The 72,089-nt window shown below is 39.5% G+C and overlaps 1 protein-coding gene across 2 annotated transcripts; it reads right to left on the bottom strand.

Annotated features, from left to right (window-relative positions):
• Window positions 1-26,540: 26,540 nt before the first annotated feature.
• SCCRO3 (defective in cullin neddylation 1 domain containing SCCRO3) lies at window positions 26,541-62,774 on the bottom strand. Of its 2 annotated transcripts, none has more exons than XM_067149699.2 (3): window positions 62,352-62,774; window positions 62,072-62,264; window positions 26,541-29,167 (listed from the first exon to the last, which is right to left on the bottom strand). In XM_067149699.2, exons 2-3 carry the CDS (start codon window positions 62,151-62,153, stop codon window positions 28,287-28,289), a joined length of 963 nt encoding a protein of 320 aa, XP_067005800.1. In that variant the 5' UTR covers window positions 62,154-62,264; window positions 62,352-62,774; the 3' UTR covers window positions 26,541-28,286. The 2 variants fall into 2 exon arrangements, with proteins under 2 accessions (XP_067005800.1, XP_067005799.1); XM_067149698.2 differs by having other exon boundaries at window positions 62,380-62,774.
• Between the last annotated feature and the right edge of the window lie 9,315 nt (window positions 62,775-72,089).

Here is a 72,089-nt window from a genome sequence, read left to right as displayed (position 1 = left end):
ATCATCCCTATATTATTATCTTACAAGAGTCATGGTTAAAACCTGACTCCATTTTTTCCGTCCAGGGTTATAATGTTGAACGAGTCGATGATTGTGGCTACGGTGGGGTACTCACTTTAATTGAGTCGCAAATACCTTATACTAACGTCTTGCTTCCTTACACGATTCCTAACACATACTCCTTGGCTGTTAGAGTGCAAGATTTCCTTATCGTGAACCTCTACTGCCCGCCTTCCATATAAGGCAACGCCTTTCAATGGCATCACTATTTTTCACAGTTTTCATCTCGAGACAGTTTAATAATAGCAGGTGATCTCAACGACATCACACTGACTGGGGATGTGTCGATATCACAACAAAAGGACGTCATATTCTTAATGCAGTTTTAAATAAACATTTGTTTATTTTAAATGATGGCTCCCCAACGCGGCTATCTCCACCAGGACATCCTAATAGTGCAGTGGATCTATCAATTTGCTCCGAAAATATTGTCCATAAATCAATGTGGTACAAGCACAAAGACACTCATCTAAGTGATCACTTTCCTATAATTATTGACATTATAACACAACGCCATCCGCAGAACATAGTTTTACAACTTCATCGTAGAACACGGAATCTCCAAGATTTTGATTTTGGCCTCTTTCATGATTATATTTCAAATCGCATTAAATTTGCCTCACAATCATCTTCTGCCTATACTTCCTTATATCAGCATATTCAAAATTACCTAGATATATATCACCCTTTTCATTATCGCAAATATAGCAATACTAATAGACGGCTTAATATTCACTAGTGGAATAAGCAATGCGCTGCTATGGTGAAACGAAGACGCAGCCCGCTCAGAAGCTTAAATCAAAATTTCACACCTGCTAATTACACTGACTGACAGTGACAATGCAACACCAAGGAGGAGTGGTTCGAAAGGGAAGAAAGTTGGGGAAAAAACAGAGACGGCACGGATGAATAATTGATGTTTATTTCAAACCGATATGCAGGTTACACAATGCGCACGGCATCGACTCAGTAGGATGTAGGACCACCGCGAGCGGCGATGCACGCAGAAACACGTCGAGGTACAGAGTCAATAAGAGTGCGGATGGTGTCCTGAGGGATGGTTCTCCATTCTCTGTCAACCATTTGCCACAGTTGGTCGTCCGTACGAGGCTGGGGCACAGTTTGCAAACGGCGTCCAATGAGATCCCACACGTGTTCGATTGGTGAGAGATCCGGAGAGTACGCTGGCCACTGAAGCATCTGTACACCTCGTAGAGCCTGTTGGGAGATGCGAGCAGTGTGTGGGCGGGCATTATCCTGCTGAAACAGAGCATTTGGCAGCCCCTGAAGGTACGGGAGTGCCACCGGCCACAGCACATGCTGCACGTAGCGGTGGGCATTTAACGTGCCTTGAATACGCACTAGACGTGACGTGGAATCATACGCAATAGCGCCCCAAACCATGATGCCGCGTTGTCTAGCGGTAGGGCGCTCCACAGTTACTGCCGGATTTGACCTTTCTCCACGCCGACGCCACACTCGTCTGCGGTGACTATCACTGACAGAACAGAAGCGTGACTCATCGGAGAACACGACGTTCCGCCATTCCCTCATCCAAGTCGCTCTAGCCCGGCACCATGCCAGCCGTGCACGCCTATGCTGTGGAGTCAATGGTAGTCTTCTGAGCGGACGCCGGGAGTGCAGGCTTCCTTCAACCAATCGACGGGAAATTGTTCTGGTCGATATTGGAACAGCCAGGGTGTCTTGCACATGCTGAAGAATGGCGGTTGACGTGGCGTGCGGGGCTTCCACCGCTTGGCGGCGGATGCGCCGATCCTCGCGTGCTGACGTCACTCGGGCTGCGCCTGGACCCCTCGCACGTGCCACATGTCCCTGCGCCAACCATCTTCGCCACAGGCGCTGCACCGTGGACACATCCCTATGGGTATCGGCTGCGATTTGACGAAGCGACCAACCTGCCCTTCTCAGCCCGATCACCATATCCCTCGTAAAGTCGTCTGTCTGCTGGAAATGCCTCCGTTGACGGCGGCCTGGCATTCTTAGCTATACACGTGTCCTGTGGCACACGACAACACGTTCTACAATGACTGTCGGCTGAGAAATCACGGTACGAAGTGGGCCATTCGCCAACGCCGTGTCCCATTTATCGTTCGCTACGTGCGCAGCACAGCGGCGCATTTCACATCATGAGCATACCTTAGTGACGTCAGTCTACCCTGCAATTGGCATAAAGTTCTGACCACTCCTTCTTGGTGTTGCATTTGCTCTGTCAGTCAGTGTATTTGCAATATAAAAAGTACACTGCCCACCTGAGAAAAGTATTTAAAGAAAGATGAAGAGAATCTTGGAAATGTTTTATTAACTCCCTCAATAGAAACACCTGTATTAAGGATATTTGGGCTATCATAAATAAACTAACTCATATGGGCTGCAATACACTCGACCAACCACACTTCGAAAGCATCTCCCAATTTTACGACACATTAGCGCCAGATTTTGTTGTTCAAGAATTTCAGCAGTATACTACAGTGTCTCTTCCAGAAAAATTTCTCACACTTTCCCAGCCTATATCTTACCCAGAATTTTTTAACATACTCCAAAAGAAACCTACTTCTGCTCCTGGACCGGACTATATTACCTATAAAATGATCTCCCATCTTTCTTACCATGCACATGCCATCATAATAGCGTATTACAATCAAATACTAAACTCCGATGTTCCTCCTTCAACATGGAATACATTTACGCTTGTGCCCATACCGAAACCAAAAAACTCGGCTACCAATCTCATTGAATATAGAGGAATCTGCTTAGGGTCATGTTTAAGAAAAGTCTTCCTCAGTATTCTATTGGAAAGGCTTTTATGGTGTCTCGCTTATCACAATTTGCTACCCGTCTATCAATATGCCTTTATAAAAGGAAGAAGCACAGCGGATCCCATTAATATATTATTAACGGATTTGTTGCTTGCAAAACAACGCAAACATGGAACAATTACTGCTTTCCTTGATATTAAAGCTGCCTATGACAACGTGCCCATACACATGTTGCTGTCGAAACTTCATAACTTACACCTCCCAGCTAATTTTATTAAAATTCTCCAACACCTTTTTATATTTTCAGCGAATAGAACTCGCATGCCCAACCTCTACGTCTAACGTACGATACGCATCTCATGGGTTGCCTCAGGGCGACATTTTAAGTGGCCTATTATTTGCTCTATACTTAAAGGATTTAGAAGGTATCGTCATACGTGATGCACGAATACTATTATATGCGGATGATATAGTCATTTATTCTTCTCATGAAAGTCTGGAAGTCTGCAAAACTAATATTACTCGAGCATTAACTACTGCTAAAGCATGGTTAAACGAGCATGGTTTGGAACTTTCCTCTACCAAAAATGTGGCCATGATTTTCACGCATAAACGCAAGTATAATACAGACTCTTTCAGAATTGTAAATATTACAATTCCGATAGTCCGGGTGCACAAGTATCTTGGTATATATTTAGATAATAAACTGTCCTGGAAACCCCATTTCGAATACCTTTCAAAAAAGACTCAAAAATTTACCAATATATTGAAATTAACAATTAGACGAAACTGGGGTGCTGATCCCGTAACGGCTTTATTACTTTATCGGCATATCATACGCTCGCTTTTAGATTATGGATCCTTTTATTTTGATATTGCTTCCTCCACTCTTATTCACAAACTCAATGTTCCGATTATGTATAGGCGCTTTACCATCTTCCCCTACTAATGCGTTACTTGTTGAAACTTGTGACATGCCGCTCCACTATCGCCGTTTGTATTTAGCTTCTAAAATTTTATTGCCCCGAATGGCACTAGCTAGACATCCTATCCTACCCAAACTACAATTACTGGAGAAATATCGGCAACGTTCTCAACAGCAATCACGAACTCCTGCTTTGTTAGACGCTTTCAACTTGACGCGACAATATCATACTAGCATTCAACAAAATATTTCGCTTCCATACAATACAATGCCATACAATATTATGCACAACAAACCTAATATTGTAATGTCTCAGCACATTTCCTTTAATAACAGCACAATGCAAATTTCTGACATACCTAAACTAACACTTAAAATGGCGATCAATGATCTCAATCCTACTCTCATAATATATACAGATGGTTCCAAACAAAATGACTTTTGTCTAGCGCCTGAAACTCAGGAGCCGTCATCGGTTATATTCGGTGTCACTCGGCTCGTAGTGCCGAACGCATCGTGTCGTCACAAGTCCCGCTCATCTTTCATTCTTTGAAAATCTTTGAGTGAAATAATTTAGCTAATGTATTATTTAATTCTATCGTGTCGTCACAAGTAATTAATTAAGGTAGTGTATGAAATTTAATTCTAAAATAGAGGTGTGTGCAGTATCTTCTACCGGTACATCCTATAATTATACACAAGTCTTTCTTTCTTTTCTTGCAGTGTATGCATTCCCGAAGATCCCGCGCGGAAAGATGCTCGCTCCCAAGATGTAGCGTGCGGTAGTCAGATGAAGTTTGTAAAAACGTGGATTGAAGTTTTTTTTCTTTGAGAATTTTGGAGTGAAATTATTAAGCTAGTCAGTAGTCATGAATAACTATGTGTGCACAGTATGTTCTACATCTTTTAATTATAGAAAAAACTTGAATCGTCATTTTCAGACGAAACATTCAGGTGATGCAGTGAAATTTACATGTGACTTCTGCAGTTTTAGCACTCATAATAAGTACAATTTAAAGTATCATCTAAGTGCGAAGCACGTAAATCCACGCACAGACAGTGTATTAGTGAAAGTAAGATGTCCAATTTGTTCAGAGTTACTGGACTCAAGAACGGATGCGGTGCAACATTATACGAACAATCATGACATTTCTATTTCACACGAGACTCTGGAATTCTCCAGTAGTGAGGAGTTTTACAGCTGGAAGGCGAACACTGAGAAAGACCATGTCTGTGAGTACGTCACATGGCGCTCTAAATATGTAAGTAAAATTGATGGTTCTACAAAAATGTCTTGTTTGTCATCGCGATGGTTATTTTAGGACTAAAGGGCAGAACATACGCCATGATAAAATTTTGGGAACAAATAAAATAAACGGCCATTGTCCATCGAAAATAGATGTTACATTCAGCTCGTCAGGAAAAACAGTTGCTAATTTCTGCAAAACCCATGTCGGTCACCAACCAGAACTGGGTCATCTGAGGCTGACAAAATTAGAGAGGGAAGATATAGCAAGTAAAATAGCCATGAAAATTCCCTTTGATAAAATTCTTGATGATGTTCGATTTTCCATAGGCTGTTCAGATATAAATTGCATACATCTTCTCACCAGGAAAGATCTGTTTAACATCGAACAACAGTATAATTTAAAATCTGAGGCAGTACGGCATCGAAATGACTGCACGAGTGTCGAAGCTTGGATCCGTGAAGTGGATACACTAGGAGATGTAGTGCGTTTCTACAAGGCACAAAGCATTCCTTCCTCGAATCCTCAGTTAAACATAGAGGACTTCGTGTTGATTCTTATGAACGAATCACAAAGGGAAATGCTTGAAAAATAGGGTTCTAACTGCATTTGCCTTGATAGCACACACGGGATGAATTTATATGGATTTGAACTGACTACACTGCTAGTTATCGACGAAAAATGTCAAGGTTTCCCGTGTGCTTTCATGCTAAGTAACAGGTGTGACACGACAGTCATGGAAATATTCATGTCGGTTTTGAGAGAGGCTATGTCTCAAAAACTTCATGTCGGACATGGCGGAATCATTCTACAATGCCTGGATGAAAGTAATGCTTCCTCCCAAGTTTCGACTTTTCTGTTCTTGGCATGTTGACCGCGCGTGGAGAAAAAATTTTAGTAAAATTAAAGGAGGGGAAAAGCAGGCTGAAACTTCCAAGATATTAAGGATTCTGCTAGAAGAGAAAGATTCGGATGCATTTTCGAGGATGTTAAATCAGGCATTAACTGATTTAAAAAGTGACCCGGACACTCGGGAATTTGCCCTGTATTTCGAGCTGCATTATAAACACTGTGCTTCTAGTTGGGCGTATTGCCATCGCCTCCATGCAGGTCTCAATACCAACATGCATTTGGAGCGAATGCATGGAATTATCAAGCACATTTATATAGGCGGGAAGAACCCGAAAAGGTTGGACATAACCATCGATATCCTGATGCGGTTCATAAGAGATAAACTTTTTGAGCGTCTCATTTACTTACACAGAGGTAAAGTAACAAATACACTGCCTGAGATAAGACGCGGACATACGAAAGCACTGTCTCTTTCATCAGAAAATGTTATCTACGATGGTGACTTGTGGAGAATACATCTGCCAATAGACATGAAATATACGAAATTAGGAAAACAGATTAAAGAGACTGCAAGTGTAATTTAACATGCAGTGAATGTAAAGTCTGCATTCATGCCTATATATGTAGCTGTCACGAGTCAGCCATCAAATTCAATATGTGTAAGCATATCCATCTGATAGCAATGCAGTCTGCTGAAGAAAACAATACAGACAATTCCAGCACAGAAAATGACCTTGTTATTCAGGAACGCCCATCTAAAGAGGAAGAAGAAAGACTCATAAATGAGATTCGCAATCCGCTGAAGAAAAATTCGGATAACCATGTACAACAAAGAAAAAGAAAACTTAGAGAAATGTTCGAACAAATTCTTGCAGAAGTTGAGGATATTGAAGATTCTGAAATTGCTGAGAAACACCTTCAACCTATAATACCTACAATACGGGCCCGGAAATCCATATAATAATTTAATTTCGTGTGGCTATTTCTAGCCGAGTGCAGCCCTTGTAAGGCAGACCCTCCGATGAGGGTGGGCGGCATCTGACTTATGTAGGTAACTGCGTGTTATTGTGGTGAAAGATAGTGTTATGTGTGGTGTGTGAGTTGCAGTGATGTTGGGGACAGCACAAACACCCAGACCCCGGGCCATTGGAATTAACGAATGAAGGTTAAAATCCCCGACCCGGCCGGGAATCGAACCCGGGACCCTCTGAACCGAAGGCCAGTACGCTGACCATTCAGCCAACTAGTCGGACCCCGGAAATCCATGACGGCACACAACACATCGTCTACACACACGCCATCTTCTAAAAGAATAAATTTCGAACTGCAAAGAAGACTATTCTCCACTAAAAAAAAAGACCTTATCAAAGAACAGCCATCATTGTCAAGACCTACTGTAGACGAGCAAGAAGTAATCTGTGCAAATTTATTACTCCGCTAAACTACATACCACAGCCATGTAATAAATATATGTCGTTGTATCTTCTCTAGTTTGTTCCACAGTGATATGTTTCTCATCTTTCAGATAATTTAAATATAAATTTATTTGTTTACTGTATTTTATTAGTTAACATTTTGAGTGTGAACAATAAGCTATTTACAGAATATGTGCAATATGATAGGTGACATTAAAAACTGAACTATAAGTGTTGAAACTGTGGTCATAAGTCGTTCTACAGCATTGAGCGTGAACAATAAGTTATTTACAGAATCTGTGCAAAAAATATGTCAAGTGATATTAGGAACTAAACTATAACTGTGATAAAGATCGTTCGACAGGAACTACGAAATGAGTTTCAACAATCCTATTCCCGGCGCTTCTGTAGATGTAGAACGAATTTGGTAAGCCTACATTTATGATAAATAATTTTCCAGTATATGTACAGTCCATATACAGTTGTAAGAGGGAGACGTCTCATCCCAGCAAAGGAAAGTTAAAAGTTTTATCAGCTCGTTCCCCTTACAATATTATATGGGCCTCCATTGTAACGATATGATATCAATATTTGTAAATAGGTATGCCTTTCATAATAATATTAGCCACTAATTTTCTCTTAATATGTTAGAAATAACAAGTACCATTAGAACCCGTTATAAACTGGGCACGCAATAGCATTGTAATTCTGATCACAACACACTCAACTCGAGGGAAGTGTTAATCCTTAGTTTTGAAACGCTCAAGCAGAGGGAGGATGTGGCTAAATATCGTGCGACGACGACCATGCACGAACTTAGCCAAAGATGGCTCCTGAATGTCAGGCGCTAGACGAAAGTAACAAAATGTGGGCACAGGGGCCGCATATTACATTCCGCAGTTACACGTCTGTGAGCAATACCGTTGCCTACGCTATAATAGAAGGCCTGGACAAGCCGACACATTTCTGGGCGAACAAACTAGTTCACGCAATTGCCGCTTGGATCGCGTTTATGTTCTATTGTTCTCATGTTCTGTCTACATCCTTGCATTGAAGATTCATACAATAACGCGAAATAATACATTTTTTTATTATTATGCCCGGTGTGAATCAGATATAAATATATAAAACAACTTAAAACACACTATACTTCATAGATTTCTTTCATTTTGCACTTGTATATCACACAAAAATAGGGAAATAAATAGAAGTACTCACCCGATTTTTCCCTATTACTATAATTTCAACACTTTTCTGCTCAGAGGCTTGCTGTTGAATTTGTTTAATAAATCACAGTCATTAGTCACTTTCATTGCGTAGTTATCAAGAACAGGTCTGAAAAATTTTGTAAGTATAACGTCTGTGATGTGTGATTGATCACAGTCGCGGCAATGAAACGTCTCTTTAAACTTTGGAGCGGTAAGGAATTTCAGCTTTCGGACAAGGTTACTTTTTCCGAGATATCCTAACGCCCGCGTTGTAAATATTAACACATTTTTTAAGAAAAAAACGAATTTGCGTGAAGGGTAGCGCAAAGCTCCCCGATCTTGAGCCCTTATTAAGCACATTAGTGGACTGTCCGTAACACAAGACGACAGCTGTTCCAAACAAGATCCACAACTAAATAACCGCCGACCATAGCCAATGCAGATAGCTCCATGGAAACAGGTTCTTCTGTAAAATGAGAAAAAAAATGTGAAAGTGTCAGCGATCATTTAAACGAACATGCATAATACAGCGTAACCGATATTAAAATAAAGCAATTACCTCGAATAGGCACGTCGAGTAATTCCAAAACACTTCCGGGAATAACAACCGAGGTGGAAATATCACTGGCTGTTCTCCGCCGAATGGTGTCCATTAACCTGAACTTCCGAGATTCTACATTAGAAGTGTCAGAAGGATTGATCATACCACATTTCAAAGTCGTCTCTAATGCATATAAACACGACCTGGCGTCCATCATATCATTGAAACCTCCATTCCTTCTTAAATGACTAAATAAAAGTTCAATGTCATCGCTGGAAAGATTTCTACTGAGAATATAATGAAATCCATTTGAAAGTAAATACTTTATACACTTTACCGTTGAGTGTGTTGTGATCATAAGAGCTTCATATGTTTCTTGACTGAATGTATTTAACTTCTGACCAGATTTTTGAATTGTGCCAACGTACGGCAGAAATTCCTCTGTTAACCATAAAAACCTATCGTCAGTCAATTCGGTGAAAATTTTCTTGTCTGTGTTCCTGGAATGGTAACTTTGTTTTATGTTGCACACATCGTGTATGTCATGCCATTTCCTTACATATTCTAAAAATTTAATTGTTTCTCTCAGACTTACATGATCAGACACTGACTCAGGAGCGACAATAGGCAGTGTTTTTAGTGCTGCAGTGACATTAAGGGAAAATAAATACTTTGCTCTTTTAACATTCATTTTTTCAAGGTTGGAGGGGTACACAACGTTCCTTGTTAAACAACGGACTGGTTTAACAACGAATTTTTTCTGCATATTGTACAGTCTTTTTACATGTTCACTTGAAATCAAAGTTTCTCTATAACGAAGATCCTTTGCTAGAAACTGAGACATAATATTTTTCAGAACATGGCTGGAATCAAAACTGAGGAGCAGGGGTCTGCTTTCATCATTAGGATGTTTTATTTCAGGCAAGATTGGACCTTCACACAACTCTTTCATCATATTCGAATTCACAGAGCAATTGTCTGTCACTAAGCGTAGGATTAAAAATCCAGTTTCTTCTTCTTCGCTAATTACCTTCATTGTCAGTGTTAACAGCTGGCTGCCAGTTAACTGCCTAGTGAAGTAAAATGCCACGGGTATTCTGATGTTAGTTGACAAACCACGGAATAAAAAGCAGAGTAACCTGTTAGCCACGGCTTCACCTCGGCCCAAGTCTTCTATTTCATTTTCCGAAAATCCAAGGAACTGGTCCATTTTACGGTCATATCCCACTCTGGCTTTAATTGCCATCTCGTCAATAACGAGAGACCCCAATTTTTCTTCTGGACATTTCAAATTACTGTATTCGTGCTGTAGTCTTTCTTTTATTAAAGATGTGACTCCAGTTTCCCCATTAGAGAAGCCAATGTACCTTTTTAGTGTTTTCGGATGAGGAATTTTGAGGCAGTTTACAGATCTTATGAAACGGTATCCTGTCGGAGCTTTCCTATGCCAAAGTGTACAAATTTTAAGAGTTGTTTCGCCGTATGTAATGTGTGCTTTACTATAAGCTTCAATTTGTTCGATTAGAAACAGTGCTTTTATCACCCCATTTTCTCCATCTTTCTGAATTTTCTGGATTTTCTCTTCTAGAGGAGACTTCTGTTTCTTATTAGATTTCAGCTTTTTAATTTCACTTCTCAGTTTTACTACAGTTTTTCTTAGCCTACAATTTGATTTACATTTTAAAACAAATTTCCTTTTGATATTCTTGTGCTTGTCTTTGTAGTCAAATACTGAAGGCGTTTGGGTGCCTACATCAGAGTTTAACACGTTTTCGAGTTCTATAGAAGGGTGTTGATCATCTGCGTCCACTGGTCTGCAGTCTATTTTCTTTTGTTTAATCGGTGAACTACATGCCCTCACAACTGGGTCTTTCCTACGCTTAAGAATTTTTTTCTTGTGATCAGGGAAATTATTAAAAACTGTCGGCACTTTGTTGGGGAACAGAATTCTCCTCACAGTACTTACACTGTAATCTGATTCGACAAAGTGCAAGCTACATATTCTGGAGCTATCATTAGGAGCCCAAAGAGATCCTTTTCTGCTGCCCTGTCGAGAAATAGCAACCCTCCATTTCTCCCGTACACTCGGATCTTTAGGAAAAATATGAAAATTTATTTTTGTGTCTTTCTTCGCTGCGTTAGATGTGCAGTTAGGCACGCAACAATAAACCATCTTAACCTACAGAATGGAAAGAGAAACTTGACGGTAATTTGGAAGCGCATAACCAAACAAATGTTAAATGCATCTCAGCAACCATCCATATACTGCAAATCGTGAGACCAACTAAATTTAAAAACGACAAAACTCTTCATATTTCATGTTAGGTAAGGCCTTACCTTATAAACTGAAGTTTAATATGTTATTTCTTCTCATAAAACATGCTGCAGTAACACACGTAAACATAGGATTCACGCCAAACAATAGAACATAACCGCGAACCTAGCGGTGGAAATGAGAAAAACCACTACCCCGCTTTTAATGCAAGAAATTGGCTCTCTGTCCAGGCCTCTAGTATCTAGTAGGCTTTGGCAATACACACTTCCAAAGCCTGCCTCAATATTTACTGCTGAGGCTTTCGCTATACGACAAGCTTTGCTATACCTAAAACATAACCAAGTCTCCAAAGCGATCATTTTTACAGATTCCTTAAGTGTGCTTCAAAGTTTAATGCCACATAAGTCCTACACAAATTGGTACATCTGCAATATTCGCCGACTTTTATTTGAACTCGATGAAAATGGTGCTGATATAACGTTAACATGGATAAAAGGTCATTCGAACAACGCAGGTAATGATAAGGCTGATAAAATGGCAAAACAAGCTGCATCCGGAACCGGAATCAATGCTTCCATAGCCCTTCCCTACACAGATTTCACGCCGTTTATTAAAGTTGCTATTCAACAAAAATGGCAGGACAATTGGACACAATCGGCGAAACTCAAAGGAAAATATTATTATCAGCTGCAACCACGTATTGCTAGTCGCCCATGGTTTTCAACAACAAAATATTCACGCAGACATATTACAACAATTATCAGATTACGTTTTAATCATGCTCTAACTCCGGCTTATAAATTCAAATTAAAGTTAGCGGATTCACCCATGTGTTCATGTAATAATAGTATGGCCGACACTACTCACATATTCTTTCAATGTTCCCATTTCGCCCTACATAGAAATCGTTTTTTCCAAACTTTACGCTAAAAAAAAAATACAAGTACCCACAACGGTCGCTCGCCTCGTTCAACAGCCTACACCTTCACTTGGTCTTGCTATTCAAGAATTTTTGGATAATTGTCATATTAAACTCTAAATTCTTTTGAATACTGTAGTGAGTCATATGAGCTTATTAACTCGCATCCTCCTCTACATAACTGTAACCCAATCACTTTGCTATAACATCTGCTGACGTAACGTTCTCGACCTGTAACCCGAGTGTTTCTACAAGTGTTGAACAACTCTATCCCTCATAAGTTAAACTCAGTCTGTTTCTCTTGAAGATTTGTGATAATAAGTGTTGTGATTGGGTAATGGCTTTTCAGCAGCGCCCAAGAAAATCCTAAGAAGGAGGAGAAGAAGTCACAATGACACGAGTGGGAAGTTTAATTTCCTGAACGGTATAATATGATGCGTTATCAGGAACAACAATGCAGTTAGGCGGAAGGTTTTTGATGAGTTTCTGTCGCAGCTACTTAGTCGAATTTGTCCAGTTCATTTTTCCTCGTTGTATCCTGTGATTGCGGTTTCGAAAATTAAATCAACTCTGCGCTTTGAATGAAACCCTTTCACCACCTGCATGAACCATAGTAGTTCTTCGTCCTTCAAATTGGTTCACCATAACCGCTCGAACGTGTTCGTGTTGCCAGCACTTGTTTACCGTATGGTAGGCATGAATGTATGTCTCATCTGTGTACACGACAGGCTTCTTGGGTTCATTTTTAGTCTACCTCAATGCGCGAAGAAATGCTGCACGTCAACTAAGTGGAGTTCGATTCCATCCTGAAAGTGGTTTTCCGTGGTTTCCCACTTCTCATTCAGGCAAATGCCGGGATGGTACCTAACTTAAGGCCACGGCCGCTTCCTTCCCTCTTCCTTGTCTATCCCTTCCAATCTTCCCATACCCCCGTAAGGCCCCTGTTCAGCATAGCAAGTGAGGCCGCCAGGGTGAAGTACTGGTCATCCTCCCCGATTGTATCTCCCGACCCAGAACCTGAAGCTCCAGGAGACTGCCCTTGAGGAGGTAGAGGTTGGATACCAACCCTGCCTGGAATCGAACCCGGCACCCCTGTGACCAAAGGTCAGCTCGCTAACCATTTAGCCATTGAACCAGACTCTTGATTCCACTTCATGCGCCACGCACAACTGTTAGTTTGCTCGAAACCCACAGGATTCTCATGCAAATCTGGAACATACACTATACAAACGTGGGGGAGATGAAGGATTTTTTTTTTGTTGCCTTTTCGCCTTCTAGTATCAATGCGTGGGTTTCCTTAAACAGCATATTCTCGAGTAGCTGGTCTCTAATTGACAGATCTCCAATGAAAGGGCTGTAAACAGCAGCAATTTTCTAAGAATTGATTGCTTTGGTACATTTCGCCTAGTTCGAATGCGCGCATCAGACTTGTCTAATCTTTTGGCGTTTATCTTGCGGCCCTGGGATTAAGCACATGCTCAGCAAATGAGTCCTTGGATCGGTTGAGTTTCAGTCTGTGTGTCCAGAACTTTCCCAGCATCGATCCCAGAACCTACAATAGGTTGTCAAACAAATCTGCATAGACAACCATATCTTCAAATAAACTGACGGCTTTCGGAAGATATTGCTGAGCTGTATCCATACATCATTTCCAGTTAGCGGACTGCTCCGTATTCGGCGCGTGTTGGCCGTTTAAATCCATGCATTGTAATATTGATTATCAGCGCGCAGCTGAACTCCTTGTCCATTGGCAGCTGAGTATACGCGTCAGAGATATCCGGGTGGCTTCTTTCAACAGATATACCCGTTAGATTCGAGTGCTCATCGACAATTATCCATTTGTTGTGTGTTGGCTTTAATTGCCCGTAATCCTCAGTTTTCTTCTTTTTTCTTGGTGACTCTGGAAGTCTCCCTCGTTCTTCAACTCCAAAATCTACTCACGTCCGTGAAGCGTATCGAATTCACCATCGACCACACAGAGATTACAGTTCATTGTTGGTCCCCAAATCGTGGCAGTTGCAACGGTAGCTTGTATGGCTGGCGAATTTCCAGTCGGTCGTCTGTAACTAAAAATTCTGTTTGACCCTGACTTCTTCTCAATTCTCAATCCTAAGATTGGTTGGCAGCAATTCGTCTTCTCCACTCTTCTCTGTAATCCGCTAATCTCTTCATTTCCACATATGAGCCTGTTCCTATGTCATCTCTGATCTGTCTTGAATATTGCAGTCTAGGTCTTCCTCTTTTACCTTGAATCATTCCTTCCATGACATCAACTATGAAACCATTGTGCCTATAGAGATGGCCAATTAATTGGTCTCTTCTCTTTCTTATTGTTGCTAAAAAGGATATTTTTTCACTATTCGTCTAAGAACTTCTTCATTGGTTAGTTTTACTGTCCACGAGATCTTTTCCATCATCCTCCAGCACCACATCTCAAATGCTTCCAGACGTTTCTTATCACCTGCACTAATAGTCCACGTTTCTGAACCATACAAGGCCACACTCCAGACAAAGTACTTAATAAATCTCTTATTGGTCTCCACATTTACATTCCTTGATGTAAGTAGTATCCTTTTCTTGTAAAAATCAATCTTTGCTTGGGAAATTCTGCTCTTTATGTCGAGTGAACTTTTGCCATCTGGAGTGATTTTACTGTCTAAGTAGGTAAAGACATTTACTTCCCTTAGTTGTATATCATTAATTCTGATGTCGACTGTAATATGCTGGCGGTTGCATACCATAATTTCGGTCTTTTTGTATTAATTTTCATGTTATACTTATCTCTCAATATCTTATTCATTCTTATTCATGCACTTTGTAGTTTCTCTTCGTTCTCTTCTATGACAACTAAGTCATCAGCAAATCTTATCATTTTGATTTCTACTCCATTTATCTTTATCCCTTCCATATTCTTTACATTCCTCAATGCCTTTCTCAATATACAGGTTGAACAGCACTGGTGACAAATTACATCCCTGTCGTACTCCTTTCTTTATATAAGCCTCCCATACTTCACCATTTATGTTTATGATGCCTCTTTGGTTGTTATAGAGTTCATATACTATTCGTCTATCTCTAAAATCTAGACCAACACTAGTCATAATCTTCATTAATATATTCCAGTTCACATTATCAAAAGCTTTTTTCTAAATCCACGAATGCAATAAACAAAGGTTTCCTAACGTCTAACATTTTGTCTATAACCTGTCGTAACGTTAGAATAGCTTCTCGTGTGCCTCTATTTCGTCTAAATCCAAACTGATCTTCAGCCAAATGTGGTTCAGTTTTTTTGCATATTCGGTTATGTATTATTCTTGTCAATTTTTTTTGCTAGGGGCTTTACGTCGCGCCGACACAGATAGGTCTTATGGCGACGATGGGATAGGAAAGGCCTAGGAGTTGGAAGGAAGCGGTCGTGGCCTTAATTAAGGTACAGCCCCAGCATTTGCCTGGTGTGAAAATGGGAAACCACGGAAAACCATTTTCAGGGCTGCCGATAGTGGGATTCGAACCTACTATCTCCCGGATGCAAGCTCACAGCCGCGCGCCTCTACGCGCACGGCCAACTCGCCCGGTGTCAATATTTTTGACATATGCGCCAAGAGACTCAAGGTGCGATGTTCTTCACATTTTAGAGTTCCAGGTTTCTTTGGTATAGGGATTATGAGAGACTTTTTAAAATCTTCTGAAATTTCTCCGGTTTTATATATTTCCGTAATCAGTTTTAAAATGTAGCGTGTGTTTCATCATCCAGTTTCTGTATCATTACTCCAGTTATTTCATCGCATCCTGGCGCTTTATTAGGTTTCAATTCTTTCACAGCCTTAAGATATTCTTCTTTTGTTAAAGAGGTTCCCAGTTGATCACTTGTTATGTTGTCTTCATTTTCAAGGTCATTTATGACAGTAGGATCTTTATTTATTGATGAGTAACCATGCAGCTCCGATGTAGAATTCCGTCTTGAAGCGGTGCCTCTGTCGCCCACAGGAAGGAACAGCACCGACAATCTCATTCTTGCCGAAATTTTGTGGGGAAGTCTGCGTCCGAGAGCTGATCCATGTTCCTTGATCCTACACCTCATCTACACAGGGTGGTGATGTGCTCACTGTTGTCACTTGGCGTCTATTAATCTAAAATGGCTTCGCGCATGTGCATCTCCACAGCCCGCATACGCTCTTTGGTAATCTTGAGACTGTTCGCTATGTTGAGATTAACTGTTGTCCCGTTCTGCATTCCCCCTGAGAATGGGGATGGCAGAGTAACTCTTATGGTATCCGCTGCCTGTCGTAAGAGGTGACTAAAACATGCTCAGGGGCTCTCAATTTGTGAGAGTGGGTTGGTGACCGAGCCCTTAGTTCATTCCTGGCATTGCTTCCACTTACTTGTGCCAGGCTTCTCACTTTCATCTATCCTATCAAACCTCCTTTGGCCAACTCTTTTTCTTTTCTGACCCGACGGTATTAAAGCATTCGAGGCGTACGGGGTATTTTGTTTTCATACCCTTCATGGCCCTTGTTTTTGCTTGTCGGATTTCATCCGCTTCTTTCTCTCTGATTAGTGTTACACAGAGGATGGTTGCCTAGTTGTACTTTCTCTTAAAACAATAATCATCATCACCACCTTGTCTTTATCTGTTCTTCCGTGATAGTGATTTCTCGTTACCTACATTATCTTGTTGGATTGTACAGCTCTCATTGTAATAGCGGTTTTTACTCAACCGCTGTATTGCGAGTCACATCCAGAGCATGTGCAATTTCCTGCACCTCTGTGTAGGAAGCTAATTTCTTGAAGATGGTTTCGTCACATATTTCTCGCGATTACCGACCAGGGAACAACTGTTCTATATGTATCCGGTCGAGTATTCATCATACTCGCAATGAATAGTTCGTGACATTTTATGCTCTCAGCGTACTTGTTACGTCTTAAATCGAAGTGGGCTATCAATTTCGACATGATGTGGTCCTTAAGAGGAACCTTATGGAATGGTATGTCTTCAGACCGTTATTGGCAGTAGCGGCATTTGGGGGTCAGAAGTAGTGGGGGGGGGATGCACAGACAACAAAAAGAACTCGGGGTTAATGGGATATAACGGGCGAGGGAGGCGTGTATATATACGGTACAAGAAAACTGGCCGGAGTGGGCACTACAAAATGGTGTTTTTATTGCACTCAGTGAATTTCGACAGAGGTAAAGTTTACCAACTTAAGTGCGGTAATAATAGTTTTTTTGAGATTTGAATTAACACAATGGAACAACATTACACATGTATTACAATTAAACAGAAGTACGGCGTGATTATAAAATTAAAAATCATTTAGTACGGTATTTGATAAGGTTGCCATACGTCCTGGAAAAGTGGGATTATCCTGAATTTGAGTATGTGTCCTGACTGAATTTTTAAAAATCCCTGAATGTCCTGAATTTTAAAAATCATAACAAATTATTTAAAATTTTGCTCAAATGCTTTTGAAGCGGGATGTCCCATCTGTCACTTAAAATATTATTCAAATAACATTGAATATTATATAATTTTGGAGTGGTCTATAAAGTAGATACCGTATTTTACTTAAAGTATGATTTCTTATTATTTCTCTATTTTATTTTCAACATTAACATCATCTATCAAGTGTGTCTCTTGGTAAGCGATGGGCAGTTTACATGGAATTATCTATATACATTCGTTGGAACCATAGGCGCCAACGTTTGGTCTTGAGCACGAGGGGAAGGATGAATATATCAAGTATTTTTATGGGAGCAAAAACACGATTGTGTTCCGTACCACTATATGCATGAGGGGCAAGTGCTCCCGTGGAGTCGGTGCCTATGGTTGGAACTTGTCGATGCAGATGTCCTGAATTTCATACTGAACCTTACGGCAACCCTAGTTTGACTACACACTAATAAAACTAGCAGGCACTAAAGAGACTGCCAGACAGACGAATCCGCGTGGCAAGCGGGTGAATCATACTTCACTGTCCAAGACCATGGCAAATAAAATATACCCCTGCTACTCTTCCTCACAGCACATGTAAAGTCTCTACTAGTTGCTGTGGCGCTATACAAATCGGTTAGCAGCAACGAACGCGATTTTGTGTGCATTTCCGATAATAATTGAATAAAATAAAAGAAAGAATTAGCTGATCAGACAATAGGCTTGTGCAAATTGTGTTTTTTAAATAATTCCTAGTTTCATCCGGCTGAGTATTAATGAGAATAGTGTTTTCTCCCGCCTCATCGCCGCTACTGGATTGGATTCGTATCCCAGCTAGACACGTGCATATTTTGTATGCTGCTTAGGCTTCAGCTTAGCAGGAATTTTATGCAAGTCAAATGACCAGGTGTAGTAGTCTGAAATTTCCGTTTCCTTGGAAATTGGCAGTGCGTTGTGCGCACATGTCATTGCTGATGTAACGATTCGAATTTATCTTACATGATCCTTGGGCGCTTGCTGCACTGGCAAACATGCTGGAAATGTAAGTCGGGTGATGCTTCTGCCATTGTTATTGATTGTCCACCTGACAAAGAGCATACGAAATAACCTTAAAAGACACAAGGAGAGACGATTCCTGGAATATGTTTTCGGCAATAATAAACATTCCCGCGAGACTTACAAGGGACTCTTTATCTCGAACGTTCTAAAACGCACGAAAACGTCCTTTGAATATATATAATCTTTCACCAAAGTAGTGGTATGTGACTTCACCATGCAAAATTCAGTACCGGTAGTAGACTTCTAGCGCCATTAGACGGTGGCACGTAGTATCTGCGCTGACAAGTATACCTTACCTCAAATACGAACGTGCCTCTCTTGGAGTATTCTGTTGCGGATAATAGATCAGAACCCAATCCCCTCCTCCTCGATTTTGAGCAACAGCCCTGTATCGCACGCTCCGCCTGTCTCCCGCATCCGAGCAGAGTTGCGCCGAGCTTAGCCGAGTCGTCCCGAGACAAAACGCTGGTCCGAACCGAGCCGAATTAGACCGATGTACGGTGCACAGAACCGCTACACCTCGGTTTGTACGCGCGAGATTTTTGGGCGTTTGAGTATCCCTGGTGTAAACTGTATACATTGGCATCGTGAAAAGAATGACTCACATGAATGTTGTCAAAATATTAGCGACGTCCTGAATATGGAAACGCAATCGGAGTCAAGAATATGAAGTTCACATAAATGTTATAGCACAGGTACATATAATATGCAAACCTTTTCTTGATACCAAGTTCCGATTCAGCACTAGGAAGCTCAGGTATCAAGAAAAGGTTCGCGTACTATACATCTTCGTTAGAGATTGTTACGCCTTTCGGCATTCAGTCTGCAAGTATTTGCAAATTTACTAAACGCCGCAACAAACCTTTACTTCTCCTACTCTCCAAGAATGTCCATTTATTCTCCTAGGTAACTTATCCTCTGTTCCCTTTACATGACCCCACCACCGAAGTCAGTTTAAGCGTACAACTTATCGATCGAATTCAATGTTATCTCCTCGCTCTGAGTACCCTCCTACTATTGTTCTGATCTGTTTACAACAGCAATCATTCTCACTACTTCAATTTTGTTATCGGTACTTCTAACTTATGAATAAGATATCCTGAGTATACCCTGCTTTCACTCCCTTAAAGCAAATTTGGTCTGATTACAGGCCAGTGTAAAGATAGTTTGGTGCAGGAGGTGACCTCTTTCTTTCAACCGAGAGCTCACTGCATTAGCTTTGTTGTGCCTCGGTTTAATCTCGCTTACTATACTAACAACTTGGGAGAATACACATACAAAATACCTTTTTTGTATTTTATGCCCAACCTGATATTGTTCTCTTAAGATTTCTTCCCTACTGACATCACTTTAGCCTTGGAAAGGCTAGTTTTCATATCATATTCATTGCACCTATTTTCAAGTTCCACAATATTACATTGGAGGCTTTCAGCACATTCTGCCATTACGACCAAGTCATCGGCATAAGCGAAAATACATTTCCACCTAATGCAGCCCGAATGTCAACATAAATGTCTTTGATTGCTTAACCCCATAGTCTCACAGTATAGCAAACAAAAGTAGTCTGTCATATGCCTTCTCTAGCTCTATGAAACAAACATAACCTTCTATTCTTCTTGTGCCATTTTTCAATTACCGGGTGCATACTGAAAATCTGATCCCGACAGCACCTCTGTGGTCTGAAAGCACACAGATTTTCATCTAAATTACTCTCAGCCATTGTTTGTGCCCTAACAGTTTTTGCAACCTTCTTTACAGTTTGCTTTACGTCGCACCGACACAGATAGGTCTTATGGCGACAACGGGATAAGAAAGGTCTAGGAGTGGGAAGGAAGTGGCCATGACCTTAAGGTACAGACCCACCATTTACCTGTGAAAATGGGAAACCACAGAAAACCATCTTCCGGATGGCCGACAGTACGGTTCAAATCCACTATTCCCCCGGATGCAAGCTCACAGTTGCGCGCCCCTAATTCCACGGCCAACCCACCCGGTGTTGCACTCCTCCCCGTTCCCTTACTTATAGAGAGGTGCCATTCCTGCTTTTGTCCAATCAGAAGGTACCTTAATAACACTCCATGTTAACCTTTTCTTTCTGTGCAGCCATTTCATCCCTGCCTTTCACCATTTCAGGTATAATTTCATTTATTCTTGTTACTGTATGACAATGTAGTTTATTTACCGTCCTTTTCACTATCCTTTCAATAACATCATTGTCCTCCACCTCGTGTCATCACCAGAAATATTTCCTTTTACATTGAGAAGATTTTCAAAACACTCCTCCCACCTGCTCAGTGATCTACTGTTCGGCTCCATGGCTAAATGGTTAGTGCGCTGGCTTTTGGTCACAGGGGTCCCGGGTTCGATTCCCGGCAGGGTCGGGAAATTTAATCATAATTGGTTAATTCTCCTGGCATGGGGACTGGGTGTATGTGCCGTCTTTAACATCATTTCATCCTCATTACGACGCGCAGGTCGCCTACGGGAGTTCAATCAAAAGACCTGCACCAGGCCTCTCCGGAGGCCACACGACATTCCATTCCAGTGATCTACTATGAGTTCACCAGCGTTTTACAAAATATAATTTCCTATCTTTTATGTTTCATGCATTTCAACTGTTCAAGGAATATTCAGTAGAGGTCTGCATTATCTCTGATTTTTAGTGGCGAGTACCGCTCGCCTCTCTGGCTCACGGGAGTATGCGGCCGAGCATCCTGTGCAGCCGATTGCGGGCTACCGATCATCAGCGACTGGCTGAGTGCGCCAAGCGCTCGGTCGGTCGCCAGTAACCGGCGGACTCGGTGCTAGCAAGCTAGCGAGCTGCGCTTCGCCGGACTCGATAGGCCACTACTTTACATTAACCCACATATTTCTTTTACAAATGTCTTTCGTTTTTTACTATCAGTTCTATAACCTAAATATTACAATTGTATATGTTACATTTGAAGTGTGTTAATATGTTGCAGACTATTGGATTTTCGTCTTTGAGGTGATCACGTATTCCAATAATTATTGTAACGTTATGAACTGTAATGTCTTCATATAGTATTTTGTTCCGTTCGCTAGATAAACGGGGACACAGTAATAGTGGGCTATGGGTAGCCTATCTCCAGACTCGGCCACATATGCACTGTACTAATATCAAATGCAGGATCAAGAAGGAATGCAGGATTGTTTTTAAACAAATACTCATCAATTTTCTTTTTTACAAGCGTTAATTTATAAACACGTGAATCATAGCTATACAATTCGTTTTTCGTCATTGGTGCTGCCTGATGCACAGGAGTCATTTGAGTTCCTGGAGCTACTACTACAGCTGGCGGTTTACACTTCTTCCTGTGAAGTAAATGAAAGCGGAATCATACATTTATAGAGTTTGAGGAATGTTTCCTTTCTTGTGATTACGTGGTATGTTCAGAAAACTTACGAAATTGTGATGGATCAATAAGAGATCATCCAACTTGTCTGATTCCAAGCACTATATTTTGCTGGACAGCAGGTGACCGGTCTGGCTAAAATTTCTCTCGCTGGCAGCACTAGTGGCAGGAATGCAGAGAACTCTTCTGGCTACTACCGACAGCCTTGGAAATAACTTCGCATGTGTTTTCCACCACTTCAAAATGTGTCCTTCGGCAAAGCTACAGTCGGATTTGGAGAGCGAAAGGTACCTGTCGAGATCATTACTAGAATTTGTGTGTCCATCTCCGTCGTCCTCATCCGAACTCCAGTCCACCTTGGACATTTTCATGGGAAGAACTTGGTCAGTTTGCTTGAATGAGGCTCTAAAAATGAACAAAAACATTCGTAATGCATTCCTGTCACCTTTAAATATGTATAAAACTTAGTTAGGATTACTGGTTACTAAAAAGCTATATTTCCAGTGAATTCCTATATATACCGTATATCGTAAAAATTACATCAAAGCGCACTGTGGAATTTTTAGGCAGCGGAACCCTTCCCAAATATTGTACATTTTAGACGACATAATTGTTGATCTAACGAAAGGTGGAAGATTAGACAAACATTCGTTTACTAAGTTGTTTCAGTGATTCGACCTTACCATTTACAGGCAGTTCCGAGCACAATCGTCGAATTTCAGCATACGCGACTTGCTTTTCTTCTGCTGTGACTTTCTTCAAATGACGTCGTGATGGACAGAACCGTGGACACGTAATGGATAGCCTCCAATTTGCACTTCTCTCTGATGAAGTATGGTGCTCTCGTTTTTATTTTCGTCATGCACTGAAAAGGATAAACAATATATACATAATTAAATTCCGATAATTCAACAGGTTTATAAACGATCGTAACTTATAAAAATATTTCTTACTTCGTTGTCACTCTCTTCTGGTTCACAATGATGTAATAGACGCGTGTACCAAGGCAGCACACGTTCCAGCGTTGTTACTTTTTCATTTTCCAAATCCAAACTCGCTTCTTTAAAGGGGGTTAGAAAAGCGATAACTTCTCGTACGCACTCTTCGTGGAAAGTTTCCAAGGGTTTTGATTCTAGTAGATCTCGAATATCGTCAATTTGACTTATGATGGAATTGAGCATTAACAGTATACTGCTCCACCGCGTTACAGCTTCTTGCTTCACAGAGTGCTGCAGACGCCCCGAGTGACCCGATCTCTTCAAATAGCCTACTAATAGCTCTTGCTGATACCAAACACGACAGGATTTTAGGAGCTTCGTCTTCTAAAAACGTCTCTTGAAATGTGTGACGAAGCGCAGTCATCAAGCAGTGATCAAAGCAAGGCAAATGGTCGTAAGATTCAAGTGCCTTCTTCATATTAGCTCCTTGGACGGTGACAAAGTAACATTTTGTAAGATCATTCTTGTTAATTGGTAACTCAAGCAACCGCTCTTCGATGTCGTGCCGAATGTTCTCTCCTGTCTTAGGTATGTCTGGAAACTCAGTTGTTAGCAAAACAAGCGTTTCTAGCTGCCACTCATCGTTAACATAATGCGATGTCAGAGTCAAAAAGTTTCTCTTCTTGTAGTTATCAGACCACATATCAGCATCTAAAACGCACATTTTGTTCTTTAGGGCACATATTAGCTTGGGCACCATTGTCGCCCGTATTTTGTCGGCCGTTTCTTTAACATGCCGTGATATAGAGGTAGGGTGCGGAAGAACAACTTCTATATTGACTTTGCCATAAGTCGCGCCAACATTGATGAGCTCCTGCGAATAGTTCTTGAAGCCAATCTTACTACAACTTTTTAACGGTAGCAAATCTATTCCACTCATATCGACCAACTTAACAACTTTCTTTACGCTGCTTGGTACTGCACGTGTTCGGTGGAATTCTGATCCGCAGTTCCTTTAGCAGCGCCGAATCATACCTGTTGTGCTTGACTGATAAGAAAGTAGAATATCACATGTGGTACACTGCACGAACCCAGAAGAAGCCTGCGTGACAGGATCCACTACAAGTGCAAACGATTTCCAAGCTTCACTCTTCGCCTCCTCTTCCGACATTTCTTTCTTCTTCAGGACTAACGAGCCGCTCCTAATTCTCTCCAGAATAGGTACTTCTCTTCGTTTCTTGAATGCAGCGTTTACCTTGGTTGACCCATAACGCTGCTTGCACTGCTCAAAGCCCAGTCACCAACTGATTTTACACACGATTTCTAATGCAAATCCGCACTGTTGAGCACGCGGCGGGTTTACTGTCACCGGCCGGGATTATGAATACGCTCGAGCGCCCGGCAGTGCTCGACAGTTCCAGTGATCACCGAGAGGTGAACGACGGCCGGTCACATGGTCCATTAGACGGCCACAGCCTTATCGCAGCGTGGGCTTTTCCCAGCCGTCGAGCAGCGGCACGAAGTGGACAATGCTCCAGCGGTTGTTTTCTTCCAAATGCAGAGCTCTAATATTCAGAGATACCTACGATAATTACATTTTTCACAAACTTCCAAAAATATATTAGTTCTATCTAAGAGGTTTATGTGCTAGCCCTGCGGTATAGGGGTAGCGTGCCTGCCTCTTACCCGGAGGCCCCGGGTTCAATTCCCGGCCAGGTGAGGGATTTTTACCTGGATTTGAGGGCTGTTTCAAGGTCCACTCAGCCTACATGATTCAATTGAGAAGCTATCTGACGCGAGATGGCGGTTCCGGTATAGCGTCAAGAATAACGGCCGTGAGGATTAGTCGTGCAGGCCTTCAGGCTGGCAGTGGTCACTTGGTAGGCCAAGGCTCCTTCGGAGCTGTTGCATCATGGGTTTTTTTAAAGGTTTATATAACAAAATTACAGAGAATCTCATTTCCAAGGTTTTATGTTTGATATATTTTTACCATACAATGTTTAATAATGGAGATTTTGATGAACTTACATTTTTATTTACAAAGTCCATCAGTGGTGGGCAGGGGAATATTTTTCAGTCCTCATGGTCAAAAACTGGCAATGGTAGTGATAACTATCAAAATTGCCTTTATAAACTGCAAAACCATGTTATCGTTAGCCCTACTGATCTGGAAGATAAAGACTACTGTCAAAATGAGAAGAAAAACGTGAAGGAATGATCACTTAAAGAATGAGAGGGGGAAAAAGAAATTACAGAAATTGAGAAAGAAAAAAGGTACAACTACAATGCCCAAAAACTTTGACAATAACATTTCACTGACTGACATTCTTTCTCGTTCCGAGACAAACATAAAATCAGACTCACCTAAGTAAAAAATATGGAAGTCCATGTGTTGTAGCAAAAATAAATTTGGGTCTTGAATACTTTACAAATCAATTTACCTTTACAAATTCAGTCATGAGAAATGCGGTCAGAAGCAGAAACAGACCTTCCAAAGACTTGATTTCAATTTATTTTTCTAATGGTAGACTTGAAAAGTTAGTTTCCACTAGCACGATTTTCCGCAATTATAAAACAATATTCTTTTTGCTAGTTGCTTTAAGTCACACCGACAGAGATAGGTCTCATGGCGACGACGGGATAGGAAAGGCCCACGAGTTGGAAGTGGCCGTGGCCTTAATTAAGGTACAGCCCCAGCATTTGCCTGGTGTGAAAATGGGGAAACCATGGAAAACCATCTTCAGGGCTGCCTATAGCGGGATTCGAACCCACTATCTCCCGAATGCAAGCTCACAGCTGCGCGCCCCTAACCGCACGGCCAAATTGCCCGGTAAACACACATTTTAGGCTGTTACTGACAAACTCTCGTAAAACATTTTCACAATAGCATATTTTTACGAGTAGACAATTCTGCACCACATGAAGACAACCCTGTAACTACTAGTGAGAATTCATGAGTAAGCAGAAATGTGCACCACAGGAAAGCAACTGTGTAATTACTGACAACTTTCCTAGAAATCCATCAGCCAATTCTCTCCACACCTTCTTCTAAGCGTTAACGAATTGGAGACTGCTGATTCCAGGCGGGTTTGGAGAGGGAAGGATAACACAAGTGACGAGAAAGGTAGTGTTGTGACAGAGATGGGAACTGAATGCTCCATTTTTTAAAAACCTATTTTCCGTATCTCTTAAAAGTTGTACCCCATCTAGAAACTTCAACTGATTCATTTAGGAGAATGAACCCACAGATGCAAGTATTCCACCTGAGTGGGCTAGCTACAGCTCCCTTATGTTCTATGCCACGAAAGCCAAATAACCAGCAATACACTTTCCCATTTTACCCTTCAGAAATAATAATCAGGAAAATAAGTGTGTTCTTAGTGACGGGTTCAGCAAACAACTGAACCTAATGTGAAACATCTGGAAGACGTGTGCTTTCTCTCTTCTGCTGCCATAACAGCTGCTGTTACAAAACCTAACCCATCAACAAATACATACAGCTAATGAATAAATAAATTCGAGGACCGTTCTTGATTTTTTATTCATATATATCATGTGGGATAATTTAACAAGATATGGCTTCTTTAATTGAGGACCATAAGGATTGTACATACACAATTGCTTATTACAAGTAATAGATGTCAGTAGAATAAAAGGCATTTCAGTTAGGTAAAAATTAAATACCACAAAGTTTTATACACCATAGATAGGAGTTGCAAGGATTCAGAGAAAATATTATTTAAAAATAAATCAGGTAACACAAGTGTATTTCTAATACACATGATTCAATAAAACTTAAAAAAGTTATATTTAACAATAGAATCTATTCTATTATCCATTAGGCTTTCAAAGTACCACTATATGCACATTTCAGAGTCAAAAGGATTTCTCATCAACAAACCAAAACAGATCTTTTTAAAAACAAATCTAACTTCAACTGCTAACACAATCTTGCTTGAGGCACCATTATTATGTATTTTATACCCTGAAGGACTCTCTGTTCCATTTATAATCTATATCAAATCACATATCAGAGAAAAACCTGCTAGTTTCTCTTAAGACATATGTTGCCCTGAATGAAACTGAACACAATCATTTTTATATTATCACATTTTTCTTTTTAATTTTTAGGAAAATTACAGGAAGTGAAAAGAATGTTTCTAAATCTAACTGAATCGGTCATTGCTAGAAGGTCTTCTGTTCAAAAATGTTAGTTTTGAGTAAAACACAAAAAGAACTGTTCAAAAAATGTTATTCTTCATGGGAAAATGATATACTTTCCAAAAGGATCTGTTGATGCTTTTAAGAAATATTTTCAGTTTTATCTATCATGACTGGTTTCTGTCAGAAACATATTAATCTTCCTTGCCCATTTTATTCTTTATTCCCTGGTAGTAGAGGACACAATCTCTTCATAAGGTGATTTCCATGGGGAATATAGGCTACAATACAATTTTCACAATATTGTAATTTTTTGGGGGGTTAACTGAGAACTTCTTCGTCAAATGCTGGTGGACATGGACAAAAGGATATATTTGGAACTTCAGGCAGGCTTCGATCAAACTTAAGTCCAAAACAACCATCAATGAAGTCTGATGTGTTAACAGCATGAGAAAGTAGCTAACAGGAGCAAAACATACCTTCAGCAGAAAGGTCCCTCTTTTGTAATCCTCAGGCCACAAGTATTTTTAAACTTGAATACATCATCTGTAACCACTATGTAAACTACAGTGCTTGGTGCAACTAACAATAACATCTACACACTCTTTAGTGTACAGACTTTTTCTTTTGAACAAATGGCTGAAGGGCATTTTTGTGAGGAATTACAATTTCAACACCATGTTGTACTTCCATATGAAGGCTGGAAGAAAGTCCTGTGAGCACAGAACGTGCATCTACTTGTAAGGATTTTGAATCCACAGGAAAGCCATTTCTGCCAAAAAGCAGAGAAAAGACCTTTTAGCAATAACAGATTTAATTAGTACTTTTTCACTATAAAGTACCATCACGGACAGCAAAAGTGTGTATGTATACAACCTGAACTGCGATTACCAGCATCTCATCACTGCTCTGCACTGTATTACAAAACAAATAAATAAGAGTGGAAAATCTATGACTCAGAGGGGGAGGGAGGAAAAAAATAACAAGAGCTTCCACACCTGAATAAACATCAGTCTTAGTTGCATCAAAAATAAAAAAATACTTAATATTGGTATTTATATTTAGGTTTCAGCCGAAATAGTTCTCTTAAAAACTAAGTTCTCACTCACAGTCTTGTTTAATGATTTCATCTTTATCTTTAGAGATATTTTGGTTCATTTGATCATTTTCAAACTCCACAAAATCATCAAAAAGGCTCGGCCAAGCTTCAGTGTCATCATACGAACTCAAATCGTTACCCACTGCTTCTGCAAAATTAAGAAACATATTCCACGTATCACGAGGAATACCTCTGACGTGGGGATGAGTTTCAAGGAAAAACAGCCATCGCGGAAGAATGGGAGGTTCTCGAACGGTGAATACCAAACGCCACAAACATATGGCCATATCGGACGGCAGAATTCGCTGACCAGACTCTGCATCGAGGCCAAATCGAAAAGTAAACCGATACAAATCTTTAAACATTTCAGGGTCTTTGGACACTTCGGTTACCAATTCTGGTAATCGAGTCTGAATATTTCGAATGGAATCCACACGCATCGCTCGGCAACCGTTCATGAACTCTGATCTACTAAACCGACACATTTGCTCAGCATTGAGTTGCCAGGCAAAGACCAAAACTTTAAACTCATCCGGCGAAACTCCAAGATCAGAACAAAAGCGTTCTATTCCATCAGCTAACATAGAATCTTCATTTGAGTCACGATATTGTTCAAACAGAGCATTCAGCTTAGATTCAGATACTTCTTTTCCCTTGCTTTCTCCTCCACCGCCAAGAGATGCTCTTCCTAATGGGGGAATACGAGGGTAGAACGTCCGGGAAGTCTTATCACGATGCAAGCTGCCACAGTTATCACTGCCAACGACAAAACTTGGAACACCAGCTCCTTTACTATTTCCATTTATCTGGGACTCCACAACGGTCAGAGGTGAACAACGGAGATCCTGGGAGGATTGTAGCATTCCTCGTACTTCCATGATCTCTGCAAAAAAATAGCAAGCATACCATACCATTACTGAAAACTGACTATGTGTACTACTCTGAAAACAGCTAAAAACTTTCCTACCACAGTTAGAAAATGTTACAATCTCTCAAACAAAGTTGGAGCAGACAAATTACCTCTTTTTTTTTTTTTCAACAGGTTATAATTTATGTATGATGAATTTTTTACAGTGATCTCCAGATATAAGAATAAATTCCAATTTAGTACCATTTGCAAATGATATAGGGAGAAGAGAAAATGCAAGTATACGAACAAGTTAATGTATGAAATCAGGTGAAAAAAAGTTTCAGATGAGATTTAACACAGAAAAGAGTAAAACAGCAGTGGCGAAACTACTTGGGAGTCATTTGAGGCAATGCCTACCCTAAGGAATACGATTAAATTATATAAATATCATAGATTTATTTGCTGCTGTTATTGTCCTAAAACTACAATACTACATGGTTGACAGCAGGCTATGAGCTTCACTGATCGCCCGCTAGATGGTAACAGCGGACTACTTGTTCTGACAGGGAGGCAGCAAATAACTTGACTCACCCAGGACTTTCTGTTTTGTTTGCGTTTCGACAGCTTGGCGATTGGAGCGGGGTGGTGGAGGAAAGGTAGTTTACCGCCCACACCCCTCTCTCTGGTAAGTCTATGGCCCGTTGAGGCATGCCTTTTCTGCTCTTCGAGTGTGTAGAAATTCCTAGCGCGAAGGCGACAATGAAGTATGTATTGTTAATTGTGTAAGTACGCACGTTATTCTTTCGAGTTAGTAGGCAATCGGTGCATTATTGGCAATATTAATGACAAATCAGACATGGAAACAACTGGTTCATTTTCTGAGTTTCTGTTGTGTAAAACAAGACTGACATCATTTGGCTGAAATTCGCGTTTAAATAATGAGTGAAGCAGGCCCTTTCAGGAACTTTACAAGTCTTTTGAACTTTTTAAAATATAAACCGTTCCCGTTTTGGACTTACGAAGAGAAGTGTGAAGCCAAAATCAAAATATGTATGCCTAATTTACATACCGGTATTATTTTGACGGTAAAGTAGCTAGAAAATTTCAATTTTCTTGGTATACACGATATGCATGGTTTTGTTATAGGGTCTACTTCATAGTTTACAAAGAGAGCTTCCCTGCTATTAAAATGAACAATCTTATGAACATATAACCCATTTTTAATAGAGTAATAATGGAAAATGAATTGATAAAAAAAAATTCTGAAATAGAAAAACATTTGTCCCCTCAAAAGCTTTTACATTATATTGTACTCAATGATTTCGAACCAGGGTATGTTGAAGTGTCAAAACTGATTCGCTTAATATTAACTTTTCCTGTGATCACTGCTTCCTCTGAAAGGAGTGCAAGTACTCTGAAGAGGATAAAAACCTTCTTGTGTAATACAATGAACAATGAAAAATTCAGCAGTCTTAGAACCATTTCTATCAAGAAAAAGCCTGTGAAGGAATTGATGAATGATGAAGTATTGAAAGACCGTCTGATTGATCATTTTGCAACCATGAAAATTCGACGTTTGGAACTACTCTACAAGAAAATTTAAGCTAAGATTTCCTGCCTACCCATTCACAAACTAATCACTTCGCCACTGTAAAACAGTAGAGATGACAAGTGGTAGGAAGAAAGGCAGTGAGAAGATAGAAGTAAATGTAAAACCGATAAAAGTTGTACAAAGTTTGAAATACTTGGGAAATGTATCACAAAGGATGGGAAAATTACTGAGCAGATTCAAAGGAAAGTTAAAGCAAATGGCTTTTAACATAATGTAAGGGATATACTGTGGAACCAAGAAGTTCCAAGGAAATGCAAAGAAGTTCTCTATTTGACCTATTACGCGAACTGATATAGACACATGCAGCAGGTACGTGGACAAAAAAAACAAGAAGAGAGTGGAGTTCAAGCAGCCGAGATTAAATTCCTTAAAAATATCACAGGGAAGACAAAAATAAATGAAGAGATTAGAAAGAGGACTGAAGTTTCACAACTACGCGACAGGAAAGAAACAAGCAAGCTGAAACAGTACGGACACATGATGCAAATGGGAGGACCCAGTTCCAAAGAAAGTATTGGAAACCAACAGGAAAGAGACTGCAAGTAATGCTTACAAAGAGGTAGATGGATACAGCAGAGGAGAGTGCAGAGAAGAGAAAAGATAGAATACTGGAAGCAGGAAAAGAGTGAAGAGACGGGCAATGATGGAGGTCTTTAATTCATACAAAACAACTGGAAACTGAAAAAGAAGAATATACTAGTATAACCGAAGGTAATTTATTTTCAACTAAAGCTTCAAAAGCAGCATCAGCAACAAATATTTATGGGAATTTTCGTTTTTTTTTTTTTTTTTTTTTTTGAAACAGTGTCTTAACACCATCAAAGTTGCTAATTCCAGAAATTTGAATAACTAACAAGATGGAAAATATACATTCTAGTTAATTTTGATTACATACCCAGAAATGACGCAAAACAGGAAAAAAATATTCCATGATGGTCGCCAATCTTCAAAGGCTATTGAGAGTGATTAATCGGTTGGATGGAGACATTATGCCTCGAGCAGACCCCCTGGTGTTATTCGACAGGAGTAGGCTATTATTTTAACCATAATGGTTTAATTTATTTGATCCATATTGACTACAGACTAGCACTGATAACTTATAATTTATATTCCACCTAATCAATACTTAGGGAGCTGTTATATAAAATTTTAAAAGACTATTTGTTTTCAGGCAAAACAATTTAAAATAGATAATTGTCAATTTGTTATCCAGTCTAAATGACTAGAAATTGGAACACTAAGACCATACAATAAGTTCTGAAAACATGTATGGTTATCAGCCAACAATAAAGATTGTAATAAGTATTGACCAGGTGGGATATCAATTATAAGTTAAATTATAAGTTACACAACACATAACCTGCAGTCATCACACTGGACACAGAAACACTCGCATAATGATCTTTGTCTCTGAGGTTAATCAAACATGGCTCCCACAAACAAAGATCACAAACTGTCCATCATGGTAAATGGACTTGTTTTCACGAGCCTGGACATAATGAAAAAAAAAAAAAAAAAAACCCACACTAAGTCATCTGTAAGATTAAAAACTTGAAAGAAGCCATTTTTCTAATGATCACTTATGATGCTAAAAGATGACTTTTCCCTATTAGACATTTTAAAACCACAATATAACAGCTCCATAGACTTCAGGCTTGCTAGCTATTACACAGAGATTTGTTTTCAGTATATAGTAAGACACAATATGATCCGTAACAATCTGAGCGTTTGACAGAGCTACAACTGTTCTTTGTCTTAAAGAGACACCAGAATGCCAAAAAATTTTGCTAGTACCGGGCGAGTTGGCCGTGCGCGTAGAGGCGCGCGGCTGTGAGCTTGCATCCGGGAGATAGTAGGCTCGAATCCCACTATCGGCAGCCCTGAAAATGGTTTTCCGTGGTTTCCCATTTTCACACCAGGCAAATACTGGGGCTGTACCTTAATTAAGGCCACGGCCGCTTCCTTCCAACTCCTAAGGCTTTCCTATCCCATCGTCGCCATAAGACCTATCTGTGTCGGTGCGACGTAAAGCCAATAGCAAAAAAAAAAAAAAAAAAAAAAATTTTGCTAGTAGATCTAGTGAGACCTGTATTTCACATTTAAGCACAATAAAGTATTAGATACTGTGCCAGATGAGTACCCAACCCCACCTGTGCAGGTCAAACTGTCTTAGTAGATCAAAGTGGTAGTGGTGACGACTGTTTTAAGAGGGACAATTGAGCAACAATCCTCTATTAACAAAAATCAGAAGGAAAAATGAAGAGGATTCACACTTCGAAGAATAAAGGTATTGGCAAAAGAAAGAGAAGGCTTGGGAGCTGCACAAAAATTAAAAGACTCCCAGGCCTCGCAAACCTAAGCTCTCAAGTTGAGAGTCCCTGATTCCCTTATGATAGGCAGAGATTTTTTTTTTTAATGCTATTTGTTCAGGGCATCGACCTATGAAGATATTTTGCCCCTACTTGCACCAAGTGAAGAACCTGCATGTATTATGTAAATGGCAGAAGTGTAAAGTGGTGAATGTGAGGAAAGGAATGTTAAGGACGACACAAACACCCAGTCCCAAGGCGAGGGATATTAATAATTTACAATTAAAAACCTCTGGCCCGACCGGGAATCGAACCCGAGGCTGCCGGGTGACAGGCGGAGGCAGTGCCCCCTACACCACGGGGTCAGACACAGGCAGAGGATACCGTTGATGTATTATACCACTCCCATCCACAGGGAGATCAGTAGGCCAGAGGGTGGATCAGCCTTCAGATCCCAACAGAGGCAGTCAGATTTTAAAAGGGCAGAAACAAATCCATTCCACACTTCATGTTGTACAATATCAACAGGTAAAAATCTCTGGCGACATCTTTGGTGTTCACCTAACAAAATTAATTAAAACTTGCCAAAAGACTGACCAACATAAATCTGATTTGCTCTGCCACCTGGTGGAGTAAACCAATGTCAAAATCAACATGCAGGCAGCCTAAATGGCATCTAGTTAAAATGTCTGCTCACAGAAGGCCTATCTGAGCCCATGTGATTATTATTATTATTATTATTATTATTATTAGAGGTATGCCTTTGCTGGCGGGACCTAGTGTTTACAGTGCACTATGTCTTCTGGTATGGGCTAGAGCAATCTTGTTACTTTCATTGATCTGTCTCAGCTTTATCCTTGGCTTTGACAAAATGAAAGTGACTGAGGTATGAGTGATGCTAGTAATGCCATTCCTTCTGCAGCCAGTCCCTGCTATGAATGGTGTGAAAATATTGCTCATAGGGTCGGTTGGTGCATGCATTTCAGTGGGCTTGGCAGACTGATATGTAATAGCAACTTCTGGCCCGGTGAGGAAAGCAACGGGAAACTACCTCACTCCTCATTTCCCTAGTATGCCTCTTCAGTGATGCCTAGGCCATCTATGACAGCTGATGGCAGAGCTGTTGAGGATCCAACCAGCCTTCGGGCTGAGGACTAAACATACACATTAGAGGTAGTGTCCAACTCAGTCCAAAGTTTGTGAGTTCAATCCTGCCCGAATTCTAAAAGGGAGACAAAGATGATGCCACTTCACATCATAACTGTAGTTATATCAAAGACCTCTTGTGGCACTGTGCATGTTCCTGACAAAATAAAATTAAACTCAACATAATGGCTGTAGGAACAGCTGATTTAAAAATCTGAGAGCTATTTATTAATTTGCCCCAAGTGTTTATTTCTAATTTTCTTGAAATAAAACTATGACTATCCATTAATCAATTTTCCCTTACAGCTGAAAAAGGAATTATCTGGGTTGGACCAGACCGACTGATAGGAGGATCAATACAGACATTAGAACATCTCTGCACACTTGGTGTTGTTACATTGGTGTCCACAGCATGACAAAATGAGCAATTCTGAACAGGAATCCGATAATTCCTCGCTTGTGCTAATAAAAGATTATGTTACTAGCATGCGCGAATATTTTAACTTCCATTATAGATAACTGATGTGCTTCTTGATGGTCTGGCATTATTATTATTTTCTTGAATGTGAATGGATGTGACTACCTAATCCAATCTTAGTCTTAGTCTTGAATAGCGGTTTGCACTGAGCACAGTACAATATTCTTGTCTAGTGCCAATATAGAAGTACATTTATGATAATTTCGACCTAATTTTTTTGTTCCAAAAACTTTAAAAGTAGTTAGTGGGACGTAAAGCCAATAAAATTCTTATTAGTCTTTTTGAGATGGCATTTTGCATAAACATTATAGGTTCAGACAACTACCTCAATCTCCACACTCCACTCTGACCTTGACTGTGCATGCTTCTCCCAATTGCTAACATCGCGTGTCACTTCAGGACGTCTTCGTAACTCAGGTACTGACCACCAACCTTACATTTGCCTCTGTGAAGTTCTGGCATTATTCATACGCACCTTATGTCAACACTGCCTATCATCAGCAGGGACTCCATGCTGTATATGATGAATCTTCGCAGAATCTTCGAGTTGGGTACATTATCTTGCCAATTCACTTGAAGAATTATCCTTAGACATTTCGTGTGGAAACTGTCTAAACATTGAATATAATGTTTATATAGTCACAAGGTCCCTGAGGCATACAAAAGAATAGGCAATCAACAGCAGTATTTGCGATACGTGCAGCAATATCGGTTTCCAGCTGGTTATCACGGTGAATCATATTTCCCTGATATCGAACTATTAAAACCATAATATCTTTACATATTCTTTTTTCTTGCTATTTTGCATTACGTCGCACCAACACAGATAGGTCTTATGGCGACAAGGGGACAGGAAAGGCCTAGCAACGGGAAAGAAGCGGCCATGGCCTTAATTAAGGTACTACATTTGCCTGGTGTGAAAATGGGAAACCACAGAAAACCATCTTCAGGGCTGCCGTCAGTGGGATTAGAACCCATTATCTCCTGGATGCGAGCTCACAGGTGCGCACCCCTAACAGCATAGCCAACTCGCCCGGTACATATTCATTTACCATGTGATAGTAAAATAAACTTTTAGAACATGAAATTCTGTGTTTGGTATCAAAATCTCTTTGGTATCACATATTTTATGAAATTTTGCAATAGAACTTTTAGATATTTCTACAGTGCGCACACAAGGTCATTCTATGACATCATTGGCTAACTGCTCGGACCCGCCCAGCTGTTTTTTCAGCAATTAATGTTGAACTGTGGTGTTCCCGGCAAATTATTAAAGTGGTCTGGAAGGATAAGGATAACACTGATGTTTTATGTCAATCTGGTAAAATTAATACGCAGAAGTCCGACTCGTTGGCTGAATGGTCAGCGTACTGGCCTTCGGTTCAGAGGGTCCCAGGTTCGATTCCCGACTGGGTGGAAGATTTTAACCTTCATTGGTTAATTCCAATGGCCCTGGGGCTGGATGTTTGTGCTGTCCCCAACATCCCTGCAACTCACATACCACACATAACACTATCCTCCACCACAATAACACGCAGTTACCTACACAAGGCAGATGCCGCCCACCCTCATCGAAGGGTCTGCCTTACAAGGGCTGTACTCAGCTAGAAATAGCCACACGAAATTATTATTATTATTATATTAATACACAGAAGATGTCTTACCAGGTGGGACCAAACTTTATGATATCCCCAGATAATGACAACTATTGCTGAGGGTTACACTGGTGACAAATGGCCTCATGGAAGACCAAGGATTCCATTTATCAGATAAGTCTTACAAGACATGCAAATCATGTAGCAATAAAGTGATCATGTGGTATAGAATCACTCCATGACAAAAAGTCTTTGAACTGAATATCTGATGATGATGAATTATAACACTACCATTGACTTCACAGAAAAGTTATTTATTTCTTTAATGTACGGCTTTAAAGCTGCGTTTACACTACCGAAACTCCCTCGCGAAAGCCACTCGGGCGAAACTTAACTCGCTTCGAGTGAAATTTTGCACTACCCAAAACAGAGCGCAATTCAGAGCGAAAAATAGCGCGAGTGGAGCGAGCCGCCTTCGACAAGCCTGAAAGCTTCAGTTCTGGTTTTGCAGCCAACATAGAAAATTATTTTGTCCCTCGAGCCGCTGCAGCTGTGCATTACCTTTATGAGTTAATTTGTTTAAAAACGTCATTGTCACTGTTGTTTCATTGTTTATTCATTGTTAGACACCTACATGGGACCGAACTACAATATTTCATCATTATATAGTAGATTAGTGTCATAAAGTAAAATTAAATTAATTTCAGTTTTTGTAAGAAATTGAGGTATTGCATTTTTCATGCCGGTCAGTGTAAGTTCATTACAATGAGCCAAGAATGCTTCAAAATAGGTACCGGTAGGCTCAGAAAAGTAATGAAATGACAGTAATTGCTTACCTAATCCGGTGACTCTGCTCTTATTCTTTCGATCTTTCGCTTCAATATGATCCCAGTAGCGCTTTCATTTTCCCTTTCAGTGTAGAAATAGGAAAGTTTAGTTGAGAACTAATTTCCTTCCACGCATCTTCTCTTTTATTGGGATTGAAATAGTTTTTGTTTTTTGGATTCCACATAAAATCTCTATTTTTGTAGAGCTCAATGAGCTGCAAGCACTGTTCTTGATTCATCCCTCGCGCAACTACGGGAACCACGTTTACACTGAGAGAAATTCGATGCGCGGACACGAACCGACTGACCTCCGGTTCACAGCGAGGGCACTCACTCCGCAATTACTCAGGGGTGGGGGAGCGTCTACACTAGGCTCAATTCCCTCGCGAAACAATTTCGCGAGGAAATTGTGCTTAGTGTAAACGCAGCTTTAGAGCTGGGAGTGACTGAGGACATGTTCGGCTCACCTGATGCAGGTCTTTCTATTTGACGCCCATGAGATGTGGGATGATGATGATGATGGTAAGGCAAGGAGAGGGTTGAAACATGGTGTTAAAACATAGCCTCCTCCTGTTGAAAAACACCAAGGGGTCTGCTTAAGGCTTCACGTCTCCACCCAATAGACTAATCGACATCTACAGCGTGATGAGCCCTCGCTTCATATGAACACTGCAGAGAGGTGTGGAACTGAATCCACACTTCTGGCACACGATCGAGTGATTAGAAATTGTATACCACTACCTCTCCTACCTCACCAGCCAACATTGTGACTATGAAAAATGTTTCGACCCACAGGGTTCAAACTGGCTAACCACGGTATCAGACTATATAGACCTTAACGATCATGGCCACCAGGCAGACCAGCAAAATTATCACTAGGGCTCGGATGTTTTAAGACCTAAAAATAGCCCAAATAAGCAATTATGACCTCAGATGTGACGAAATATGATCTGAAAATTGACAAAATATGACGCTAAAACTACAAAATTTGACCCGAAAATGATTACTCTAAATATGGCCATTTTAAAATAAATTATAAATTGAAACGGCAATTCCTTTGACACACATTTGTATTTATTCTTACTTTCATATTGATTTTCTGAATATACATGTTTAGCAGTTATTCACAGTCTATTGTCCTTGATTCATATATCAAACATTTCTGATACATACCTAATAAAGTATTATCAGATCACACAACATTTTGAAAGTCAAAACATGTTTGCACCCTGCATTGATGGTCTGAAATACTAGAAAACTAGAAATTAATCTATTTCTTAAAATATTTTGGAAAGTTTAAGCCCAGATTTCATTTATGTTATACAAATGCATTAAAATTTAAATTGAATACCACGAAACGAATTAAGTAGGTGTCTTTCAGCACATTACGGTAGGGCCTATAGTGCAAACTCACATACGTTTTTTCATTCTTCTCTGCGGCTGGAATAGAAGTGTATGCCAAGATTCATGTTTTGTAAACACTTGTTCGCATTCGGAAAGTTGAAGATGATTTTGCCCACCTACAGATGTTGTCAAAGCGCCGAAATATAAGCGAAATATGACTTTTATATGAAAATAGCTCAAAATATGACCTTATGACAAAAAATAGCCAATATATGCATTTATATGACAAAGATCACTTAGTTGTGACCATAATCAGCTGATTTGCACCAAAATCCAATCAGGCAAAAAAGTAGAGACAAAGTAAAAATATAACTTTTCCTAAACATCCGAGCCCTAATTATCACCATTAAATGTAGGACATGTTAATTGATCGTTCACCTAAGTTTCGCCGAAATCTGTCAGCTCCAAACCAAACAGTTCCCTTACGAGTTTTCCCAGAAGAAGGAACAACCACAAGTATGTATCCACTTTACTTCACAATTGGCTTTACGTCGCACCGACACAAACAGGTCTTATGGCAATTATGTGATAGAAAAGGGATAGGAGTGGGAAGAAAACGGCTCTGGCCTTAAGGTACAGCCCCAGCATTTGCCTGGTGTGAAAATGGGAAACTACGGAAAACCATTTTCAGGGCTGCCGACAGTGGGGTTCGAACTCACTATCACCCAGATGCAAGCTCACAGCTGTGCAACCCCAACCGCAAGGCCAACTCGCCCGGTTATCTATATTACATGCTTGTACGAAGGTCTTGTTTACATCCTTAGGCATGCAAGATATGAACTGCCTCAACTGCTAACAGAGGGAAAGGAGAGGACTTCCTTGGTTCTAATATACTGTGGTTTTCTTCTAACCATACACTTCCCATATGAAGACTGAAGATGTATCAAAATGGCCCCTTAATATGTGCTGAAGCCCGCTCTCCTGATAAAGCTGGAGAGCAGAAATGAGCTCACTGAGGCTCAGAAGAACTGGGACTGATGAGGAGAGACGGCAGTATATGAAGACCTTTTTCTGTCTATTTCTCTCTTTCCCGAAACTGACCTGTAACTGAGGAGCGTGTGTTCAAAAGGCACTATTTCCACCATAAGAAAGTTCTGGGAAAACACAACAAAAGTTTAATAAAAGGAACATGGAACATACAACTTTTAAAGAATTACAAGGGTTGGTTTTTAAGTTCTGGCAACTATTTTATTTATTGATACATAGCATACACATATGGTTCTAAGTTCCAAAGGCCTTCGATATAATCACTAGCGTTGCATACGTGTTCCCAGCGATGCCAAACCTGTTGGATCCTGCTGGCATTGCCCAGTATCTCAATGGCGCGAAGAGTGCGGTCGGTGGCCTGCAAAACGTCTTCAACTGTACGGAAGCACTTTCCGCGCAGTGGCTCCTTAATCTTAGGGATTAAATCAAAGTCACTGGGACTTAAATGTGGAAAGTATGGTGGGTAACAGAGCACCCCCAGCAGTTGAACAATTTAGACAACTCCTGCTGTGTGTGCCGTAGCATCGTCATACCGAACAATGGTTGGGTTATCCATGAAGTGTCGCCGTTTTCTTCTCAGAACTGCTCGCACACTGTTTTGCAAAAATGAACATTAGTACGCCGCATTAACATTCTGTTGTGGGGGAATGGTATGCGTTAAGATAACTCCGATCCATCTCCACTAATGCCAGTCTGTGCATGTTTGTCAATTACTGGTGGGTGACCAGATCCAGACATGTCCCACACACGTTCACGTCCACGATAACACTGTTGTGTGGTGTGACCTCTAGCACACTGGATTTTTAACCAGCTTCTCCGTTCATGCTTGGAAAACATGGCTATTGTATTTCATGAGCGCTTGCTCACGATTCCTCATCTTCACCTGGCCCCTGTAAACGGACGTGGAGGGGAAAGAGTGAGATCATGTGCTCTCAGGAAGGGGACGCAGGTCAGTAAACTTTGGTAAGAATAACAGAACCGGGAACCGTTGTACGGCCGTGTTGGAGCATGGTTGGCAAAACGTAAAAATCAACCTATGCACATTTTTCTGGTCTGGAATGCACGTTGCATTCGATAGCATTCAAATAGTGTAGTGGACGAAGGTTTTTTTTTTTTTGTAACAGAAACAGCAACTTTGGACAGACACTTCTCAGATGGGACTGTCCTACTGTGTATTCTGTTTAATGTTCCTACCTTTCTGTATATTGACTTGATTTGATTTGCACTTGTTTGCTCCTTTCCATCACTTAAGGCCAGGCTAAGGTGATCTGGCAGCTAAAAATGGTTGGAACCACAAAGTGACTGAAAACTGTGGTACAAGGCAAGAGAGCAAGGAACAGGTGATTCGATCAGATGTGGAGCAATGAGCAGTGGAGTGGCAGCATATGACATGCTTAAAGCCTCTATACCAGGGATGGCGAAACTATGCCACGTGTGTCATTAGGTGATACGCGAACACAATTTTGGTGGCACGCCACATGACCAGGCAGCTCGTGAGCGCCGTACTTTCTGCTTATAAATGTCCACATGCATGTCACAGGGACACTACTGTCAGCAGGCAAGTTACGTCAGAATATAGAGATAACAACCGGACGGTCTCTCGCAGCATGCTCCTCAGCGCTACCCGTCTAATGCAACCCCTAGGATTAGTAAACCTCGTTTACGACCGCATAGTGCTAGGCTGGTGTATGTACCAGTCTACAGCAGCACTACATTTTCTGACTGGATATCGGCAATGGCTAGTGTGTTCAGCAACGGCAAATACACAGACATCATTTTAATCTGTGGAGAATCTGGTGAGAATGCAGCCGAAGCTCCAAACAGACATCTCCCATTTACACATGTATTTTGCCGAACAGTATCAATTTTTGTTTCATACAAACAGCTATTTTATAGAGTGTAATGTCTACATGTGTTTAAATTAGTAAGTTATTAAATTATCTTTTCTGCACCATTGGCGTATTTACAAATGTACCCTGTTATAGAACGTCTGCAGTAAAATGACTGCTATTTGTTTCACAAGATCCACAATACAGCACGTTGTACCACTCCTTCAAAAGCACGTGATTAGACATCGCAAGCATCACTAGTGCGCTCACGAGCCGCCTAGTATACGCCTTGTACTATAGACTATACACATCTCATGAATCGCATAATCATAGTGTTTATATGTAAGAAATAAATATCGAAAATCCAAATTGTAGTTCCATTCCGACATGCAATATGGCAACACTAATAGGTCCGGAAGTCTAGTGAGATAACAGTGTCAGATGCGGCCGGCCTAGCCCTTTACTCACACACGTCAGTCAGTCCAATCAGTTAGTGAGTTCGACCTGTGTGTGTGGTAGCTAGTAGTGCGTAATTATTCTTAGTGTGTAACTGTTTCTTGAATATAGTTTTTCAGTTGGTTTTGTATACGGACCACCGGGCGAGTTGGCCGTGCGCGTAGAGGCGCGCGGCTGTGAGCTTGCATCCGGGAGATAGTAGGTTCGAATCCCACTATCGGCAGCCCTGAAAATGGTTTTCCGTGGTTTCCCATTTTCACACCAGGCAAATGCTGGGGCTGTACCTTAATTAAGGCCACGGCCGCTTCCTTCCAACTCCTAAACCTTTCCTATCCCATCGTCGCCATAAGACCTACCTGTGTCGGTGCGACGTAAAGCAACTAGCAAAAAAAAAAAAAAAAAAAATTGTATACGGACCTCATAAACGTGTTTTCGGTGCCAAAAAAAAAACCTTAATGAAGGTAGTGGTTGGATTTTTCAAGAACAATGGACAAGGGAATTCAGAATGATAGAAAGGAACAATAAAACTCTGTGTTGCCTGTGTTCGGAAACAGTTGTATCCCGGACATATAATGTAAAGTGCCATTTCGAGACGAATGATTCAAATGTTTGTTCCATGCCAAATGAAGAAAGAAGCGAGTTCATTTCACAAAAAGTAGAACAATATACAAAACAAACTAGTTCTTTTGTATCGTCTTGAAGGCTAAGGAATAATATCAGTGTGGCTAGTTTTCACCTGTCTCACTGAATAGTACAGCATGGGAAACCGCTTTCTAAAGGTGAGTTCTTGAAGGAGACTTTCTTATTGTCGTCCGACACATTATTTGAAGACTTTCCTAACAAACAACTAATAATTAAGAGAATGAAATAAATGCCAACATGCAGAAATACTGTCAAGGATAGAATAATAAGAATGAGTGAAGATATTTCAGAGCAATTGAAAGCTGATTTGGATAACTCCCAAATGTATTCAATATGTCTTGATGAAAACTTGGATATGACCTCACAAGCAAGGTTAGCTGTTTTTGTCTGATTTCCTTGTGGAAATGTGATGAGGAAAGAATTAGTTAACTTTTTGAACTTACGAACTACGAAAACGAAGTTAAGCAAGAACTTGTATTAAAAATGGGGTTTCACTTGCAGAAAATTGATTCCGTGACAACTGATGCTGCCCCAAGAATAGTGGGTGTTCATAATGGGTTTGTGGAATTAAAGAGGAAGTTAAACACCCAATTTTACAGTTCCATTGTTTATTACACCAAGAAGCCCTTAGTGCGAAAGAAGGTATGAAGTTATTTGAAAGTGTACTCTCGGTGGTAACTATTGGGAACTTCATATCTGCATGTGCTTTAAATAATCACCAGCTCTCAAAGATGTTACACGAAGTGGAATCTTAATATGGCAGATTTTTTATGTACAATAATGTTCGCTGGGTGAGTCATGGGCAGGTACTTCCGAGGTCTGTCAAACTCTTGGATGAAATTTGCGTTTTCATAACAGAAAGCAGGAATCATTTCCAGAACTCACGGACCCTATTTGGCTGTGCGATTTAATGTTTCTCTGTGATTTTACAGCAATATACAGTGATGTGACAGCCTCCGAGGCTCAGACAGCAGTGCGTCGGCCTCTCACCGCTGGATATCATGGTTCAAATCCCGGTCACTCCATATGAAATTTGTGCTGGACAAAGCAGAGGCGGGACAGGTTTTTCTCCGGGTACTCCGGTTTTCCCTGTCATCTTTCATTCCAGCAACACTCTCAATTATCATTTCATAGCAGTTATCACTCATTAATATCACCTTGGGAGTGGCGACCCCATTGTAATAACAGCCTACATGGTTCATTCATTACATCCCTGGCCTGGTCAAAGACTGGAAAACAGGTTGTAGGTTTTCATTTTCATACAGTGATGTGAATAAGGACCTGCAAGGAAAGGGACATTCTGCATATAGATTGTTTGAGATCACAAAATTATTTCAAAGAAAACTTGAAGTATTCGTCTGTGATGTTGAAACAAAGACATTTAAGTACTTTCCTTCACTTGAAGTGCAACTTGAATTGATGTCAAATTTTGCAGATCAATTAACTTTTGAAGACACAAAAAGGTATTTGTAAGAAGTATGTGGACCTCGTACAAAATTCAGAACAGTTTCCAAGAGATTTTCCGAATTTCGAGATTTGGAGAAAACCTTCCTCTTTATTTCAAAACCTCGTATTGTAAAAATGAGTGATATTAAGGTCAATTTTTTGACTGGTTAGATATTGACCATTTAGAAATGGAGTTGATTGAATTTCAACAAAGCAGTACATGGGTGAACAAATTAATACAACTTAGTGAAGCATTGATAAAAACCGAGTGTGCTGTGATGGTGAATACTCTCTTCAGAAGCCAGAGAACTTAATACCTGAACAGTGAAACAGCCTCCCACAAAATTTTTCAGCCATGAAGAAACTTGCTACAGCGCTTTGTTTGGGTCATCATATGCCTGGAAGCAGCTATTTTCTACCAAAAACTTTGTGAAGTCAACAGTTAAAAACCGTCCTGGTCAGAACTACGTGCATCGTGTATGCTACTGAAGACAAGAAGTTACTAAACTAATGTAAATGGCATGGCTACTAAGATTCAGCAACAAGTTTCACACCAAATGTGACAACAACATTTCACTTGAAGTCCATAGGCAATATTAGTATTTTGATTTTTATATCTAATAATACTAATGAGGAAGTGTGTTACAATGGGTGCTTATTACAGTATATATTTTTTACAAATAATGTTAGCTATTCTTAAAACTAACAAAAATGTATTTTTGCAGTATTTGCAAATTACGACAACGGAACATGTAATCAAAAGTAATACTTATATCTAGTAAATAAATAAATAAATAAATAAATATTATGAAACTTAGTTCGGAATTAGGAAAGTAAGTCGATGGGGGGAGGGGGGGGGGGGGGACGAGTTGTAGCCATTCCTTACAGGAAAATAGCAGGTGGCACACTAGACAGTTGAGAATAATAAACCAGACTTGAAATGGCACACCAGTTGGAAGAGGTTCGCCATCCCTGATCTATACCAATGTGAATGCAACGGTAATTTAGCCAGTAATATATACCGAACCCGTGAAACTCAGATACCTTCCCTGACTCCTTTGTGGAGTTTATACAGTATATTTATGAACAAAAGGTTTAGGTTTTTTTTTTTTTAGTTTTTTTTTTTTTTAGGGAAAGCCTCATAGTGACACGTGAAAAAGATCTGTATAAGTGCAAAACAACTGTTCAACAGAACAAGCTGTCTTAAATGAAACAGATGTACGTACAGAAGCGGCGATTGACAGAGCAAAAAGTACCTGGATTTAAGGGCTATAGCAGAGAGGGAGGGAGGAGAACTAAAAACTGAAACAATATAGCTACAAAATAGTAAGTTTTTTAAAGGCTCTCTGAGTGAAGCTGTAGTACTGCACACTAGAAATACTTAAGATGTGTATGAATTTGTATATGATGATGCTGGACTTAGGATGTTAAACTAGTAGTAATATTTTCTTTCCATGGAATTGCTTGTTGTACTGTTGTTGTTGTTGTTGTTGGGTAATTATGTTTTAACTTTACTTCATTATTACACTACTGTAAGTGACCACTGCCACCGAGACATTTCCCAGTTGCAATGTATTTGTTAATAATAATAATAATAATAATAATAATAATAATAATAATAATAAAGGTTGAGTCTAACAACTTTAGTGCAGTATTAATTGTACTATGCAATAAAATTTTCACCAAAGGGACAATAATTACACATGTACTACAATTAAGTAGAGGTACGCGGTGATTATACAATTAAAATGTCATGTAGTAATTGACTACTCTAACAGACAATAGGCACATTGACTGAGCGAGACTGCCAGAATGACAAATGTGTGCAGCAAGAGAGTGAATCATACCCGTGCCCATGACCTCGGCAAAAAATATACCCCTGCTACCCTTCGTTGCAGCACATGCTAGATGCTGCTGTGCTGTATGAATGGGTTAGCCACAGAGAATGACATTTTGTGAGTATTTCCACTAAGTATTTTGTCTTAATAATTAAAGGAAAGAATTAGCTGAAAAAACAATAGGGATTGCACAAATTGCTTTTTTTTTTATAATTTCTAGTTTCAGGCTATCTTTTAAATAAATCTTAGGTTCTTCAGTCTGCCAAAACTTGAAAATGTCACTTGGCTAATGGAATAAAAATTTACTTTTTTCTCCACAAAGTGCAGCTACTGCGTACGCACGTGTGTGTGGGATATCTGAAGCCATCTCTGTTCAGTTTCGACTCAGTTAATTTATAACTGTTAGTTTCATTGGTCAACCGAAACTAATTTTGAATATAAAAACTGCCTGAAAAAGAATTACACCTGAAAAAAAAGGACAGGGTATGAAGAACTTTTATGTTTTCTATTTCTCTCTTTCCCGACACTGATCCGTAATTGAGAAGTGTCTGTTCAAATTAAGAAATTTTGTCTCTTTTTCAAGTATAATTCTGTTACTATAGGTTTTCTTTTTAAGATAGTCTGTGCATTCAAAATTAGTTTTGGCAGACTTAAGAACTTAACAGTTATAAAGTAACCCTTACGCTGCGACATTCAACTTTAGTTGAATGACATTTTATTCCTATCACGACAATATTCGACTTCAGTCCACTTCCGAAGAAATACCTTATAGTTTGATATGTTACTATACTTGACTCCCTGAACCAGAAACCAGTATTTTGACAGCAAAGTGCTGCCTGGTCCCCTCTGACAGGAGTCTGATTGGCTATTAAGCCCGCGCACTTCCTCTGCTGTAATGCTGTTTCAGAGTGCCATCGTTCATAGGTGTTGAGCAAGTTTTTATTTACATATGAGAATGCAATGGTAATTTAGCCAGTAATATATACAGAACCTGCATAACTCAAGATACCTACCAGGCCTCCTTTGTTGATACCGAGAACAAAGAATTATCTACAATCTATATAAAAATCAGTCTGCAGTGATAAGAATCGAGGACTTTGAAAAAGAAGCAGCAATCAAGAAAGGCGTGAAGCAAGGCTGCAGTTTGTCTCCCCTCCTTTCCAATGTTTATTATAGATCAGGCAGTAAAGGAAAGCAAAGAGGAATTTGGAAAGAGAATCACAATCCAAGGAGAGGATATCAAAACAGAGATTTGCCGATGATACTGTTCTTTTATTTGAGTCTGCAGAGGATCTGGAGTAACTGTGAATGGTATGGGCGGAGTCTTGGGTAAGAAGTACAAGGTGAAAATAAGTCCAAAACAAAAAAAAATGTAGCGCAGTCGAACAAAGTCAGGTGATCCACGAAATATTAAATTCGGAAACAAAGTCTTAAAGGAAGTAGATGAATGTTGCTACTTGGGTAGTAAAATAACTAATGATGGCAGAAGGAAGGAGGACATAAAATTCAGACTAGCACAAGCAAGGAAGCATTTCTTAAGAAAAGAAATTTGCTCACTTCGAACATCAATATAGGAATTCGAAAGATGTTTTTGAAGACTTTCGTATGGAGTGTGACCTTGCATGGAAGTACAACATAGACGATAACTCTCTCAGAAAGAAAGAGCATAGAAGCTTTTGAAATGTGGTGTTACAGAAGAATGCTGAAGGTGAGATGGATAGATCGAACCACGAAAAAAGAGATACTGAAATGAATTGGTGAGAGGAGATCGATTTGGCTAAATTTGATAAGAAGAAGAGATGAAATGATAGGACACAACTTAAGACACCCAGGGCTTGTACAGCTGGTTTCTGAGGGAAGTGTAGGTGATAGAACAGTAGGGGTAGACGAAGGAATGGATATGACAAGCAGATTAGAGCAAATATAGGATGCAGCAGTTGCGTAAAAATGAAAAGATCAGCACGGGGTAGGATAGCATGGGGGGCTGCACGAAACGAGTCTGTGGACTGATGACTCAAACAACGTGTTATTGTATATATCTGAAACATAATATGTCAATAGTAAGCATTGTTAATGTCCTATAATGGACATTATTTACTCTAGCAAGTTTTATTTCTCGCTGGTACATGCATAGTACATAAAAGAACGGATTTGAAAATATGTAATTTTTTGGCTCATAACTGCATTCGTTCGTGAATGGGTCAATAATTAATTGTGCAGTTTTAGGGTTGAAGGAAACAAACATAGATTTATGGAAAATCAAACTACTCCTATTCTCCAGACCACCTTTTGAAATAGACTAAAGAGGAAGTAACGTCATTGCCTCGTCACACCCACCTTGGTTACCAAATGAACTGGTGCGATTGTTACTTGAACACATTTAAAAGAATTAATGCATTAACATTTTCGTATTAGTGGCTTAATGGCTACATCTTGAAATAATTAATTTACTGAATTAAATTGTGTATTAACTATAATTGCATGCTTAAAGCATTGCACAATAATCTATCGATCGCTATTATCTAAATTTTGGAGAATAATCTAAATAGCAGAGCACACTGATAAAATTATCTCACTGCTGTTTTAAACCCACTATGATAGTAACTGCACCAACATCGTCAAGACATCTACTAAGTAAATATGGCAGCTCTGCATTAGCAACACCATTGCTGTAACTCGTGCTCGACATAAGTCATGAAACAAGCTCTACCCCTTTCCCCTCTCCAACCAAGTGACCACACCGTAGATGCAGCCCCTATCACCCGCCCTGGCCTATACCCTTACTTCCACTTTAGTTTGCTCAAAAGCTGGCCCGGAGTACAGTGATCCCCACCTTCTTATGATGGGAGATATCAATATTCATTTGACATGGTGCAACAATCATAGGATATAAGCTTCATGTGATGGTGCAACAAGTCTTTGCCCTATCAAATCCATTACAGTTAAGACCAATATATTTCTATGTGTCACATACATGATTGGAAATTTTGGTACAACATTCGAATATCTAAGATAAAATTCTAAAATAATTTAATTGTATAAAGTCCACCAGTTCAACACACGTTTGCCATTTGATAAATGGTTTGTCTCAAAAAATACATAGGACATGTTTCGACCTAGCCTAGAGGTCACCATCAGCTAAAATTATATATATATATATATATATATATATATATATACATACATACATACATTTAAATTTAAGAATTTCATTTTTAAGCCTGTATTGAATCGAGAATAATATTAGTATAATATTAGTATTGAAAAGATGGATTTTTAATTTTACGTATCTCTTATATTTATATACATATACAAAAAAAAAGTGAGATAAAATACAATCAACAAATGCAATGAAAAACTATGTTTAAAATGTACATAGCTTCAATCTTGGATGAATTTAGCTGTAACAGGCGTGGGTCTAACTGCATTTAATACAACTATTGGTTGGCTGGAGGAAATACTTAAAATTGTGAAGACTGTTAAATGTTGTTCTATTTGTCATGCTTCTGGAAACAGAGTGAAGTTTTAAAAATCAGTTACATTTCTTCATGGAGAGTACAAGTATAGCTAGGATATAAAAGTAAAAATAAAAATCCAGACCATTTATCAAATGGCAAACATGTATTAAACAGGTGGACTTTATACAATTAAATTCTTTTAGAATTTGATCTTACATATTTAAAGTAAATACGGAACCAGAATGAAGTTCATTACTAGTAACATTTGAATAATCGATTCAGCAACATAATTATTTTTTACAACTTGCTTTACATCGCACTGACACATATGTCTTATGGGGACAATGGAATAGAAAATGGCTATGAGTGGGAAAGAAATGGCTGTGGCCTTAATTAAGGTACAACATTTGCCTGGTGTGAAAATGGGAAACCATAGAAAACCATCTTAAGGGCTGCTGAGATTGAGGTTTGAATCTACTGCACTATCTCCCGAATGCAAGCTCACAGTTGTGTGCCCCTAACCACCTAGTCAACTCGCTTTATCAGCAACAGAATTAGGCCTACCTCACATATGATGCTCTTAAGGTACCAGAAAGTGCTGCTGGGAATGTTCACATGCTTGATCATCTTGGTAATTATACAGATAAAGGTGATGTTTACAAAAATAATATTATGACTGGGTATTTGGAACTGGCCACACCAATGAAATTGAAGTTGGAAAATCATGACTTGGAATTGGAGAATTCAGAAGATTTCAGACCACAGCAATGCAAACCAGCAGGGCGCACAGCATTTACAAAATAAATAGCATGTAAGTTACAAATATGGATGGTCCTGCAACACAGCCGGAGAAACAAGCTCGTCAGGAGCCGAGAAGATATGGATGTAGAAGAATTGAGACTGATAAAGGGAGTGTCCATCTGTTTGAAGATGTCAGTGTATGGAGCCGTGGAGACACTAGTCTCCTTTTCTGATGTCCCTCTTCCCCATGCTGACTTGTTATTGCATTTATTGTATTTACCTTATTGTGTGTTCCTATTCTATATATGACTTAAGTTACATAATTCAGCAAACTTTTACCAGCAACAAGCACTGAGATTCTTCAAACACATGGTGAAAGCCAACTCTTTTGGAAAGCAAATTATTGCGGACTCTTTGGTAGGTTTACACACAAGGGGTCACGCTTCAAAGCACTGGATTACGCAGATCATAAATTATGCCGGATTAAGTTATCAAGAAAAAATTAATATGGCTAACCAGAAAAACATCTGGAGAAGATTGACACATGAAGTCACAAAGTCCTTTTGAGGACTAAAGGTAATGGGGAGGAACGAGGATGTTTTACAAGAACTTGCTTCACATTTCCATAATTTCCCTTAGATTTTGTTCTCTAAACTTGATGATGTTAACTCTTTTCTTTTTTAACTCCACTCAACTCGCCACCTTCTCTCAACCCTCTGCCCCCACTAGCAGTATGTAGAACATTTGGGTGATTACGTTGAGAAATTAATGCTATCTTTCACAAACAAGGATAGAAATATCACTGGGGACAGTTTCTTCCTTGCACTACTGCAGTTAACTGAAAACTGATATTCCACAGAACCAGTTTTGTTAATACAATAAAATGAGTAACAAGAGAGGTTCCAATGGATGCGAGTACTTGGGGACTGCTGTACGACACTCAGGTTCTAAAAACGCATAACACAGCATTGAGAATTTTTCAAGGAAAGGCCAATAACAATGCACTTATGCTCAGTTTTCTAATGTCCATGCAGGGACTGATAGAGGTGTCCAGACACAGTAAAATACATTTGAACTGAGTATGGAACAGATGTTGTGGACCATATGACAATCAAGTATACTGTCAAGCCAGCTACTTCTATACGTATTCAGTATTTGTTCTAGAGTTGGCAGGAATAAATCATCTGAGTGTTGTTCAAACAAGCTACAAATATCCAGACCACATGCCAGAAATATCTGTTACAATTTGATGAAGATTTTATCAAGCCATACATGAAGAGCAGAAATAAAAAGGACACAAAATACAGTAAATGGCAAGTGCATAACAAATGCAAGAACACAAAGTGTGCTCATGTGTCAAGCACAGAGAATGTTCGTCTGTAAAGTATACGAACACAGGAACATATTGTTATCTGAGTAAAATGGAAGCAAGATTTGATCGTGATGACAATGAACTATACATTATTAAATGCTCTTCATACCATAGCAAACAAAATAATCATCAGTTTGTTTTTTTGTTTTTTTGCAAGTTACCTTATGTCGCACTGACACAGGTAGTCTTCATATTGATCGATCATATTATCGATTCAATTCAGATTTAATTTCCATTCAGTTGGCAGTACTACCGGAACCGAGTACAAAAATCTATCACTAAAAAGTGTGCGTACAATACTTATATGACAATGTTGTTTACGTGGTAATTTGGCTCAGTTTTACAGCCAAATGCCCTTACTGATGCCAACTCTCAGTAGAGGGATGTTATCACTATTAAACATTTTTTGTACTGGTTCATAGTGTGGAGTGTTGTATGTAGATGAAGAGAAGTGTATTAAGACTAACACAAACAACCAAGACCTCAAGATAAATTAACTACAGTGCGGGTCAAAAGTTTAGGACCACATTAAAAATCATGAAGTGTCATCTAGAACCTAAAATTGTGCTACTAGATCTCCGTAAAAAAAAAATGTCTTTTTTCCTGAGCTCTCGCATCTGTTGGAAGGTCACATCAGTCAACATTTGTGAAAAACTAATTGGTCTCAAGTATCACCACCAAGATTCTTTTGTAGACTTAGCAATAGTTGGGGATCATTTTAGCATTAATATAAAAATTCCAAAAAAAATGCAGAACCGATTTTTGTGCATTTTTTTTTTCAAACCAGCGCTAAAATGGTAAATTTTTCCTTGTTTTTCTCATAGGTCTCAGCGCGTTGTATCGGCATCAGAAATGTGTTCTTGGAGGCCATCTGCAGAGTGCAAATGAAAGATAAGTCTGACACCGATAGCTCGCCCTGAGACCTTGGACCATACATGACAAATGCAAAGAATAATCAACCATTCTGGTGCTGGTTTAAAACAAATAAAACGCAAAAAAAACGGTGTCGCATATTTTCGCATTTTTTATATTTATACTAAAATGGACCCCACCTATTGCTAAGTCTACAAAAAAATCTTGGTGGTGATACTTCCAACTAATTAGAGTATATAATACATAATATTACCAAAATTTTTTATTTTTTGGTGTGACCTTCCAAGAGTTAAAAATTCATAACTTTGACAGTATCTGGACTAACTCAATGAAATCAGGTGACATATATCCTATAATATGTGAGAGCTCAGAAAGAAAATTACAGAGGTCTAGTAGCACAATTTTAGGTTCTAGATGACATTTCGTGATTTCTTTACGTGGTCCTAAACTTCTGTATGTAGTGTATGTGTAGTTAGAATTCCCAGTCCAGCCCAGCCAGGGACCCATGCAAGCCCTCTGAACCCAAGGCCAGTACGCTGGCCATTGAGCCGAAGAATCAGATTTTACAATAATCTGTTCATTGAAAAAAATACTTTTGCACCTCTGTATTCATATGTGGTGGTGATTATTGTTTTAAGAGGAAGTACCACAGCTATCCATAAGTGGTATTCCCATACAGTACAGTCAAAATGCAAGAATTCTTGGTATAATATTTGACGAACATCTGTCCTGGTCTGCCCAAACTATATCTGTGTGTAGAAAAATATACGGAACGCTACATTGTCTCAGTAAATTCAAATTTACTTTCCCTTTTAAACTAAAGAAAATTCTTGTTGAATCACTTGCATTACCTCATTTTGATTATTGTGATATAGTTTACAACAACCTACGAGTAGACTGGGGAAGGAAATTAGTGTGCTCAGAATGCTTGTGTAAGATTTATCAGTGGACTTCTGTTACAATGACCATGTCACACCGTCTTACATACGGCTCGGGTGGCTTTGCCTGCAAGAACGACACACACTTTATACTCTTTGCTTTTTGCATAATAAAAACTTCTCGACCAGCCTATCTCCGTGATCGCATCAAGCTCCTCTCCACAGACCATAACAAAAATACCTGATCCTGCAGCACCATGTGTTTATCCCTTCCTGTACACAGAACAGCAATCTACACAAAATCATTCACCGTTACTGCAGCCCGACAATGGACAACAATCATCCTTATCAAATCCATTAGTTCAACAAACGGTCATTGACATCTATAAGAACATATCTTTTCAACAGCATTCGCCGAGGTCACATGACAAGCATTTAAATTTCTTGAAGACCAACATTTATCCTGTTATAAGTTCAATCATCAAATTGACGATAAATTTGAATCTTTTTAGACTCTTATCCACAAGGGATAAATAACTTTTTTACCAGATCTCATTGCTAAGAAAATCCTCAAATTTAGCTCCTAAGATTGATCTTCACGTCTTTCTAGGATTTTGGACATGATATATATATTATTTATTTTATATTTTAGTACTCTCTCTTCCATAATTTTAATGTATGTTCCTATTAAGCACATGTAATTAAGCCATGTATACAAAGATTTTATATTTTATGATTTTCTAATAGAATAAGTTTTAAGTTTGTCAAAAATGTTCTAATAGTTCTTAAGTCTTTATTTACGTAAATAACAATTATTTGAGATTCAGATTTGGCTGATGATGCTCTATAAGGGAGCGAAACATGTCCCATATATAACTTTTTAACTAATGAAGTTATTTTAATGTAACAACATTATAATGTATTGAACAGGTGGATTCATAATAAAACTTTATTATTGTATAACAACAGTGGACGTCAGAAACCTCTCAATAGAAGGCGATATTTCGGTGTACTGTAGAAATGTATACATTTTCTAAACTTTCTCTTAAGTAGTAGTTTAGTACTCATTAGTCATATATTTTTAATGTACTCTGCGTATGTGTAGTATTATATAGTTATGATTTTTTGAAGTGTGGTTACTTTTATTGATACTATTACTGTTATTATTGTTAATATTATCATATTATGGTCATCAGTAGTTATTATTAAGTGTTCTAGGTTAAGACTGGTTAAGTATAAGAAAGGGAGTACATCCCTAACTTTGCCAGAATAAATAAAACATATTATTATTATTATTATTATTATTATTATTATTATTATGTTTATTTTTATTATTACAACTAAGCAACCATCTTCTAGTAACACTAATCAAAGGGGGAAAAAGAAAGGAGGGGAGAGGAAGGAGTCTGACACTTAAAAAAATGAAGATATTGCCCAAAGAAAGTCGAGGGCAACGAATGAAGTAAAAAATGAAAGACTCTCTAGGCCTCCAGTGCTCTAATACCGTCGGGGTTGGAAAAGAACAAGAGTTGACCAAGGGAGGTCGGATAGGATAGATGAAAGTTAGGATCCTGGCACAAGTAAGTGGAAGCAATGCCAGGACTCAGCTAGGGGCCCTGAGGTTGCCAACCCACGCTCCCAAGTTAACAGCCCCTGGGACCACTTTTAGTTGCCTCTTGCAACAGGCAGGCAGGCGTGTTATTCTACCAACTCCACCCACAGGGAGGATGTATTCATATGCAACCAAATGCAAAGGTATGCATCTCTCATGGGCTGTTTTTTATATAACTTCAACTTTCTAGTGTAAAGAACACACAAAACGCTTGTATTAATTAATTGTATGGTTGCATGGACCAAGTCTTGTAAATCAGATCTGCAGCTATGTCAAAAGCTTGGGTAGTACTTTATTAACAGGAATGCACATTTAAGAATGAGAAAATCATACGAAAATGAAGTTAAGTGATACCTGAAGTATCAGTGTGGAGAAATGTCCGACTCGTTGGCTGAACGGTCAGCGTACTGGCCTTCGGTTCAGAAGGTCCCGGGTTCGATTCCCGGCCGGGTCGGGGATTTTAACCTTAATTCGTTAATTCCAATGGCACGGGGGCTGGGTGTATGTGTTGTCTTCATCATCATTTCATCCTCATCACGACGCGCAGGTCGCCTACGAAAGACCTGCACCTGGCGAGCCGAACCCATCCTGGGATATCCCGGCACTAAAAGCCATACGACATTTTATTTTCATTTCAGTGTGGAGAAATAATTCCTTTATGCTTATCAGGAACCCACCAACCCTCCCCTAGAAGAATTCTAGAAAAAGTAAAAGAAAGACTAGTCAATCTGGGAAAAGTAACCATTTTCTGTGTTCCTATAGGCCGGAACTGTAAGATACCATATTGTCTCCGACAGAGCTCACATCATGTGTGGCCATAAGGTTGCTATAATCAGTGAAAAATAACGAAACTGAGAAGTTTGAAGGTGTCGTGGCATATGCCGGATGTATCCGTGACGTAAATATATTAAGTAAAGAAAGAGTGAAATTCATGGATTTTTTAGCCAGACCAATGTTCTTGTCACAAGCCAGTACTGTCGCAGGGAATACTACAGACCTGTGGACCACTTCGTAGCTCTAAACTTGCATAGGTTAAGTCTTGAAAACCAGACCCACAGCCACATCAATAGCTTGCGTAGCGCTTAACTTGCCCTCAGACCAATGGCCCCATCACTAGCTGCATCAGTAAAATTTTACTATCCACTCCTCAAGCTTAATAACATTATAATGTAGGTTAAATAATGCAAATCTTACCTGGAATTGCATTTTTTTAGAGAAGATATATTTTCATTACAACATCCAGGCACACACCAACCCACCCCCAGAAGTACCCATTGTCCATTTGTTAGGCAGCTACTAGCACTGCCATTGGCTGAGATATAACAGGAAATGGTGTCATTCTTACAAATCAAAAGCTGTAAAAAAAACAATGTCAAATACACAAGAACATTATTTTCCCTTGAATGTATTTCCCTTTTTGCCACTATCAAACATAGAATGTGCTGCTGTCATTATAGGGAATGCTAGAGGCCTCTTGGCCGCTTTGTGGCCCTAACCTGGAGCTTATGATCCCAGACCCCTTTTCCTTGCCCCCAGACCAATGGTTTGATCACTACCCAGATCTAACAATGTAGACAATGGCCTTGTCATTACTGTACTTCCCAAGTTGGCAGCATTGTGGAGCACAGGCATCCATGTTATCCAAAAGAAATAAAGATGCCTGCGCTTCAAGTGATGCCTGCTGGTGTTAATGTTGAGGGGCGCATAGTCAAACTTTGTTGCAATTTACAAACTTCATCATATAGATCCATATTGATACAGCTTAATTAAGAACTAGTATTGGGTTTAATGGTCCACCCAATTCTTAGTCAAACTTTGCTGCTGCACCTAAGTCAGCAGCCTTGTGTAGTGTGCTATGACAAGGCGAGCCACACCAAGTTGGATTCTTAACTTCACTCTTGAATCCCCCTTAGGAAAGTTGTACCAAAGTGTGTAACAAATGACAGAAGTGCATGAAGCAGCATACCCTTACTTACTTAATTCCTGTTGTTCTTTGTGGAACATAGGGCATCCACAAAGCATCCTTACTCCAGGTCTTGCCTTCTTCCATCACTTCGATATAAACAGATCTTAGTCACGTTTGCTTGGGTCTCCCTCTCTTCCTTTTACCCTGCAGGTTCTAGTCAAGTGCCCCTCTCTCAACTGCTTCGTTCCCCTTCCTCAGTGTTTGCCCAATCCATTTCCATTTCCGCTGCTTTATCTGTATGGCCATCTCATCCTCTCTCGTCCTACTCCAGAGTTCATGGTTGGAGATTACTTCTGGCCAGTAGATGTTCTTCAGTTAACAAAGATCTGCAACTCGGATGTAATTACTCCAGTCACTTTCCAAGTCTCAGACCCATATAACACAACAGACTTGATGTTACTTCGGAAGATGTGGAGTTTGGTCCTGATAAGATATTCTGTTGTTCTTCCACACCGGATAGAGCCGAACAAAAGCACTGTGAGGCATCTTGTGCAGCTCCCCCATCTCTGGCAACAACACTGCCCAAGTAGGTGAAGCTATCCACATCCTCGATAGATTCACCACTGAAGACAAATGGGTTGATTTGTTGGTGTTAATCCTTAGGGCCTTCGTCTTCTTTGAGTTTATCATTAGTCCCACCTTTTTCCCTTCCTCTACCAAATCTTTGACCTTTGCTTGCATTTTCCCATGTGCCGCAGATAGGAGACACAAATTGTCAGCAAATTCCTGAGCTTCAAGCCTACTGACTAATCCCCACTGGATGCCACGTTTCACATTTTGAGCCACGTTCCGCATTACCGAGTAAATCACAACCAAGAACATAGTTGGCGACAGGATACACCCTTAACGAAATCCTGAACGTACAGTTATAGGCTCAGATATACGGCCCCGATGAATAACTCTACATGTGTAATCACGGTACATTTCCTGAATGAGATCGACAATTTGGAAGCAGCATACTCACTAGAAGATGATTGCTAATACCCAACCATAAAATATTAATCTTAAAATGTACACTTTTTAAGATTTCCTCACACAAAACCTATCCCAACTCTCATTTATCTTCCCAAGGATTCTTCTAATGGCCTTTGGGGATCGCGGTGGTGACGTTTTGTTTTAAGAGGAAGTACAACCTTCCAACCTTAATTATTTATTCAAAAAATGAATTTTAAAAATGAAGTTAAAAACTTGTTTTATTACGCTGAATGGACACAAATACATCAAGAGGGAACTTAAGTTTCCTGAGTAAGAGAACACTTGAAGTTTTTATCATGAATTACAGTGGCCTATGCCTGGAAGCATTGCTTTATTCATTGTAATATTTTTTTCCTACAAAAAATTGCCCTGATCGTGGACCAATCTGAACTACAGACAGCAACGATACTAATGGACTCAAATTTGCAATCACAGCTGCCGGTAATCTTATAAGAACTGAAGAGTAAAATATGATGGGTTTCTATTAGATGACACCACTAGTTTTACTTTCAAGCGAGGCAATACAAATCAATTTTTTTTAATATAAAGTATTTTCCACAAATGCCATTATTATTATTATTATTATTATTATTATTATTATTATTATTATTATTTTCTTTTTGTTATTTATTTTACATCCCACTAACTACCTTTTATTTTACGGTTTTCAGAGAGGTTGAGGTGGTGGAATTTTGTCCTGCAGGAATTCTTTTACATTCCAGTAAATCTACAGACACAAGGCTGACGTGAGCATTTTCAAATACCACCAGACTGAGCCTGGATCGAACCTGCCAAGTTGGGGTCAGAAGGCCAGCACTTCAACCATCTGAGCCACTCAGCCTGGCAATTATTATTATTATTATTATGTTTGCAGAAACAAGATCTGTCCAACAAACAGTCCAAATAAGATTTTGTATGTGTGCAGCAATTAAAAAAGACCTATGTCTCAAAGAATACAAAATATGGTGCTCCTTACCCATAAGGGTAAAGGAGTTGTCCTGTTCAAGGAACATATGGCAACCAACATATGGGTGACAAATACTAAGGGATTATCTGGATTTTTATCTTTAAAAATCACTAAAGCATATCCAATAAAAGCATCACCTGGCAGGTTTAAAACAGAAACCTCTGACGCTGCTGCCAAAGTGAAAACAGAAAACCTTGCACATGTCTTGGGTGCCTACAAACGCAGTGAAGCCCTTACAAATCCTGTGATCACTGTATTCAAACTATAATCACTGATGCCTTGAGGAAATTTCAACACTATGGTATGAAACTACAGACCTGTGGCACTCCAAAATATCTGGGTGTAATGCTTGACTGAACCCTCACATATAAGCAGCACGGCATGAATCGTAAAATTTAAATTTCCAAGCGAAATTAACCTGTTGCATATATTGGCTGATCACAGTGGTGGAACTAACCACAAACTATTGCACATCAGATATGGCCCTTTGTTACTCAATTGCAGAATATGCATGTCCAGTTAGGTATTCATCATCTCATGTCAAAGAAGTCAACGTGGCTCTCAATGAAACCTGTAGATTATTAACAGGATGTTGCTTAAAGTTCTACTCCAGTGACAGGCTGTATCAGCTTGCAGGGATTTCTCTACCCTGTATTCATAGAGAAGTAGCTGCGAGAAAGGAAGTATTATCGGCACACTTTATCTTGGTGCAACTGTGTAAGGGGGTGAGGAGTAAGGAGGGAGCTGTAACGGTCCCGGTAGTGCTGCCAACTAAATGAAAATGAAATCTGAATTGAATCGAGAATATGATCGATCGATATGAAGTTTCTAAACCGTTATTATCTTAAGCCAACAACTGTGTCACATACACATTATATAACATTTCTCGATGCGAATCTTATACCTAGCATGAATTCTATAGTTTGGCTTTGCTGTGTAAACAACAACAGTACTAATACGTAAAGTGTATGCCAGATGTCGCACAACGATGCTTAAGCGATTCATAGTTTGTGTTTCAAACGTTGCCAGTACGAATCTCGAAGATTGCCGAGGACGACCGATTCAGCACTAGAGTGTAAATGCACCAAGATAAAGTGTGCCGATAATACTCATCCACTGCATGGCCATGTACCGCCCCCAGTTCAAAGACTCAAGTCCAGAAAAATTTTCCTGCAAACTTCACGGGAACCAATGGGATCACCTGAAATGGCATGAGTACAGTTGTTGAAAACCAAGATTCCTCACACCACAGAACAGGCGACCACCTGCTGCAATGAAAACTGGACTAAATGGAAATCTAAATAGACTGAGGCGTGGGCAGGTCCAAAGTCAACCTTGCAAGATGGGCTACAGTGACGCTGACAATATCAAGGGCAAATTTGGCAAAGAACAAACCTTAAAACACTTGCTTCAATATCCAATGTACTGAAGAGGAACAGTGTGAATCCGCTTGACATTGCAAAATATTGTCACAATATGTGTAACATACCTTTTGACTATTTACAGAAGTTTCCAATACGAGAATAATAATGAACTAAGTACATGAGGAAGACATGGACTTAAACTCAACGGATCCTCTAAGTGAACAGAAATGTTAGCCGCTCCAACAGGTCTGACTCGTGGACTAATAACTGACCCTAACGTTGTAACCAAGGGCTTGAAATGTTCGTAAAGAAAACTGTGACACTTATGAATTTTTTTTTTTGTTAATGGAAGCCATTCTTTTCAGTGTCAATTTAGTTGTATTTTTAAGTTTTGCATTCTGTTAAAATACAATAACACTAACAACTGCAATAACACTATAAAAAATCTATAATGAAAACATTAATTATATGTTTTAATTTTGTATTCTGTTTCAACACTCTGAAAAAAAACTTAAATTCCATACTATAAAGAAAAGCATAAGTTAACACAGGGGAGTCTTATGGCGGCAATGGGATAGGACAGAGCTAGTAATGTGAAGGAAGCGACCGTGATCTTAAGTTACAGCCTCAGGATTTGCCTGAAGTAAAATGTGAAACCAAAGAAAACTGTCCTCAGGGCTGCTGACAATGGGGTTTGAATCCACCATCTCCCAAATGCAAGCTCACAGCTATGTGACACAAGCCAACTTAAAAAAAATGTAAGAGTCTTACGGTTGGAGCTATAGGCACAATAACAGCTAGCTTTGCAGAGTTCTGTAAGCTATTCAGACTGGATGAGAATATGCACGGGCTGTAAAGGGTTCAACTGCTAATCTGAGGAATCGGTTATATAACAGCTACAAGTGAAATGCAGAACAGTTGACCTTTCTATTTTAGAACACCTCTCTCTCTTACTAATTTGATTATAAGAGTATGTTTGTGATGCTTGGCCTACTGGGTAGCCTACAGTTAGAGGAAGCTGATAGCATCTGTTATTAAATATGAAAATTACACATCTACTAACACATTAAGTTTTAAGCATTAAACTGAGCAGTCAACTGATCATCTTCCAGAATGCTGATGTATTTGAATATGCTAAAGTAATCTCTTTCTTGTCACTCACTTGTCGGAGTTCTTTCTTAATGTTTCAACAATTTTTATTTTTCACATTTCTTTTGTAAAATCTGTTTGTCTTGTAATTCATGATTTTTGCATGACGCTGCCTGAATGACAGTGTTCCATTTCTAGGTGAGGAAGTTGTTTTGGTTGCATTTCTCTGGACAAATGATCAATATAATGTTTATTCCATCCATAAATTTGATACTATGGTAGGCTTAACCAAATAATTTTCAAATGATGGACTATAACCAGGATAATGAAATTAACTGGCTCTTTAGTACCAGTAGTTAATTATTTAAGGAAATAATACTAAATCCAGTAAATACATAGATTACTTTGTGCCCAGTGAGTGGTGAAGAGGACCAGTCGTCTAGGCTACTTCTCCTGCATTCAAAATCAAGAGATCAAATTCCAGCATAGAGTATCAACCTTAGTAGCACTTAAAATATCTCTTTCATGGCAAAATTATCACACACTAACTTATAATAACCAAAATGGTATCATTGTAATAATAAAAGATCTTCAAAATATGCTTCCCTCGGTGGCAGGAATACTGCCTTCATGACAGAAGTGGGAATATGAATAAAATCACATACACCTCATAAAAAATATAAGTTATGACTGTACTGCAGCTCACAGCAAGGAATATTGTTTTCAGTTCTGATAAACCTATCACGACGATGATCAAAAGGTATATCCTAAAAATAAAATCTAAGGTAGAAATTCAGTATGACTTACCATACTTTTATAGTACTGATCAAACAGCCTCATGAAATAACTTAGTATGTAACCTTAAGGCAGGCATATCACCAAGCATATCATAACTGCCTCAGATCAGTGAGGTCATGTGAGAACATTGTCCAAAAAGAGGTTTCATCATTTGTGAACCAGCTTTCTTATAATATACATATACACATGCTACTCTCACCACACACAATAATACACTTATGTCCAACCTTTTGTCCCATTTCTCTATGGGGACTTAGACTAAATGATAAACAAACCTTCCTTGTCCTTCTCCAGGGGAGCGTTTGTGGACGGGTTGGGTGGCGGAGGGACCTTGAAGCAAGAGAAGCAGTTTCCCATTGGTTGGTTTTCACGGGTTCGATGTCAGATGTCCTTCGATTGCCACTCATGAAGAGGCTGGAGTAATAGGATTTCTATTGTATGCAGTCACCTATATCCAGCAGAAAAGTGCTGAAAAGTGAATATGTTTATTAGACCCAGGCTATAAATATGTTTATTAGACATAGGCTACATTGTAAAAATCAGCAGTAGGCCTACCTGTATGATACACTCAAAGGAAAATTACCTTCAATAAATCAGATGTTTCCTTTTTGGCACATTCATCTGTATAGTGCAATAGCACGTTTGAAGACATATATTGGCACTCGTGCATGATGATATGCCAGGCTGGTGGCTTACGTTTTTAGTATAATTGACACTCAACCGAGCGTCAATTATTAGCTAAAGTGATTAGAATGAAATGATGTCACAGCAAATAACATCGTTCCATTTGAACTTCACCGTCATAACTACATGTCTCAACATCAGGAAATAACAGAATAGAACATACGAACAATGTCAAGGATTAATACACACAAAATTAATCATTGGCACTTCCCTTCTTCACTTTTAACTACATAGATTTACGTCAAAAAAACATTTGTACGGAGAACATCTACCTGTCTAAAAGAGGAGTATACAAGATATTGAGATATAATGCGATATAATGCTTATATAAAACTTTGACTTTACAGAAAATATATAACTCAAGAAGTCCATTTAGAACATTAAATGGATACAATGAAAGCAGAGTAGTGAAAGCTCAAACATGTGCAATTATTAGTAAAACAAAATGTGTGAAGAAACAAGTAAGAAAAAAATAATTTACCACGTTTTGTTAAATGTGCATCAAGTGTTTTCACAACAGATTGTCAATGTTGATTGAAATTTACCGTACATATTGTGGCAACTAGATAAAAATCTAGCAGTAGGTATGTAAATGATTTTTTCCCCCTATCTCTCGTGTCTTCTCTTATTAATAACTATACAACAAAATATATTTACAAAAAATAAGTGATCAGCCCATCAAGAATATCAAACTGCCGGACTTTTTCCATTAACTATCTAACTTTTATAAATAAATGTCAGCCAAACCGCACAGAATAACAATGATAACTTAGTGAATCCATGGTCTTGATGTACCTAATCTCAAAGTTTAAAAAGTAAAATCTTAGTACAACCTTGAGGTTAAAAGAGTCAACAGCATTGATTTGTGGGAAGTTCGACTCGCCTTATATTTAAAAATATCCCTATCTAAAATACGATATTGGAAAACGCTTAAACATACCAGACGAAATTGTCATTCCTGAGTTAAGACTATAGAAAAAACGCATCATCATAACCGGATAAAATATAAAACGACGAAATCCCAAATACATACTTTCATTATTCAGCATACAGGCTGAAAGACATTGCGAATAAACTACTGTAGCATATGGACCTAAAAAGACCTTCCAGTTGGATCTGTGGCCTCTTTTACTTCCATATCTATTACTGATGGTGGTGGTAACTTTTCTAAAATAGGGAGTACAACTAGGTAATCATGCTCTCTCGCGTCTAATATTCTGAGCCCGATACATACATCTCCTGATTCAATCTAAATCTCATGTTCTCCGTAAATGAATCTCAATAAATCATTAATAATTTATCTCAATTAAGGGCTATTACCCAGGTAGCATTTTCCCTATCACTTGTTTACCTAATGTATAATAGTCTCTTATGAAAGTATTTATCGAAGATACCACCTTTGGTAATTATTCCAATTCCTGAATCCTATCCTCTTAGAAGGAAGTCTCTGGAATCTCTATACAAGGAACCACGAGGCGTAGACATCATAGCCTATAAGGCCGACTCAAAAAAACTGGCTATATACTAGATCCAACAGTGAGATTTGAACTGAGTTCAGACCAGCCATAGGAGGTTGACAATGTGAAGAAGGTTATCTACGAAACTACAGTGCCCTATTATAAAAAAATAGTAAAACCATGAATGTACTGAGGTGGTAGTGGTGGTTATTATTGTTTTAAGAGGAAGTACAGCTAGGCAACCATCCTCTATCAATGTATTGAGGTTATTGGATTAATGGTGGATGCTCGTGAAACAATACCGAACAATTTATAAAGACCTGAAAAATGCTGCTAGCCATCCTTAATAATAACATAAAGTAACTCTTATGCTATATAACAATGCCTGCGTCCAGCAGCTGCACAACAGGCATGTACAAGGGAGTAAGACCACCGAGAACCAACCGGCTGTCGCGGACACACCAGACGAGCTACCAGCAAATACAGTAGAGACAATACGCGACACTTCCGGAATTAGCCTTGTTAAAATGGGAGATAATTCGCAAGTGACACTCTTTTTAGTGACTTGACCTGAAAATTCGCGCTAAATTCAAATATCAATGGAAATGGATAAATAAATTACGTCTAGAAAGAAAGTCTTAATCAGATATTAACTTCAAAGTTGCTAAAGCAATTCCGGATAAATTAATGAAGAATTATTTAACAGGTCATTATTTAAAGACTGAAATTAGACATATTTTTAACTTTAGAATTCCTACCTGAACGTTCACGGCTAGTCTTTTTCTTTTTTCTCATTTGAAAGCATCGTATCATCATATTAAAACACTTGTCAACAAAAATATCGGCACATCCCTTATACACATGATTTAATGAATTTACATTTAAGAGCTAGGCAATTTTCCCTTTAACTTGATGCCTACTAACAGAAAGAAAATCTATAGCTTTAGCCTCAAAAACATTCAAACTTTCCCTATAAGAAATACTTGCCATAATGCTATTACATTAGGCTAAAGCAAATTTGCATCATCATATTGTTTCAACAAAATATGTACATTTCTTAAATCACCCATATTTTCTTCATTGCTTGACAACGCATTACGGCATTCCAAATGGGGTAACTTGGAACACAACCAGCCACACTCATATGCATATCTATTTTCCTGAATTCAATGGAAAGCAATTTGTCAGGGAGGCCCGGTGTCGTGGTCGGCGCCGTGGTGTACGGGTAGCGTGCCTGCCTCTTACCCGGAGGCCCCGGGTTCAATTCTCGGCCAGGTCAGGGATTTTTACCTGGACCTGAGGACTAGTTCGAGGTTCACTCAGCCTACGTGATTAGAATTAAGGAGCTATCTGACAGTGAGATGGCGGCCCGGGTCTAGAAAGCCAAGAATAACGGCCGAGAGGATTCGTCGTGCTGACAACTCGACACCTCGCAATCTACAAGCCTTCGTGCTGAGCAGCAGTCGCTTTGTAGTCCAAGACTCTTCAAAGGCTGTAGTGCCATGGGGTTTGGTTTCGTTCGCTTTTTGGCCCGATGTCCTGTGTTCGTGGCTTGTCTGTTGAGTTAACCACTCAAAAAATTAGCCCTGTCACGGCTCAGACAACGGGTTGCCACTTAGGTCGATCCGGCAAGTGCGTTTGACCCTTCTGGTGTTTCAAATGCACACCTCCATCCGCATTCCAGGCCCCATGGGTAATACCCACGTACCCATGGATCCTCTTCCCAGGACCACATTGTCACAGAATATCCATGACATGGATCCTCCCTCGATAGGTCAAGGGAAAATGCCAACGTAACCACGACCTTCCCCCTCTAACGGTGTCTGGGGCTTGCCTCCTCGGATCATGAAACTCACGGTTTTCCGCGGATATGGGGTGGTTCGCTAGCCGGCGCGCTGTACCCCGCCCATAAGTTCGGCCGAGGCATCGCGATCGGAACAGGTGGCGGGCTCGGCGGGTCGGCTGTGGGCGCTCCCCTCCCGGGATGCCATGCCCTCCAACTCCCGACCCCTAATATCATCCCCTCCAACCAAAATTACCCTAAACAGGCAATCCCCCCATCCCCCACCCGCAGGGCAATCTCGGTGGATCGAGCAGCCGAGACCCAGCAGCCAAGAAAATCAGTCCCAACACTTAAGGTCCACACCCCCAACTTCTCACTTTAAAACAAGCACCAAACATGCCTTCAAGTCAAAATTAAATCCATCCTCAACCTTGAAACACTAGAATACAGGTAACCGAGGAAGGCGCACATAAAACTCTGCTTATAAAAATTATGCTGCTTTTCAAATTTTAAAATCCGCACACACGCATTAAAGTAAACATGTCAGTCTACGAAAATGTGATAGTCACAGCGAAACACCAACAGTACAGTCCCGTTGCGATACCTAGGCAACATTGGGCGTGGTCAGTACCTGGAGGGGTGACCACCCATACCGATACACACCGCAAATTTCTGTGTCAGCCAACGCTAAGCATGGCCGATTCCCTGGTCACACACATATATATTCTACACAAACAAATTAACTCTTAACATACGCACATAGAGATTAAACAAAATGAAAAAATTATAATTATACTGATAAAATGCACCTATACTGATTAAAATACACAACTTTTACACTCATTACAGACCAAGTGAGGAGCGCAATTAAGCGCATCGGTATCGGTATCTCTCTGTATATAGGTGGCACATACGGATAACCAGCGGCTATATAACAATGCGTTATTGCACCTAATCTTTTCTAATATTTTCCTATCTTTAACAGGAAATGTATAACCATACTTGTGTCTTTGTTTGTCCCTGTGTTGATAATTTTCAGGAAGCTAATAAAATAAACCAGTATTTCCCTCAATTTAACTTTCATTCCAACTTGTTCTTCGTATTACGAACTTCCCTACTTCTAAAATTTCCACTCAAGCTTTTTTGCCTAACAATGTCATTCCCCGCCGACAGATCGGAGCATAAACAAGTTTTTCGTCTCCTTATTCCCAAGTACTTTCACCCCCAAGTTTGCGACATTTCGTAACACTAGGTCTACACTTTTGTCGGAAATCACTCAGAACAAACAATTCTGCTTTCCTTTGGATCTGTCAGTTCTCCAATCAAGTTAACCCATCTCCCTGTGGGTGGGGGCAGTAGAATAGCACGGAAGGTATCCCCCGCCTGTCGTAAAAGGTGGATAAGAAGGACCCCAGGGGATCCTAAGTTTGGAGAGTAAGTTGGTGGCCACGGGGCATTTAGTTAAGTCCTAGATTTGCTTTCCCTTACTTGTGACAAGCTTCTCAATTTCATCAACACTATTCGACTTCACTTGGTCAACACATGTTCTTTTCCGACCCCGACGGTGTTACGTATTGAGGCCTAGGAAGTGTTCCATTTTCACTGCATTGAAGACCCTTGCATTTGTTTGGCCAATACCTTCATATTTCGAAGAATTTGACCCTTTCCATATTTCCCACTGATCAGTATTAATAGAGGATGATTACCCGGTTGTACATCCTCTTTACACAATAAATCACCACCACTACCACAACCAGCGATCCCGCTCAGGATCCAAACAATAGAATAATGGTCTAAATCGGGTCTCGCCATTGATTTATACACCCTCTCATTTACATCCTTAATACAGCATTTAAATACCTCATAACCATATCAAGAGATCTGTAACCTTTCAATACAACCTTGATAATGCGATTAATTATATGAAGGTCTTCCCTTATATTAACACCTAGGCACTTCGAGTGTTCCCGAGAGATACATTCAACTCATCAACACAGTAAAAACAAACTGAAGGAATATTTCCGCCTGGTGGCACATACGACCTGACTTTTCACCCTGTTTACCTTCATACACTGTCTGCTGTATAACTTCAAGTCTTTACTCAGCCACTCACAATTCTGTAAATTATTATTTTATTACTCAATACAGTATATCGTTATCGACAAAAATCCTTGTATCCTCATATCATTTATATAAATATGTTGTTGTTGTTGTTTTCGTTTGGCTTATCGGTCCACAGACTGGTTTAATGCAGCTCTCCATTCCACCCTACACAGTACTGCAACATAAATCTACTACAATCTGTTTCGCATATTCAAGTCCTGGTATACCACTAAAGTATTTACAGCCTACACTTCCCTCAATAAACAAATGAAAAAGTCCTGTATACTTTAAAATGAGTCCTATCGTTCTATTTCTTCTTCTCGACAAATTTTTCCAAATCGTTCTCCTGTCACCAATTCCCTTCACTATTTGATTATTCGTGGTGCTCAACTCACCTACAGCATTATTCTGAAACACTATATTTCAAAAGCATATATTATATATCCTTCTGAGATATATATTGTCCATATATCATTTACATACAATGAATGCCATGCTCTTGACCAAAGTCTTCAAAAATAACTTTCTATCTCCTATATGAACGTTTAAAGTGAGAAAATATATTTTCTTAAAGAACGCCTCCAATATGGCCTTCATAATTCTCCCAACGTTAGTTACTCCACTATCCTATTAACAAGAAGCATCTACTTCCGTTACTACGTAATTCCTTAACCTAATATTTCCTGCATCGTCTGAATTCGTTCGGCTGGATTCCAATACTTTTGTTTTGGATTGATTTGCAATTATCTTATATTTATTCTTCAAGATTGCTTTCATACCAATTTTTTCAGATCATCTGCAATCTCAGGAAAAACAATAACAGCAGACTCGAAGAGTTGTGATTTTATCTCCTTGGATGTCAGTTCTCATTTTATTTCCTTTACCGCCTGTTCTCAAAAACAATTAAAAGGAGAGGGGACAAGCTGTAGCCTCCCCTCACTCTTTTATGGATTGTTGAATCTTTCAATAGACCTCGATTCTTACAAATGTAACAAAATATAAACATAGAATAATATATCCATGTATTAAGATAATATATCTTAATAAATAGAGGACCAAATAATGCTTCATCTACTGTAATACCCTTAGTTATGTTTTCTAGACATTTACACGCCCATGCAAGCACTCTCTTCTCTAGTCCAATAGACCACATTTTCGTCAGCAGTCTCCAATTCTCTACCTTATCAAAAGCCTTGGACAGAACAATAGCTACACATTCCATTTACCTCCTGAATATAGGATATCTGATATATTTTGCAGGGATCCTACATGTTGGGCCTCCTTTCCTACGCCTTTCCTAAACCCGAATTGCTTTCTATCAAACCAGTTAGTAATTTCGTAAAGGAGTGTATGATAACTCAGGAAGAATGCTTTCCCAAAGATTACAAGCAACAGATGCCAAAATGACTGGCCTGTAATAATCTGCTCTACGTTTACAACAATTTCCTTTATACACAGGGGCCAGTCTAGCAACTATCCTACATTTGGTATAGCTCGTTCACGCAAACAGTAATCAAATAAGTACTTCAGATATGGTAGTTAGTATATCCTAAAATTTCGCCTATCACTCGGATTAAGATCGTTCATGGGTCAAAAATACCAAGCCCCTACAGTTGTAGTGCAGGTATCTTACGGTTCTGATCACAAGGTCTTAATAACTATGTGATGTAAATACTAAGGTAGACAATATTAGAAGTCTCCAGAGTCCAAATCTATAAGCTCGAAAAGTTAAAATAAAATATTTCATCAAGCATCAGCTCAGATGCTAGCGCAGATGATTCCGGAGTCGCTCAGTTCGGAATGCATGATGAACCCTCGAGAGATATGCCCATATGAGCAATGCATAAGTTCTAGCTTTTCACCAGCTCCCTAGTTTCGTGAAAGAAATGTGTAGCGGCTATCTTGTTCAAAAATAGTAGCTCAGCTCCAAGGCCTTGTGATATCCTTCCAGAGTTAGTCATATATAAGCTATACATACATGTTAGCCCTTATACGACCTCCGGAGTCCCATAAAAACATTTTACAGCCGCTATTTGTTCAAAATTAGTACCAAAGCTCCGATGCCCTGAGATAGCCCTCTAAAGTTAACCCTTTGTAAGCAATGCCTACCTACTAGCACTTGAAAAAATTCCGCTGTCCAATAAGAATATTGTATAACTGCCATCCTGTTCAAAAGTACTAGCTCAGCACCGAGACAATGAGAACAAGGTATAGACGCAATCTTGTCTACTTAGGATGAGCTTGCAATGTTAAGCTTGCACTCTTATGAGAATAGCCTTCTCGAGCATCGAACGTGGGCCTAGGAAACTAACGCCACTGTAAGGATAAGCCTAGTGGCGAATCCGAGGTTTTAATTTCATTCTTTCACTGTTGTTCATGATTACGTTTTCGGCTGGTTATGCGTGCATTAGTAGTATAGCAGGGTGGGTTCTAATACTACGGGAGCTGAATCAGAATTTTCCCGCGAAGTCATTGACCCCACGATGTCACGGACACGTGGCATGACGTCACGACCACGTGTTATTATTTACAAACAAGACAACGTGCTCATGACAGCTGTCAAGATAACAGCTGTCATCTTGACGGGTCCTAACCTCATTTTGACCACGTGCTCGTGTTTTGGCGCTGGATTTAAATAAGAGATCGCGGCTAACCTCATGGCTCTCATCTTGACAGGTCCTAACCTAACGTTTAGAGCAATTACATATTTACGGAATTTTGAACGCCCCTAACCTCACTGCTGTCATTTTGACAGGTCCTAACATCGTGCAATTGTTTGGCGCTGATTTTGAAAGGCTAACCTCACTTCTGTCATCTTGATAGTTCCTAACCATGTGCTCGTGTTGGGCGTGGACCCTAACCTCAAAGCTGCATTCATGACGGGACATAGCCACGGAATTTTAAAAAGAGAAACATGGCTAACCTCACTGCTGCCATTTTGACAGATCATTACCACGAGTTTTGAGTGGCGCGGAATTTCGAAAGACATAACCTCGTCTTGACGGGACGTATACACGTACTTTTTGACGGGACTTAGCCATGTTGACGGGAGGCCTAACCCACTAGATGTCTTTCCCAACGCATTTTCTCTTCTCTTGGAGGGACGAAACCTCACAAGGTCCTAGTTTTAAGGCTAGATGCACTAGGGGCCTAACCTCAAACGACCAAAGTTTTAAGGCTAGATGTCTTTCTCGACACCATCTTCTCGGATACACCTTCCCGACACTATCTTGGAGGGCCTAAGGACCGTAGTTTTAAGACTAGCTGCCCTTCCCGACATGCCCCTTCCCCGACAATATCTTGGAATTGTCTAACATTACTGGGCCATAGTATTCAGGCAACGTGCTCTTTTCGTCATTCCCCTTCCAGACACCATCTTAGAGGGGGTAAGGACACAAGTTTTAAGGCAAGATGCCCATTTCGACATGCCCTTTCCTGATACCATCTTGGAGAGGCCTAACCTCAAAGATCTCTAGTTTTAAAGCTAGCTTCCCCTTTCTACATGCCCCTTCCCGACATTAAAAACGCATCGGGTATAACCCAGGACTGTTATTCTAGAATGCAATCCTATATTACCTGTTTCCTGGACCATACTAGTTCATAGAAAAGACATATTTTAAATTTTCCACAAATTTGTTATCTAAATATAGGCTATTTCTATCTAGTATTGGTTTTATTACCCAAAGGAGAGTATTCTGTTCGTTATTATTGACAAATTAGCAATTCAATACGATAATCAGAAGGTTATGTTTATTTATATCACAGGCATAATAAATTCAACCGATGCGTCGGCCATGTTGATTTTGTATTAAGGTCTGATAATATTGTAGATGGTCTTACTACAACAGTAATTGACTATACAAGAAAGGCTTCATAGACACACACATTAACAGGTTAACAGCTACTGCTAACATGACTACTGTGGCATTGAAATATTTCATTGATTACAGACGACAATAATGATATTCGCGAAAACAAGTAAAGATTGCACGCCCGAATTTCTTTCGTCTTTCTAAAAGCATGAAGACTTATTTAACAATTTACAATCTACAAATGGTGCCATCGTCTTAAGCTTACATATTAAATATTTATCTTAGCTTCTATGTTGAATTGAATTGTTTCAATAATCGGTCAAATGGAATTCATTGTTTTGTAAAATGTTTAGATTTTATTTATTTATTTATTTATTTATTTATTTATTTATTTATTTATTTATTTATTTATTTATTTATTTATTTATTTATTTATTTATTTATTTATTTATTT

Source organism: Anabrus simplex, chromosome 6 (genome assembly GCF_040414725.1).
Source record: "Anabrus simplex isolate iqAnaSimp1 chromosome 6, ASM4041472v1, whole genome shotgun sequence".
Taxonomy (NCBI): Eukaryota; Metazoa; Arthropoda; class Insecta; order Orthoptera; family Tettigoniidae; genus Anabrus; species Anabrus simplex.
Note: the sequence above shows the minus strand (reverse complement) of the source record. Positions and strands in the feature narration are given on the sequence as shown.

Bases quoted from the DNA above. Each gene is read 5' to 3' on its own strand.
- SCCRO3 (XM_067149699.2), bottom strand. From the start codon at position 62,153: ATGGGAAACTGCTTCTCTTGCTTCAAGGTCCCTCCGCCACCCAACCCG. The intron at 29,168-62,071 runs GTTTGTTTATCA...ATTTTTTTGCAG, and splicing joins CCTGGAGAAGGACAAGGAAG to AGATCATGGAAGTACGAGGA.